Below are 72,089 nucleotides of genomic sequence, written 5' to 3' on the forward strand. Positions count from 1 at the left end.
ATACATGTGACCTGACGGTCGCTTATCTCCCGATTAGGGAGTCTTACTGGTGTGGTTAAAGCTACTATCCATGCCTTCCTCTCCCTTGTAGTTATTGTAGGAGAACTACAATAACTACATCCACCAAACTACAATAAAGATGGTGGCACATCTAGTGTCCAAACCGGTGCGCCATATGCTTCAAATAACTTTATTGACCTTGTGTACCAGTAGGAGTCCTACCTGACACCTAAAAGCCTGGGTACCGAGGCTAATCTTTCAGTGTAAGAGTAGGGAGAACACCTGCAACCTCTGCCAGATGTACAGTATATTCTATTAAAATAATTTAAGTCGTAAATTGTAACTTTTAGTTGAATGTGTGTATGAAGAAGTGAGTGAGTGGTGAGTGAACTATTTTGATTAATCAGATTTCTTCATAAACATAATTTATTTGGGTGTTGGTATCTTGAGCTGAGTGCACACTAAAATCCCCTATAATCACTTAATCAGTGGGTTTGGACCTCTTGAACGTGGGTCATGGAATGTTCTGACCATAATATGGTATATTATACCGTATATCATCGCAGTTAGGTGGAAACCTCCAAGCCTCCAAAACTGTCACTTTTCAGGAAATTCCAATGTTCCAATGGATCCCATGTAGTTATTATTTAGTCACTCTTGTTAATACTTTTCCTTGGTTAAATATGTATAAAACCCACACACAGCCTTAACCACATTGAACCTGGCATCCCCGTAATTATAACTGAATTACTTTTATTATTTAATGTTTAAACTCTTTCAGAATTCTTCAGTAATGGCTAAAGCTATATTTGCTACTTTTGCTCGACACTTTCACATCACATAAACATGATACAGAATGTGTCAAGGTCACATCAAGGTCAGGCTTAGAATTACATAATCAACCATACCTCATACCTCATGAACAGAAGTAGAACAAGAGATGCTGGTGTGGGGGTGGGTCCTATTTGATCTTCTCAGTGTTGACATTCTATTCAGTGGTTCGTGAGGAGAGTGGATACAGTAGGTAAGATTACTTAGCTGAGTGAGCTCTGAATTCTGGTACTCCTTCGTAACAGTTCATAGAAATAGTTTGTATCAACGCTCCCACACTTTTACTCCACCGTAAGGCACCAGGTGGTACTGTAAGATAATAGGCATGAAATAACTCCCTCGAACCCTCGGGTGGGGAAGAAAAGAAATGTGATGGTTATGAAATAGTCTTGTCGGTTGAAGGAAACACAGATGATTTTATTCTAGGATTTCATTTTTGGTTGCTACCACTGAGCCAATTAAATAGTTATCTTGGTGCCTCATTTCATTTTAATTCCATCATATCCATTTGATTTGTAACATATGGCGAAGGTATTTTCCCCATTTCCACAACTATAAGGAAGAAAAAAGAATGACTTTTAAAGGCATGTGTCTCAAAGAACTCCTCATAGGATCCAGTATTTACGTCTTCTAATTGAAGTAAAGTGTTTTCTTTGTGAAAGCATATCTGTTTAGGTGTCTCTAAATTCGACAGGCTATAAACACAATCGACATTTATGAGAGAAAGAAAAATAAGATATTATATAACATGATATTATCTGACTGAGGAAGTAGTTGAGGTAATAATATCGCATTGCCCTACTATCAAAAAGTTCCAGACGAGCGTCTCTCAAATGCTGTGGCATACAAAAGAATTGTGAAATATGTGATATGACGAATTGCCGTTTTATTGGCCAACATTTTGGTGTATCAGGTATTTTGCAGTGTAACTTTCCTGTGGTATGCTCCCTCGGTGGGAGTGTAGTTCAAACATAAACCCATCCTTATCCGTCTGTCTCACTTTATAAATCCATCGGTTTTGCCGTATAAGTTTGAGCATACAATAACATCTTGAAAGGGAACCGTGCCAAGTGGTTTATGGTCCTCTGCCATCGGTAATTTCACAGAGCCACAAACGATGACACGTACAGTAAAACTTCCGAACAACGAATGTTTTAATTTGATTTTCTTGGGAATCCCAAAATCTTATTTGGATATCTGAGGTTAAAAACAATAGGTACTCAAAATCTAATAGTCATGTAACCAAGACTAGAGCTTGGCAAAGGTTTATGAGTTTCTAACAAGTGATTGATAGAGAATGAAGGATGAATTGGAAGGATGGAATCAGATTGCTGATAGAGGACAAAGAGATTGACTTGTGTCTGGAAAGATAGTTTTCCATCCTAACTTGGGGGGGAGACTCAATAATACCTCCTAATTAACTGGAAATTGAATATGCAAGAAGTTCATCAATCAAAGCTGTCAAAAACCTGAGAAAAGTTGAGTTCATCCAAACCAAATACCACCACAGAATCCTCTCGAAACAATTCAAACGGAGAGGTTACTTGAATCCAAGGTGTATGGCTGTGTGCATATGTAACTCATAATATGCTCCTGCAGTGCTACTGTGCCTTAACCATCCGCAGCTAAGAGAGATGGAAATTCCTGAATATGTAAAAGCTATGGTGAAGTGAAGAGTTGTGAAATGCCGTCTGACAAAATTGACTCGTTGCTTATATTCATGTTTACGGTGGAGGGACTATTTGTGCTTATTATGGTAAGATGAGACATTTTTCCTTTGCCAATCCAAGGCAGCTCTCATGCAACAGCTTAGAAATTACGGTTATACGACTTGATTTGTTTTATATTCTCTGGCTTACTTAGAGGGAGGTGGGAGGAGGGGGGGGGGGGGGGGGGGGGGGGGTTGAACTAGTGGGAACTCCCTGTCATACAAGTGTGCCAAATTCAAATCGAAATCAAACTATTCGTTACTTTTTTATAACCATGCAGGCATTAAAAATGACAGTGAAGCATTGCTCCTATTAAACAGTATCGCGCAACTCTGCATCATAGGTAAAATGGTTCATTTGCTCTACTGTAAGCTAGGTGGTCGTAAAACTCTATTATACTTAAACTACTTGTATATCCTTGGTTTTGTTCCATTAAAAGCTGCTTCTGTCGTTCTCACCGGTGTTGTGGATGATATGAACTCACTCACTTTACTTGCTTTGCATGGGAATTTTCTCTTGACTTGCTCTATCGCAATATTCTTCTGTTAAGGTTGTTCTTTGTTTTAAACCTTGCGAGAACATTTCACAACACACTTTTGGACCCCAACCACCAAGTTGGCAAAAAAAAATAAAAAATAAAAAATAAACTCTACAGTATGCAAAAGTTAATAAAAAGTATGTTGGAATTAACTACTTAAAGTATACCCTTGTCTACTTGACTGGGGTCCCTCAGGAGTTTTAAAGTATAGATCTGTACTTGGTTCCCTCCTTTCTCCCCTCTAAACCAAATCCCTACAAGCATGTCAGAATAGGGAAACAAGGGTTCCTGTGGTTAAATAACCATCAGTGACTGTCAATGCCTGTGACTATTAAATATATGTGTGCAAACGGGAATAATAATGAAATGTAAAAACTTAAAGATGTGAGTGCACATGTGGGACTTGTGGGTGCAAGACCAAGTTGAAATGGACTCTTGTTGAAGGGAGTTTTTTGCTTGTCAAAATTACGAAATTATCATTTCATATCAAACTGAATAACATAAATACCACATAAACATAATGCACATATACTGTATACGGTGCGGAGACTTGGACCTCGGAGCCCATTTGAAAGATTTTAAGGTTTTATTGATATAACATTAATTTAAAAATATACTGTATATGTTAAAACAAATCTTGATAATGAGTTTTCATATAATACAGTACCAATACAGTATAGGAAATTAAAGTACACTACGTTAGTTCCATTGATCCAAACCAGAACATAATCTATTGATTGATAATTAAAATAATCAACATGCTCAGAAAATGCACGTGGCACACCCTGACAACTATACTCGGCAGCTGGCAGGCTGCCGTGTTAAGTGTACGCAGCCATCTAACCACAAACGTGGATATGAATAAACATGTTCCTTGAGACTTGACTTTGGTGTGCCTTCTTGGGTACAAAAGGATTGAAAACCACTGACATAGAACGCATCATGCTGCTACCCATTTTACTCACTTCTTGGCAAAGTGTTATTATAATTAGTCATTGAGAGTGGTCATTTGCTGGCAAGGTAACATTTTTACATCATATACTTGGAAATTAATCTCAGTAACCATGTCCTCTGTACACAATTAAACTTCTGAACACTGAGCGAACCAGCAGTAAATATGAATGGAACATTGGACCAAATCCTGAATTCCCTTTTGTATGATGTCATGTCTGCCTTTGAATAATAGAGAAGCTTACCAACCTGTTGTTATTTACCTTCATTTGGAAATGGTTTTATTCTTTATATTGGCACCGGCAGGCAAAAACATCTGTTACTTTTCAGGAAATTGGAAAAATAACATTTGTTCCAATGAATCAAGTGTAGCTATGATTTAGTCTCAAGATCTTGTTAATACTTTTCATTGGTTTAATATTTAGAAACCCCACTGACAAACCATTGTAAACCTGGCGTCCCTATTGTCGGCAAAATGTGGGACATTTTCCTAAAATAGCGGAACTACAAGCTCAATCTATAAGCTTCTAGATTGCCGCCCTATTTTTGCTACTGTTGCATGACCTGCCGCAGAAGTGCAAAATGGGGCATTCATTTATATATATAAAAAAAGATGAACTACGGAGATACAAGATATCTGCCCGACAGCGACCATTAAATGGTCAATTCCTATACATTTTATAAGAATCAAGCCTGGATCACAACGCCACACATGTATATCCTTGGTGTTCCCCAGTTTGTGACAATTAGGTGTGAAATTAAAGTGGAGCATGCTTGGCTGACATTTTCACAAGAAAAACCCACAGAAAAGTTTCTATATATATATTTTTTTCTTTTCTTCATTTGTCTTTGTGTTTGTTGCATTGAAAGCTCATGATAAAGTACCCCATGAAACAACACGGCTTTACAAAGAAATATTCTAAAGTGTTCAGCGCAGCACTTAACTTAACGGCACAGTGTTGGCTTGTAAAATCAGCTGCGTCCAGCTGGCCTGGTGTTTTACAGGAGTGTCTCAGTGTTTCAGCCATTTAAACGCTTTCTTATGCTTTTACAGCATAGACCTGAAAAGAAAGTGCCACTGACACTACCTCAGGTCAAAGTAATTAGCGCAGATGGGTCTTAAAGCCCATTTAGGCCTGAACACATTATGACGCAATATTTTATGCTTTAAATATAAAAAAAATAGCAGATATACTGCGAGCTTGTAGATCTGCTATTTTTGAAAAATCGTGAAAATTAGAATTTTGACCCGATTCTATAAGTGTCTTTTGAATCCTTCTAAGATTTTTGGAGAAAACCTATGTTTCTATGTCAGCAATCTGGCCAGCCATCGTCAACGAAAAGGTCCTTTTCACTTCAACTGGAGCTCGGTTAGTCTGTTCTTGAGAGACTACTATGTCAGTGGTGCTCAAACCTTTTCATGTGAAGGACCCCCAAAATGATATTTATTTGGCCACGGACCCCACGTTGGCTTTGAAAATACATATATTCAAAGATTTGCAAACATTTTTTTCAAAAATAGCAGATCTACAAGCTCGCAGCGCGGCACTCGGTGCCGCGCTGTGAGCTTGTATATCTGCTATTTTTCACTGGTTAAAGCATTCAATAATTCTAGGCCTAAATGGGTTAATACAAACACATTCTACAGTGTTCCCGTATACTGTATATCCCCACCCCACGCAGTCTCATTATGCTATATTTCTGGCAGCACCAGTAGCATTCCCAGGGATGACTATTTTGACCTGTGGTTTTTAACTATGGTCCAGGGGGGGGGGGACCACTGCTAGTTTTCTATTTTACCCAGGTAGATAATTACTCTCACCTGGTGTGCAAGTACTAATCGTCCCTGAATCAGTGGGTAAAGGTTTTATTTTTTTGTCGAGTGACACATACGGTGATGTATTAGTCCTGGTTTAGATACTTGCACATTTTGCTGTAGGCCTACTCTGTGATTCAGTTGGTCAAAATCCTTCCTTCAAAATCGAAACACAAAAAATATTACTATTTTTTCCTTCTTTTTTTTTTACCTGCCTTTATCAGGAAACTTGGGTAACTTATAGAGTAACCCATTAAAACTTGGAAAGCTTCTGTGTCATTTTATACTTTGGATATTAAAAAATAGCATATATACTGTACTTACTGTACATCTCTTCGTGCCATGCCATGAGCTTGTAGATCTGGTGTTGTAGCTCTGATCTTTATAAACCAACTATTTAAAAAGTCTTCAAATATACTGTATATCTTTAAAGCGAAAATTTCTAACTCAAATCTTTGCTTCTGGGGTTCCCTGGAACAAAATAATGTATGATGGGGGTCTGCGGCCAAATACATACATGTTGGGGGTCCTTGACATGAAAAAGTTTGAGCCCCGCTGATATACTGTAGCAACACACATTTTCAGAAAAAGGATTAGGATTTAGAAGACATTTAATGGGTTAATGAAAGTTAATTAGCCTGATATGTGACATTGGTCTTGTTTTTATCTCTCTTGATTCATTGTAGAATTTAAGCATCAATGGGATCTCACATTTTAGCATATGCTTTCATCCATACTACACCAGTTACTGTTAATATCCCCGGGCCAAGAAACGAATCCCTACAGTATTCTTTGTTGTGTTACAGTAGTGCCATGGAATAAAGAACAAGGATATCAGTCCAGTGTGTTCAATATGTCCCCTAACACTATGCTCATGTGGCTGCCAGGAAAAGTTCAGATATGAATAATACGACTTTACACCTCAGAAAAAACGTATCCCAAGCAAAACACAAGTTCAAATTTGAGAGGTTTCACAGCCAGTAAATGGCTTTAGGACCAGACTAATCTTTCATTGACGGCAATCCACTTACGCTGTTTTTCTAGCAAACGAGCCATAGAACTTGTTTTAGTCATTAACATTAATGATATTTTTTCCAACATCCTCCTCAATAGCCTGTAAGGGAGATGTTGCCTAATTGAGGATACATTGTGATCTATGTGATATACTGTATACAGTATGCTTTATATGACTAAAATATTCCAATTTCATATCACATTGCCAAATCAACATACTGTATGCCAAGGAAACACAGCAGAAATCATAGCACACAGGAATGGCTAGTAGTTCACCTTATACTGTTCTCTTAACATCCCTTGCAGACTTGTCTAAGTATTAGTTCATTTGCTATGCCACCTATCTGGTCAACTAGCACAATGATGATACGGTACTGTACATTTCTGTGCATAGAGCTATTAGTTTCTGATTAAATGGAATGTTACTTCAATCTCAGGTGATAAATCTATAAAGACAACAATGAAGTCAATTTAATTGCTATTTCAATGAAACCTTCTCTACGCTATGACAGTGTCAGGATTAAGCTTCTTGTGAACAAAACATTTAACAGGGCTCTATGAAAAAAATACAAAAGCACCAAAACAGACAATAAAACAAATCCCGTCATGGCTCCCCGCTGAAGTAACCACCGATGTCTGCCAAGCCCCCCTCTCTTCGCACACGTCATCCCATCCTGTTGAGAAAATATCTTTTAATTAGCTGCATTCTCATCAGTTCTGTTTCAGTTTATTGATAAAGAGAGCTTAGCACACATCTGGAATAACAGCCGGGCTGGTACTTATTACGGACAGTAGTGGCACTAACATGGACCGTACCTGATAAGCCGAGTCAAAATGAAGGGGAAGGAGAAAAGAGACGGTAATATGACTGTAATGATTAGCATGAAACACATCTGCAACCTTTTTAATAAACGGGTGTGTTATAATTGCCCTGTGCATTGTTTAGTTCCACCACAGACTGCCAAACGTACTACTTGTCCAATTTCTTAACGAGGCACACTTATGCTACACACTTGATTGGGAAAAAAACACAGTTAAAAAGCCTGGTTGCTGGGTTTAAAACAGTGTGTTGGTGGCCCCTGATTTGGAGCCCGTGTTAATTGGGCTGTAACTTTTCGCAACTCAGTTCATGGGCTAATTATTAGCTTTGCTGTTTTTGATTGAATGCCATGGCAACGAACAACCGAAATGTGTGAGTCTAAGCCGGCATCCAAGCCTTGAGTACAACGTAATAATTCACAGGGCAGATTAATGATGCAAGGGTGAATAAACAAGACAGAAACATGACTAGACTGAGGCAATCCACTTTTCTTTCTTTCATGATGTAATTTCTAAAATGGACATTGGGGTTCATTTTAATATGTGCCCAATAACTTAAGTTGTTCATTGTACAAGTCATGCTTTTGCATTGCAGACAACTATTTATTTCACTTAATCACTTCTGCAATGGCTACAAGTGTAAATATTTGTTTTTTTAATGCTCTGGCTACCAGATCATTTTGGAGTGATTAGTGTAGAAGGAACATTTGTATGTCCCTGTGATTCCCCGGGTCATAACCATAACACACTCATTACTTTCCCGGCTGTATTTATGGACATTTTGTCATCACACACTTCGTTCACGTGGGAGCCCAGGACAAGTGGTCAGGAATTTGAAATCTGAGTCGCCGTAGTTATTTCTTCTCAGTCAACACACAGCCATATGCAGTGAGTTTATCTAAGCTCCCTAATGAAACCAGCCTAAATTTAGGGGTGAGCGCAGGCGGGAGACATCCTTTTTGCCCCATGTTCAGCCGTACGTATTTCTGCAGACTGGCGTGTTATTGTATGCGTAGTGCCTCCGAGCAAATGCCGTTTAATCTAAACTATTCATTCAAATGCCAAAAGTTAACTCTGAGACTGAGCCAAATAATGAATTCAATTATCATAATACTCATAATACTAAAGTTTCAAAGTAAAAACCCAGAACTCACTGGGACTTTTAGAACGCTGCAGGCTATTATACTAATCCACTGGGTTTCAACTACTTAAAAGAAGAAAAATATATAGTCCAAACACCCCCTCAAACCATTCACCTGAGTAGTCACCTGTTACCTATGTGATAAAAGAGACCACTATATTAGACTTAGATGAAAGACTCTGGATTGGTGGAAAAAGCACTCACATATTTTAGTTAAAGATGGGAGGACACGCAATGAACTTTAACATTATGCTACAGTAGGTCACGTGGTCTTTCTCCAAACAGTCTCAAAAGGGGGCGGGACCGTATCCGTTAGTAGTTGCGACCGTTAGGTTGAAGTTACTATCAAAACCTCCACCGGCTGGCTGGCTGGCTGTCTGTCTGTCTGCCAGTCTGTCCATCAAGTCACACTTTTCTCCTACTCGTATCTCTGCCACCGTTGCCCCTATCCAAACCACAACTTCCACCCCTCATTTCTCACATGCCCCTCTTCTAGCGCCACCATGAGGCCGATTCTTGCAAAACACATATTTGGACTCTGCTCCTACACATTTTGCCCTAAAATCACGCAAAGCGGTACACCGTATGTCTAAAGTCATGTCATCAACATGGATCTGTCCCCTTTAGTGCCATCAGCAGGCCGATTTTGCTAAACACATTTTTGGACCCTGCTCCTACAGATTTTGCCCTAAAATCACGCAAAGCAGTACACAGTATCATGTATAAGTCATGTCATCAACATGGATTGAACACAACCCCGTTACAGCTAAACCCCACATTCTCTGGCCATACCTAAGCAATATCACTCCGGTGCATATCACTCCGGTGCTTCTAATCTAGGGGAAGAGACAGCAGGACATGGCGCTAAAAGCGTCTCAGAGCTGGGGAGGAGAAGCATTGGACCCTCGTTACTAATCTCTGACACCTTTTTTGTAGAAGGCTTGTACGTTTTTTCTGCAGTAAATATGCTATGAAGTTGCCGATTCTATATCAATGTTACACCTACAACTGCAAAGTTTAAACATTTGCTTTAGAAAGTCGCATTTTCTCCTCGCACAGCTTCTGTGAGGGTAGTTTCAGAACTCCCCCTCCCTCCATATTAGCCAATCAAATTAATGTATTGCAGATACTGTACAGAGAGTACTACTTTCATGGGGCGCCCGATGGCCTGGTGGTCAAGGCGCATACCACATACTGTACTAGTCTATGATGCCTGCTGGCGTCGCCGGTTCGATTCCCGATCCGGACGACCTTTGCCGCATGTCATTCCCCATCTCTCTCCCCATTTCCTGTCAGTCTACTATCCTATCAAATAAAGGCATAAAAAGAAAAAAAGAAAAAAAAAGAAAAAAGAAAAGAAAGTACTACTTTCAGTACAGCAACTACAATACATTAATTTGATTGGGCAATTTAACATGGGGGTACTTGACATCATACAACAATTATGCTAATTTGATAGCATAGATAGATTTAGCTGTTTTGGGCGTGTCCCTTCCACTTCAAGTAAATGTATCAAGACTGCAATCGCGTCGCGATGCGACGTGTTGTGAGATTGCTATTTTCAAATAGCCTAGATACAAAATAGGGCTAAAGTCAATTAATGTATGTTTTTTATAATTTATATCTGCAATGTAACTTAGTTTAAGGCGAGGTCGCTTTTCACGATCTGTCTTGGCCATTTGTCTTGGCCATATATGGATCCCTTTTATGCCCATATACAGTATGGAGATCCCTGCTCTGAGTATCTGACATCACCTGTGATGTCACAGTGATGTGTCAGGGGAACCACAATGTCAGGCAGACAGAGACGAGATATGGTCAAGCTGTGACGATTCAACATACTACACTGCGACCTACAGTCGCAATCAGAAAATTGGAAATACTCAATTAAAGTACAAATTGTACTTAAGTACAGCACTTGAGTAAATGTACTGAGTTACTTTACACCACTGACTCTCTGTCAATTGTGAAAAACATTTTTTGTGGTCTTTCATATATTGCATGAACTGAATGCACATTGATTGATTGAAGACTTTATTAGAAGTTTGCATAGGAAAAGGTACAGTTTCATGACGGTACAGTTCACTGGTACAAGGTCTACTAAAAGGAGATCCATGAAAAGACTAAGCTTATTTCCACTGGAAACCATTGAAGTATCTCATATAACATTGAATGACAGACAAATAGAACACAGTACTATGCAGTAGATATGTAAAGAAAAACAAAAAAGAAAACAGTAAGTCTAAACAAACAGTATACACAAAGAAGGGGCAGGGGAGGGTAGGGTTGGGCTAGGTTAGTTTTTTTTACCAGTTGCGAACGGCTGCTGCCTGTAAGTGGTTTTTCAGAGCAATTTTAAAGGATGCTAGTGATCCACACTCCTTTATGACCTTCGGTAAGGCTTTCCACATTTTGGTGGTATAGCAGAAAAAAGAGTTTGACCCTTTGTTGGTTTTGACTCTGGGTTGAAAGTGATCTGTGGCGCTGCCTCTGGTGTTGTAATTATGGACATCCTTAATGTTTATAAAGTATTTTGACATGAACAGGACGATGACAAAAAAGTTAAGGAGTAGGCTACAATGCAAAAGAAAAGTGAGTGTAAACAAAGAGCCGTCCACACCAAGACCGATTCTGCATAAATATAGACGTTCGCATTCAAGTGGAGGGCACAACGTCCGTGTGCCCTCTGAGTGGTTTGTGGAATAACAAAGCCAATCTTATAGCCGATCAAAATCCACCAGAGTTTATAGGGTGTCATGTTCAACACATCACTCACGTTCAACATGTTTATAGAAGTGTATCGTTCATCGGTGTGGATGCTCACATCGTTATCATTATCATCCTTATGGAGGAATTCGATGCAATATTGCTCAAGGGTGCATTAGTGGTGATTTCTTTATTGAATGGCGAGCTCAGATTCTATTCTTTCTTTGGTAGAATTTGTACAAATCTGATCACGAGCTCAGTGCTTGAACTGCCAGGCCTCTGGTGCCAAAGAACCATGAAAAAAAAATCTAATGTAAATACTATTTTAGTTAGATTTTTCTCAAGCCAGACCTAGAACAGGAACTCATGCTGTGCTCACTTTGCCATTAGGCCCTGGCAAATGAAACAACATAATTTAGGTTATAATGTCGGTCTGGAGGAGGAGGATTTTCAAAACACTGCAAATATTGCCCTACTCCAAAATAGCCACCTAATTGAATCTGTCAGCAGGGCTTCATTGGACGGTTACGCACGTTCAACTTTTAACACCGCAGGGGCGTCACAAGGGGTGGAAAAGTGGGACTGAGTTACTAGGGCCCAAGGTGGAGGGGCCTTAATTACTTTATTCTTTAACTATTGAAAAATAGCAGATATACAAGCTCACAGCGCGGCACCGAGTGCCGTGCTGCGAGCTTGTAGATCTGCTATTTTTGAAAAGTCGTGAAAATGTGTGCTAATCTTTGAATATATTCATGTATTTTTTAAGCAAACATTTGTAACTCAAATTTTGCTTCTGGGGGGTCCCTGGAGGCTGGAACTAAATATTTTGAGGAGATGGGGGTCCGTGGCCAAATACATATGATTTGGTGGGTCCTTCACATGAAAAGGTTTGAGCACAACTGACATAGAAACATAGGTTTAAAAAAAAAAAACCTTAGAAGGATTTAAAATATTCAAAGAATTTTCATGATTTTTAAGAAATAGCAGATCTACAAGCGTGCCGCGCTGTGAGCTTGTATATCTGCTATTTTTCAATTGTTAAAGCACAAAATAGTTAAAGCTCATGGGGGGCCCGCAGTGAACCTTTGTACCCAGGGCCCAGAATTTGGTGCGACACCCCTGCTTTTACACAGGGGGAAATATGGACTCACAGCATGAATGTTAGCTTGTAACCATTTCAAGAAAATGTTTGCTTTTTCACACATCGAAAAACAAAGCCCCACTGTTCGTCCAAATTATGGAATTCAAGGGTGCTTGGGATACTTAAATAGATTTGATAAATCTTTCGCCTTCATGTGAAACATCCCCTGAATACTAAATAATGCAAGGCTATTTGAGCAGCACAGGTGTGGTCGATGTCTGTCATAATGTAGCATTCGGTAGTCAGGACTTGGAAGCTTACCAAGCATGTTAAACTGTAGCCAATTTTACAGTCCTAAATTATATGGCCGGCTTAGGAAAATAAGGAAAAGTCAAGGGGTAAGGGGGAGATTTGCCAGGCGAATCCCCTTACAACGTCTAGCAAGGACTGTCCCTGGCCACTTGCACAAGCCATAACACATTACTGTTAAAGAAAAACAGGAGAAGAGGAATTCTGTACTGTCCACACAAAAAGACAGTCGGCAGGCCAGCAGTAGGGCCAGTGAGACGCTATGGTGAACTCAGTTATTGCTGATGAAAAGTTGGCAATGTTATATTTCAATGAATGAGTATCAGAGATCTATGAGTTTCATTTTATGCTGCAGTGGAGTGGTTTCTACAAGTTCATTTCAAAGCCAAAAGGTGGGTTAATGTTGAATATAAATCGTGTTTGCTAAACGGATATATTGGAAGCGAATGACAAACTGTCGCAAATTTGTATTCCTCACATTTCTGGTAAGGAAGAAACTTGTGGTTTTACTTAGCCATGATACTGGAGAACCTCTTTTTTCTTGAATCCCCTGCCATATAGTCTAATATAACGACTTCACTTTTACTTATAGATAAATAATAATAATACTGACCTCCAATAACTGACATCATAGGCTGGCCTCCAAGTATTCTGACAATGGGTACGGCACTAGCAATCCCACATGCAGTGTCCCACCGAATTCCATGTGTCAATAGATACCATCAATATGACATCATACTGTAGATTCACAGGGAAGCCACACTGTTATTAGACCCGTCATTTAGGGTTATAGACCTCCCCGACATTAATAGGGTGGTTCTTAAAGATTACCTAAGTGGTATGCGCCCCAAGGCCGTTTGAGACAGACATACTGTATAGGGCCCTATGTGGCCCAGTGGTGATTTTTCCCTGAGCACATTTGGTATTTTGGTTTGTTGACATGCGCTGATACCATTCTATTGTCCAAATTATGATTGTCAAGTTCACTTTCATATGAATCCCTCAAGTTTGAGAGAATATTTAAGTACATGATGCATTCTAACCCACATGTGTCAGTGGTTAACTGCTCTTATAACGAACCTGACGCATCGATAATAGCTCTGCTCTTTATTAACCCACTATTTAAAATGCTCATAAATGTAGCCTGTTGGGTAAACTAGTCTTTACCTAGACTACTGGATCACACAGCGCCGGCGGGCCGTATACGCAGACTACGCAGACTGCGTAAGGCCCCCACCGAACAAAAAGCCCCCCAACGCCCCCTCCTCAGAAGAAAAGAACTAGTGCTGCATGGTTAATTGTTTTCAAACCGCGATGTGAAATCTCGCGATTAGCGAATCGCGAAGTAGACTTCCCAAGCAATATGGAGATGTTTTAATTTTTGAAATCCCTTCATAATGGGGCTTTTAAGCCGTGACATCATTTTGTAGGCAGAGGAGAATCTGCCCCCAGAGCATTTTCTGTCCCTCACTATTTTCAACAGATCCGAGACAAAAATAACGACTAAAGTATAATTCTAACACTTTCCTTTCAACAACAAAGAGAAGAAAAATGTGTAAATAGTAAAAATAGTCAAAAGATTCACAGAAACTGGGGTCAGAAATTCTCCTCTGCCTACAAAATGATGTCATACTTAACAGCCCCATTGACTAAGCAATGGTCAAATCAAACTGTGGTGACTTTCTTTGCTTCCGCGCATCCCACACGCTGAAAGTGAAAGTGAATTTGGCACAGTGGCCACTGTGCAGGACTCTGCCACAGCGTGGGAACTAGGGGTGCTGCAGGTGTTCCAGCACCCCATGGGGAAGTTTTCATTTTTTTATTTAAATAAGAAAAGAACAAATCAAACATAGCAAAAATACGTTGCCTGTTGTTGTCGTTTTTTATTTATTAATTTATATATATTTTATATATATATATATATATATATATATATATATTCATTATAAAATGGATTAAAAAATGATAAAATATATTAGGCCTATTATTTTTTCGCGGGCGCGAGCGTAAAGGCCCCATAGCAGAATCATGCTTAGGGCCCCCATGGGCCCAGAAACGGCTCTGGGATCACATATGCATAGCATTTATTGAAACACAAACTAAAACAATCTACGCTTATTCTTTCTTACTTTTTTATGGAATGAACAGATCGGATAAGGTCAGCTATAGACATCTATTAAAGGAATTTCCAGCAGTAAATCCTAGTTTAGCTTCACCTATCTGCTCAGGGGCCACCCAGACATGAACTGCAACATCTGTTACAGTATATCCGTTTACAAATGGGACACATTTTAAAACATAGTTGGTGACCATAAATGCTGAAAATGTAGTTGGTGTAATTAATTAAGGGTGGGGTATATTTGTGGGGTATATATATATATATATATATATATATAGCTAAGTGAATTAATTAATTAAGAAATGCATAGTTGTCTTTGGTGGATTTGAAAAATATTTGATCTGATCATTGCAGCTGAAACAGTAAGTCATTTTGATGGTTGTAAAATGTGATTTGCTAAGTTGTTTGTGAAAGAAACAGAATTATTATACAGTTGAAATGCCAGCCGGAATGAAACAAACATCTCCGCCTGATGGCTGAGCAACATCCTACAATGATTACCGACTCATGTTTAGAGCTTTGGAGTGTTGAAACGTTAAATAACAGCACTTGTGAATGAATCATGATCAACAAAATATTAAAACAAACAACTTGATTTTGTGTTTCTAAGTAAAAGCAGCCTTTGTGTACCCCCCCAGATCAATGACTGAATAGATATCTAAAGCCTGCCACCGCACCTCATGCACCACGACAGTGTGTTTTGCACTGGTGTGGTTGTCCCCAAATTAGGGCCCATAGTCAGGGGTGTCACAAGGGGTAGGAAAGTGGGACTGAGTTACCAGGGCCCAAGGTGGAGGGGCCCTAGTAACTTTAGCTATTGAAAAATAGCAGATATACAAGCTCACAGCTTGGTCAAGCTGTCATGAACATGTGTGCAAATCTTTGAATATGTATTTTTTAGGCGAACATTTGTAACTCAAATTTTGCTTCCGGGGGGGTCCCTGGAACTAAATATTTTGAGATGGGGGTCCGTGGCCAAATACATATCATCTTGGGGGTCCTTGACATGAAAACGTTTGAGCACCACTGACATGGAAACATAGGTTTCTTGCACACATTTTCACAATTTTTCAAAAATAGCAGATCTACAAGCTCGCTGTGAGCTTGTATATCTGCTATTTTTCAATAGTCAACATTCATGGGGGGCCCGCAGTGAATCCTTGTACCCAGGGCCCAGAATTTGGTGTGACGCCCCTGCCCATAGTGTTCCTTCCTCAGTAAGGTTGCTCACGGTGAAGCAGGACTTCATGGAAAGCTGCCCCATAGGTTGTGAGCTGTATTGTGTGAAAGAGGAAATGATGTCCTAAGGCAGGGGTCTTCAAGGTTTTCAGGCCAAGGACCCCTTAGTTGAGAGAGAGAGATGAAGCAGGGACCCCCACAACCTTTTCATAGTTTGACAGCACAATCATCAGTGTATTTTGGATTCACGTCAATTTGTGTTTTCAGATATTTAACCACTTGAACCGTCAATACTTAAAGGAGGACTTCACCACTTTTCAACCTATATTCATATAATAGGTCCTCACTAATGTTCATGATAAAATATCAAAAAAAGGTTTCTACTCAGTTTGGGTCTCATAGGAGAGCTGTGGGTGGGTCAAATCCTTCTACCGGTGACATCATCATTGGGAAATGCAAGCTAATAAAACTGCAGGCTTTTTATTCCTGAAAAGTTGCAATGTTGAAGTGGAAGCCATTTTTTCTTTTCAAAAATATTGTTTAAAAAAAGATTGTCAAACGATGATGTCACCGGTGGAAGGATTTGACAGCTCTCCTATGAGACCCAGACTGAGTAGAAAAAAATTGTGCTATTTTATTATGAACATTAGTGAGGACCTATTATATGAAGACAGGTTGAAAAGTGGTGAAGTCCTCCTTTAATAAACTTGACCTTTCACTCTGTACTTAGTCTGCTCTTATCCTCCCTTTACACCAAACTTCTTTGCTGCGAGGCGTTGTGAGCTTGTAGATCGGCTATTTTCGGCTAAAGTTCTCAGAGTGGTTGATATAAAAAAAGGAGAATTAAAGTTTCTATCACACAACGATTTGGAGGACCCACTCTAGCAACTCTGAGGACCCCCTATAGGGGTCCCGGACCCCCTGTTGAAGACCCTTGTCCTAAGGTAGAGGAAAGGCCATGGAGTCACCAGGGGTCATCTTCCGGAGAGTATGGCCCCTAATGAAGATGCACCCCAAATTGCTTGACAATCCAGCCTGACGTTTTCAGGGTGCTGTTTTGGACCAAACTAGTGACTGACCATCCACCATTCCCATGTTTTTCAGCCACCATCCGCACTGAAAATATAATTAAAGCAAGAGTTCAGTCAGTGTAACTCATAGACAGCCTATCAAGGATCACCAAACAAGATCCTTTCGGCAGTTTTCATCACGCATGTGACTTAACAAAAGCAGATGTGATATTTGCTTTATAAAATGGTTCTGAGACCGAGCTTTGGACAGATTTATGGACCAACACCCTAAATCTCTGGGACATGAACTTTAGATACAGCATGTAATTCTGACATATTTTTATTCAAATGAAGGCATGCAGCTTGACATCAAACAGTGCAACATCAAACAATCAAGCCATAGCTAACACGTGGTAGCCATTTACAGGAAATTGTCATAGTAAATGACACATCTTTATCCTCTTCCATCCCACAAATTACACAGTCATCGCCACCCGCATTTCACCTTCAACCCCAATTCAAAGTTGTTTAGACTGAATGAAAAACACAAAAACATAAAAATGCCACTTAAAAATCCACCCTCCTATTTCCTTTTTTCATCGAAAGCAGGGTCGAAATACTGTAAGAATGTCAGATTACGCTGCAGCGCAAAAGAAAGAGAATAAGTGACGGCAAATTGCAACCAGCATCTCTCGAGCTTTAAACAGCTGCAGGAGTGTCAGGTTGCTGTCTAGGCCTGCGGTTTACCTTGCGAGGCGAGTCTCCAAATACCCCGCCTCCCGGCTCTGTCCTCTGTTTAACTATCAACCTCAGAACTGAAGCCAAGAGCCCCGATGTCCACTCTCACCCCTGCGCAGAACCCCTCACTGTCCCCAGATGCACTTTCCTTCCCGTTGTTATGATTTGGTAGCTAAGCGAGGGAAATGATGGCATGGCGAGTATGACTTCTCTGCTGTTTAAATTTGTGCTTTCAATTGGACTGGATCAGATACCTATAAACTGGAATAACTTGTCCCACGGGAAAATGACGACAGTTTATTACATATGCAGCGATAACCTCTCGAGTCCCTTGTGTGAAATACATCGACAATGAAAGCTACATGGTGATAGCGTGCATTAAAGGAGATAGATTGTGTCAAACGTCGAAAATATTTCCAAGCAGCAGCTTGTTTTAACCTGTTTGCAAGGGAGTATCTCATCGAAAAAACATATGTCATGACATATCTTGATGTGTTTGCAAAGATTTTCTTTCTTTTTTTACACCGGGGGGAGAGAGGTAAACGCATCCAAGTTCAGGTTGTCACATTAATGACACGATCGTCTCTGACATTCAAATTGCACTTGACAGTGAACTTCCGAGGCACAGATGTATCGGCCCGGGCCCAAGCAGACGCTGGCTCCGGTGCCAGACGACTGAGCAATCGTTTGGAAACACTGGCAGCGGCCTGTGTTTTCACTCTCAACCCCGTTTTTTAACCTCTTCGCAATCTTTCGTCGATACTCAGCTTTTGTGCGATGTCGTCGTCGGATGACTGCACACGCATTTGGAACATGACGGATCGCCCGAAAAATACAAATCCCCATATACTCTGTAGCTGTTGACGTGTTTAGCCTCCACTGAAATGTTACTGTCCCTGGGATTTGGAAATTACAGTGAGAGAGCTCAGTTGAGAGCCAGCTCAAGGGTTAGGGCAAGGTTATCCTTTGCAGCCGTCCAGGATTGCTCCCTGGAGACCTAACCTCCCTGTGTCCTAGCCCCTATGGCGCTAAAGCCATAATCTATGTTTGCATCTTCAATTTTCTCTCTCTGTCGCTACTGTCTCGTCGCTTCCTCCTCATCTCTCTTTCTGTTTATTACTCTTCTCTTACCCTTTCTTCTATCCTGCTCTCTCGTTTTCCTCTCACTCTCTCAGTAGTTTGTCTCTGTGTCTCTCGGAGCTATGCGGCCATACTGCCAGGGCTGACTCTTTTGATTTGAGTGCAGTACATGTGGTTGAAATCTGAGGCCTGCTGCACTGCCAAGCCACAGGCCCCGTAATGGAGCACTGGCGCAGGAGAATAAGCCATTGTTCTGGGCGCAGTCGGTAGATGGAGGGAGAGAGAGAAGGAGAGAGACAGAGGGAGGGAGCTCTGGTTGTCGATAAAAAAAGCAAAAAAAGGCAACAAAAAAGCAAAAGCCTGTTGACTCTTCAGGGAGCAGAGCTCCTTAGGGTCAAAGGAGAACCCTGTAATCTTCTTGTAAATCCTGCTCTGGTTAATGGCGAAGTACAACTGCCTGGGAGTAATTTACAGATGTGCAACCCTTTTCAGCAAACTGTCCAAGCTCACTTTCCTGAAAAACTGTATACTGTATGACCATGTTCATAGGTGACAGGAAAGTAGTATTTCTAAGTAGATTTTCAGTTGTCATGATCATTTTTACTTTGACCACACAGTAAAATCTTCCAGTTGAATAAGGTACTGTATACATGTGGGTCCATTATTTCCACAAATAAATTGTTAATTTCATAATAAGGTTTTATGTTTGATTAAAAAAAAAAATCTTAAGGCCAAGTATGTGTCACTCAGGGCTGTTTGTTTTCTACAATCTGTTATTACAAATATTTAACTTGTTTTGACTAAAATCATTATTGTTTACAGGAATATGTAACAGGAGGACAATCTATTCAGTCTTGCTGATGGGCCTCTATAAATCCCAGTGATCTTTAATGGAACATCTGGACTTGATCCCCCTTCCCCCCCACTGTACAAACTTGAATCAGGATGCAACCCTCTCTGACCTGACAATTAAACGTAATTATAACATGTTTATGACTGAAGAGAATGCTAAGGAACAGCTAAATGTGTCCGGTTACTCACACAAGCCGCAGTCCACAACAATCCCCCCCCCCAATTCCAACAGATGACATATGTAATAAAAGTTGTCTATCTGCAGATTTTTAAAGGGTTAAATCTATCTTACCTCCCTGGATGCGGCCAAATCGTTAAAATAACTACAATGACTCTAGTAGCCCCTCACACACCACATCTAATAGCAGAGTTAGGGGGGGAGTGCTGGAAAGTTGCAGCAGTGTCATCTTGAATCATGAAAGCTGCCAGGGCTCTGGTATGCATGGTGCCATTAGGTCCATGATCGAGGTCTCCTTCTCGTTCTCTTGAGATGTCCCATCAAATCCTTTCACAATTCAGCATACACTCGATTAAAACATTATTCATAACTTTTTGTATAGTTGTATATATTTCAATATATTATGTCAGTACTTTGTGTGCACTCATTTTCATAATACAGATGCAACATTATATAGCTGTGTGTGTGCATGTGTGTGTGTATTTTAAAAAAAAAGCTCACAACACGTTGCATCCTGCCGCGTTATGAGCTCCATCAGCTAGAGCTAGTTCTGCAAAAATAGCAGATCTGCAAGCTCACAGTGTGATCTTGTAGGTCAGCTATTGAATACAGGTGTGGGTTGAAATTTTGACTCGCCCGTTGGGCAAAACCATTGCTCCATCACCACCAGTATTTTCATTGAAGTGCAAACAGCACAAAGAAAAATGTACTTTTTATGCCTAATCTCTGAGCACAGTTTAATGGAGAAAATCTCTGAGCACAGTTTAATGGAGAAATTCACACTCTAAATGATGTGACTTTTATGGCATGTTTATAAGTAGATTTTCTTTCTCGCAAAACGGGACGTCTAATCTACGGGTGATGACAAACCACAGCGAAGCTTGGTTTCGGTGCTCAGTCACTTTGCCATGGAAGTGTATTTAATGTTCTCCATTTGTGAGTGTAAATTCATTTCAGGAGTAGTCGCCACGTCTCACGCTGGTGCCACGGACCTTCACAGTGTTTGTTTGGTAGAACTTCTCCCTGGAAACAAAGCGTCACCGCGTAATAGAAAAGTAGGAATTCAACAGCAAACCCGCTTTGACCATCACTGGATGCTGAATGCTGTAATAACAAATATCTCTCTCGTTTAGTATCCCTCAGTGGTCAACGACAACCCGTGCTGTTATTGCATGGCTCTGAATCCTGACCCATATGGTTCTAGCTAGCTCGGGCCAACGCATTTACATATTACGTCTACCTGAGAGTTAGAGGGGGATCTCTCGCTGAGAATCCTCAGTAAAGCGTGGACGATAAACGCTCTACTAACTCTCACGGTCTCACCTCGACTCGGGTTTTCGCTTTGGGGGAGAATTAAGGCAGCGACTGACTGCAAGAAGGCAGCTGTTTTCTACCTCTTTGGCATTTCTTTGGACGGTGATTTACGAGCTGGCCGAGAGACGAGAACCAAGGGGTCCACCAAGAGTTGAGAGCACTTAGGTCACAGTAGCTGCTGCTGCTGCTACCACCGGTGCTCTTGGCCTTGGTCCTCCCTGCTATCCGCTGCTGCCACTGTACAACAAGCCAACATGTGTGAGGGATTACCGCAATAGCAGATAATCAATAAAATTCACGACACATTTGATGTGATGGATGTCCCCTCGCTGGCCCCTGCGCTCGCATCGTCATCAGTAAGTCAAAGTGACGGTGGCGATCCATCCTGATCAGCAGTGAAGGTGTCAGCGCCGGCCGTTAAAGTGGTTGTAACCTGAAGTGCTACAACTGAGTTTAGCCCCTCGTGCCGTTTCCCTTAGCGCTGAACCCTGGCTCGTCTCCCTCGGTAAACGTATAGGATGTCTGCTAGGTCACAACAAGACACTTGACTGATGAGGGCAAAAGAGGAATGGTTTCGGTTTACCACAAGCTATAGGGAATCCTGGTTGAGTTGAAAAACACCATATGGGCACAGTAGGATGCTAAGTGTGTGTCCTGGAGAGACATGACCAGAGTCCGGGAATCTTTTGACGGGCAGCGCAGTTGCTCGCAAGCCGCAGGGGTGCTCAGATGATTGATCCTGGTTTAGAAGTAAAATGCAAAGTACTGCGTTGACTGCAGCTGCCTGTTGGAATTTGTAGTATTACACATTTTGGTTAGAGCACCAGGGTGGCCGGTTTGGCAACTAAAAGGTTTTTCTCAGACCTCAAGGTGTCTTTTGTTTTGTTTTTGTTTTTACATGCAAGTATATTTCATTGTTTATCTTTTTTGGATGATCTTTCTTTTGTGCTGAGTCTTGTATTGTACACATCTTTCTATTGACCTTTATAATCAGTGTTAGTTTAGTTATTCAGTTGTTATTCCTTTACAAAATAGGGACATTTCAAATGATCTGCTTTTGTAAATGCAAGTATACAGCATGGGGCATACAGTATCTCAGCATATGCTCAGAACCTTTATCTGGTGTGAGCTAAGCTCTGATCCATATTTCTTTCTAATGTACGTATTTCCACTGCACATGTATTTTCATCATTGATCTGGTTTACGGTGGCTACACTGTAGTAAAAAAAGAAGACACTTTTGTTCCATTGTTTGAAAAGGAGCAGATCCACCATCTCACAATGCACTGCTTCTGTGATGTGTTGTGAGCTCGTATATCGTCTATCATCGGCGAAGTGTAAATCAGGTTTAACTATCTCCAGAGATATTCAAAGACCATGGGCGAGCCAATGGCTCAGGGAAATGAGCAGTTGTTGTGCTATGGAAAAGATAACTTATATTCTGAAGAAGAAAGGCGAAATGTAGGAAGAGGTTTGGGGGCCTTTTACCCGTCGGGATGTTGATGCGTCGGAAATGCTTCGAATGGATAATGATGGAAATACCTCATAAACTGTTGTGACTATGTACTCTATGGACGCTGTCGTGTTTGCCCTGATCTAATTTTAGATAGTATTTTCATTTTATTTTTGTGTGTGCTGTCTGTGTGTGTTGTTGCTGTTTTTTGTTTGTTAAATGTGTGGTCTATTTGTTTTGTCTATGCTTTTATGTAAAACTTCTTGCCATGTCCTATAAGTTTGTTAATGAAAAAACGATAAACATATTGTTTAAAAAACTATCTCCAGAGATTGACCTTTTGTTTGTCCTTGGATCTTTGGCTGCTCCTCCTGTTTTGGTTGCTGATATGAAGACTAGTTTGAACTGCACTGCCTCCGCCTCACTGGTGTGTGCGTTTGGGTCCTATTCTCCCCATTCACACCGTGACGGGTTCACCACGGGAAACCCCATTGGTTTGATTTACTCAGACACTAATAAGGGGAGTAAACTACTTTGCTTCACATAATATCCAAGGATTACATTTCACAGTGGATGGGAACATTCAGTCCACGTAACTTCTACAGTAGGTCCTGAGTGTGAGACCAGGCAGATGAGGTATGGGTCCAGGGGGACATGGCCAGTGAGGGAAAAAGTTCACACATTTTGTTACTTAGCATCAATACTACAATTTAATACTAGTCTGGCATTCAAAATGTACTTGTGTAATAGCATAAAAGTATGGCCATCAGAATTGTTCTTATTTCCACACAACAGCTCTAAGGTATATGGTTCAATGTCGAAAAAATTAGTGGTATTCCCCTGTGCAGTACTTGATTACATGCACTTAGTTACTTTTCAGCACTGTACATGTCTATACTGTACATTTTCACGTCAAACACCCATATATTTGCAACGTTTTCAATATTTTTCTGTAGACAAAATACCACATTTACAAGCACGTCTATTGTGCCATGCTGTGAGCTTGCCACAGGACCCCGTGGAACCCCCTCAAGGAGAGTGGTTCTCAACCTGTGGGTCGGGCCCCCAGGGGGGGGGGTCCCCAGATGATTAACTTGATGTGCAACAGTGTTTTCTCACTCAACAGTAAACAAACCAACAGAGTGTATAGAGGATATCTGCACATTTCTAAAATGACAATTTAATGACTTTTTAATACCTCTGAAATGACAAATTAAACATTGGACAAATTGTCAAATGTTAGAGGCAATCATTTTGAAAATTTGTGAAAATAGCCGATCTACATGCTCACAACCCCTCGCAGCGCAAGGCGTTGTGAGCATGTAGATCTGCTATTTTCACAATAGAACCGTGTTATACAAATTGTAATGCCTCACTGCTCGTCAGGGTGGGGGGTCCCCAGTTCAAATATGATTATTTTGGGGGTCGCGGCCTGAAAAGGTTGAGAACCACTGCTGTACATGACTCCCCCCAGGGACGGGCTATTACGTGTCAACTTGTAAAACTGAACTGTAATTGTATTTTGATTAGGTTTTTCCACTGTATTATCTCTTTTAAATCTGCTTTAGTGAATATTAGGTTCGTTGAAGATTTCATAATTTGCAATGCCTAAGAGGTTCACTTGAAATGTTCCTTTTCACTGTAATGAGCTATTGTAAGTTATACAGTGGGAGTCCTGTGGAAATATGAAACGAATATTATAATCAGTGTATACTGTACATGAGTAGTAGTGAGATACTTGTTGCACTAACTAGCATTGACTATTACGGTCTCTTTTTGTAAGACACTTTATATATATATACTTATATATTATTCGCCCCCTCTATTGATGCACCTTCTCTTTATTGGTACTGTACTGCTCTTTTTTTCCCTCTTATCTATCTTTTTTCTCACTTCTCTGTAACTTTGTAAATAACTGTATACTGCTATGCTACAACTGGACAACTGAATTTCCCCCTTGGGATAATAAAGGTATCTATCTATCTATCTATCTATCTATCTATCTATCTATCTATCTATCTATCTATCTATCTATCTATCTATCTATCTATCTATCTATCTATCTATCTATCTATGTAGTAGTAGTAGTAGTAGTAGTAGTAGTGTAGTAGTACTGTAGTAGTACTACTGCTACTGCTATTAATAACTAGTAGGACGTCTAAGGGCGACAAGCGACCTTGCCCTAAAGGACGCCATGTTTTGGCCATCTGGCCAGTGATGTACTGTATATCGGACCAGTTACCCATAAATTGAGACCCCTGGTACCCATATATGGAGATCCATGTACTGTATATGGAGATATGCTGTGATACCCCAAACATGCTTACTCAGTTATTCATTATGTGAAAGTCCTATGATCATACATACAATCCCTTTCATGCCCATATATGGAGATCCCTGTCTGTAGAACCAACCACACAGATATGGGCCGTCTTCCTCCATACTGTATATGGGCATTCCCATATGAAGTCCTTTTAGATATGGGCTTAATATTAATGACATCAGGGATCTCCATATACATGGGAATAAAAGGGATTATGTTAGTGGGGTTCCCCTGACATCACGGTGATGTCAGAGCGTGATGTCAGAGCGGCAAACCCATAGACCATAAAAAAGCATGCATGGACAGACGGCCGGCCGGATGGACGGACGGACGGAGACATGATGTGCCGTTTCAGATTTATATAGGACTTTTCTTTGTACCCAAAGTCACTTTACAACTAAACAAAGCAAAACAATACTTTATTAGGAGAGAAATAGTTAAAAAGGTTAAAAACTGAAGAAGAAAAAAAACAAAAAGAAAAAAACAACAACATTAAGCTAAGACTAAAAGGCTAACGTACAGTATATAATATACACATACTTGAATGTATTATGTTATGGGGAGGTTGAGAGTACATAATATGTAGAATATATACAGGACTAGTTGACTAGACAGTTGCATTGATGAATTGAAACTAATGCTGATTCACTTCATCATGACCAAACCCAAGCACGATATCCACACCCCAGGAACTTTAAAAACAAAAATTCATCACCAATGTTTATTTTCTTTAACAAAAATGATTATGCTCGCTTCCCCCAGCATCTCTTAAATTGTCACTCTGCACACTTAATTTGTCTCACATTAACTCAGTTCTGGAGACAAGTTCAACCTCGCCATTAGAGCAACAATCCTGTGAGACAAAATAAATCAGGGGGGCACAGATTAATATACAGTTGTGCACAGAGAAAGTGCTTGGGCGTATGGGAAGAGTCACGGCTACTATAGTCGGGCACCAGAACTCGGCACCTTATTTATTTGGACATGTCAGAAGGCTATGCCATCTCACTAATTCATCTCTACACAGTAAAAGTTAATTTGACTCCCAGAGCGTAAAAATGGACCCGTAAATGTCAATTTTTACACTCTCAGAGTTAACACTCTGCATTTTGCTGTGTAAACATTATCGCTCAGTCTTAAAACTTACAGGGGTGGAGACGTTAGGTTATGGAATTTCTTACTCTCAACCTGCAAACTTCCTTAAACCAAGCCAAAGGCCATAGGCAAAATTAAACAAAACAATAAGAGTGATGGCCACACTTGGTTCTAATCATTAGCAACTACTGCATAGCAGTTTTTTTTTTTACCTTATTACAGTGACAGATGGCAAGGCAAGTTTCTTTGTATCTAGACAATTTACAATTTAGGCATAACTAGACCTTACCCGTTCGAAGATATGTGCTCCAAAATATGTGCAGAGTGTGGGTTGTGGGGAAAGTTACTGTAACTGGTGCGTGCGTGAGAATATGTGGGAGCATATGTGGGAGCATCATAATGTAAGGCATAATGTATGCGCTTGCTCCACATAGTTTTTTCATACCCGTTGGAAGATGAGAGAGAGAGAGAGAGAGAGTTTCATACCCGTTGGAAGATGAGAGAGAGAGAGAGAGAGAGAGAGAGAGAGAGAGAGAGAGAGAGAGAGAGAGAGAGAGAGAGAGAGAGAGAGAGAGAACACATTCCTAACTGTGAGAGAGAGGGGTGTGTGTGGGGCTACAGATCCCATGGCCTGGAGGAACGGACCGTAACCCTGACAACAGACTAAGAAAACGCTAATTAACAGCTTTAATTTGGGAGATATGAAATTCGGGCTTCGTCAGCGTTGGTATAATGCTAATGGCCAATACCATGTGAACTTTGGGATCAGTTGCTGAAGCGAGTGAATAGATAAACGTAGATAAGCGTGAGCGTTAGAGCGTGAGTGTGTGAGTGAGTGAGTGAGTTGTTTGGTGCTTTATTAGATAGATAGCTCAAGATTAGAGAAAATGGCACGAAGCCTAGTCATTTACTAAAGTGATGGGTCGCACTCTAATGGCAAGAGTGAGGGACACGGTGGAAGTGCTATCGCCTCACAGCTAGAAGGTCCTGAGTTCGATTCCCGCCGGGTTCTCTCCTTCGCGTCATCAGTGCCCATACCCTAGGTATGGGCCTTTCTGTGTGGAGTTTACATGTTCTTGTGTCTCCTAGGGTAGGTACACTCACAAAAAACATGCAGTAATCCTGGTCTCTATACTACCTCCCCCTGGCCAGCCGGGTGCCTGATGGAGGGCAACAGAACTGGTTGGAATAATGTGATCTTTCCACGGGCTACGTCCAAGCCGGGGAAACTCCCCCCTCTCAGGTGAAAAGAAGCGACGTGGACTCAGGGACCCCCACAACCTGATCATAGATTCCATATAGTTTCATCTGTGTATTTTGGATTCATGTCAATTTGTGTTTTCAGATATTTAACCCTCTGAACAATTGATACTTAATAAACTTGACCTTTCACTTTGTACTTAGTCTGCTCTTTTTCCCCTCTACACCAAACCTCTTTGCCAAAAATAGCAGATCTACAAGCTCACAACGCCTCGCAGCAAACAAGATTTGAAGGACCCCCTGTAGTAACTCTGAGGACCCCCTAGGGGTCCCCCTGTTGAAGACCCCTGCATTAGATAATTGACACCGGGTGAAAAATGGGTTACAAAATCATGGGATGAACACAATATAATTGCTACAAAGTAACTTGGATTCAAGGTAGACATCAAACCTGTGTGTGTGTGTGTGTGTGTGTGTGTGTGTGTGTGTGTGTGTGTGTGTGTGTGTGTGTGTGTGTGTGTGTGTGTGTGTGTGTGTGTGTGTGTGTGTGTGTGTGTGTGTGTGTGCGTGTGCGCGCGCGTGCGTGCTAGTACATTGTGTATGTATACAGAATAGACACACACACACCACCACACACACATACAGTACACCTCAGCGCCACATTATCAGCTTGTCTGGCATTGAATGGGTTATTTACAACGCTTGGCTTTGTGATGGATTAATCAGCGTGTTGTTGGCCGGGTTAAGGTGTGGGTGGAGTAGGCTCCCTCACTCCTCACGCTCTCTCTCTCTCTCCATCTTGCGCTCACTCTCTTTTTCAGATAGTGTAAGAAAAGTTGTAATTCGTCATTATAAAAAAAACGGGTTGAACAACCCCCTTAAATGTGAGTAATTGTTTATCGTAAAGTAGACTACTACTACTACTTTCCTGTGATTGTCTTATGTTTCTGGCTCTCATTGTATTGCCCTGTGTAGCAAACCCTGCCCATCTGACACATAAACAACTGGCTAAAAATAAACCGTAAACAGAGTTGTATCCCACATTCATCAAATGACCCACGAAAAAAAAAAAATAATAAAATAAAATAATAATATATATATATATATATATATATATATATATATATATATATATATATATATATATATATATATATATATATATATATATATATACATACATACAGTACATACAGTACATACGGTACGTACATACATATACAATATTTACACAAAGTCCACACAAATGTATTTGTTGCATTGATATAACTTTTGTTTAGTACCCGTCTTTTCAAATACCACTTCGAGGAATAATGAGATTAATCTGCCTTTTACATGACAGCAGAAAAACTCTTATGCAACCTGGTGAAAATGGCCAGTTTCTAGCCATGCCGGAGTGTGCAGCCATTGCTTGGATCCCAGTGGGAGCATGCCAAACAGTGGAGCTCAGCCGTGTCATTGAGAGGACAGTGGTCAGAACCGATCCAAGAGCTGGAAGTGGCGGTGATGGGACAGTTGTTTCTTTCATGTAACTCTACACAGTGGAACCCTCAGTGTTTATTTAGCCCTGAGAGGGTTCACATGATATGGTTCCATTTGTACTGTACACAATGAACACTCAGTGTAGTGTACTTTCTTTTTTCCCCATTTGAGGTCTGTTGAGGTGGACCAGGCACAATGCAGGATGCCTCTGCAGTCTGCATGCATATGTAGTGATGCGCGGAAGCGGGGATTGAACCCGGGGCTCCCACTTGCCAGACCAACACACAAACCGTCGTGTCAATAGTTCTGAGCCCGATTGGCAGGGCTGCTGTGGGCTGGTTCATGGCTGTACTAACTGTGGGGGCTACGCATAGACCTCACTCATAGTAGCAGCGACACATGTCTGCCTGACACAGGGGGTCTTATATTCCTGCCTGTCTGGACAGTGGTAACATGAATATTCATGCTTACTTTATTCTTGACTTATTCCAGACTATTGCTGTTGTCAGTTAAAAAATAAAACAACCAAAACATGCCTTCAAAAAAACAAGGTTGAAGAATGCTTTCATCAGGAAAATGTCATTTATTTATTTTTCTAAATAAGACTGAAGGGTTTTAGTAATACTTTATGGACACATGCAAGGATCTTGAAAGTCTTTTAAAACTAAATTACACTTCAAACTCAGATATAAATATAGATATATCAGATATTGTCACTGTCTGGCCAAAACCTCTTAACTCCATTTTTGAGGTTTTTGATTTTTTTTTGGCACAAATCAGGGCTATTGAACACCCTTTACATCTGAGTGTTGGTTAAAATAATATTGAACCAATGAAAAGTAGTAAAAAGCCCCTCGGTCAAAACCTCCTAACTCCACTTGAACTAATTTTCCAGAAAATGAACATTTCAGAGTTAGGAGGTTTCGGATAAACAGCAGAGATATACTGTATGGAAATAGAAAACACCAAAATTGCCTTCCTCTTTTCCCCAGACATCTGCAATGATGGCCTGAGGTCAGTGTCCAGAAGGCCAGCTTGTGCTTGTTCCCAAAACTGGACAATGATTGTCTTGAAATTGAAATTCAGAGAAAGTGGTCTGTGGCTATAATAATAAAAAAGCCAACTTAACCCTGTTAGTTTGAACAAGTAATGACTCTTCCAAACTAAGAATACTGTCTGGAATCCCCATCTTCTCAGACAAAGTGGTTTCACAGTGACGTATGTTCTCTAAACTAGTGGAACCTCACCCAGTGCAAGGCCCATGGCATAGCTCTAGGCCTACCTTATGACATCACACAAGTCTCAATCTTGTGTTTCTTACTTTCGTAATAACTTGTTTTTGTTCGTGGTATTGATTGGACTGTCCAAGATCATAATATTTACAATTTTGTAAATAGAGTGGTGGTTCGATATAACATGTTCTCATCCATGACTTACTATGTACAGTGTATGCCTACAAAGAGGACTTTAGTGTCCACGATATAGTTCTCAGCGGTAATCAGTAATGAAGGCTTTATGATGTGCAATCCTGGCACACTGACAGTTAAGTAAACAGTCACAAAGCCAAGGAAATTAACTTTTTAAGGCTCTCCTTCTCCATCATCACGCTAGAATTTGCGTTCGGAGCTTAGATAATTTAAAACCTATATATGAAAGAATTAAGACAGACACTTTTCACTACCCCAAATTGCAGGCAGTGACAAGTTGTGGTTTTATCTTCGCTGAGATGAAACATATGTACATACTTTCAGCACGGCCTGTGCAAACAGATTTAAAGCCCCTCTCTGTTGGCCAATCCTGAAGAAATCACAGAAATAGCAAAGAGTCTGGAAAGAAAAACCAAATAGTTTCGCCGGCGCATTCTGCTCTATGTCGAACCTATGGAATCCAAGCCCACCGTTACACCCACTGTGAGAGGAAAGTGGTTTTGGACAATAAAGGACTGTGGGATGCATGTGGATTCCATCTCATTGTGTCTAGGGAGCCCTTGTTGCAGGCCATAGCACTTCCACGCCATAGCACTTCCTCGGTAACGGCTTATCATGACCCCGTGACCCTAGTGGTTGGATACTGTATCTACATTTAGGCCTAGAATTATTGAATGAAATTTTTGAAAAAGTCGTGAAAATGTGTGCAAATCTTTGAATACATGTATTTTCAAAGCGAACGTTTGTAACTCAAATTTTGCTTCTGGGTGGTCCCTGGAACTAAATATTTTGAGATGGGGGTCCGTGGCCAAATAAATATAATTTGTGGGGTCCTTCACATGAAAAGGTTTGAGAACCTCTGACATAGTAGTCTCTCAAGAACAGACTAACTGAGCTCCAGTTAAGTGAAAAGGACCTTTTCTTTGACGATGGCTGGCCAGATTGCTGACATAATAGAAACATAGGGTTTTTCAAAAAATCTTAGAAGGATTCAAAAGACACTTATAGAATAGGGTCAAAATTCTAATTTTCACGATTTTTCAAAAATAGAAGATCTACAAGCTCGCAGCGCGGCACTCGGTGCCGCGCTGTGAGCTTGTATATCTGCTATTTTTCAATAGTTAAAGCATAAAATCATGATACACAATAATGTGTACCCGTTCTGAATGGATTAAGATGCAGCGGTGACCTGCCGAGTGCCGACCCCCTATGAGGATATCAGTCACTAGTAGGAACCCATCCACAGCACCAGGGAAATAATGGATCTAGTGAAATAACAATAAATCTAATGCTAACAAAATATACACACGCGATACAGTACTGTACTGTACTGTACTGTACTGTACTACCGTCGAGTGGAAACCTCATATTTTCTAAAACTTTTCAGGATTCAAATTCAAAAAGAGCAAAAATAGAAGATTTCTAAGCTCAAAATGTGTAAGACGCATTTGAGCTTGTAGTTCTGCTATTTTTACAACTTTTCTGTTACACTGTCTTATGACAAAGTAGGGCATTAATTGACAAAAAAACGAAAAAAAGAACTAAAAAACATACAAAGTTTACATATTTAGAAGTCATGTCGTGTTGGCTAGAGGTTGCATTTATGAGTTGATAAACAATACAATAAAACACATGAAAATATGTTTTAAAAAAATGATTATTAGTAGAACAAAGTGTATGTATTTTAATTACTTTTGATCCATCTAAAAACGTTATGTAATATGGCCCATATCAGCCAATATCAGCCAATCAGCTAGGGATATTCATCAATGGTTTTGTATTGTATCAGCACTTTGAGGTTTTGGATCGTCAAACCTATCAACTGAAGGAGTAGCTTATACCTTTTGCTTGATCATACACTGTAGGTTTATGTACGAATAGACCTAGTTAGATATTGTGCTTCAGGCAGTACTACTTGTCAACCAGTAGGGGTCCTACCTGACACCAGGTCGAGACCACCTCCAACCACTGCAGGTGCAGGCACGTGCACACATAGACATCAAAGGAGGCTTGAGCCCCTGCCCTTTTATCTGTCTGTAAAAACTGCCCTTTCCAGACCATAAATGCAATTTTTACTATGGTGAAAGAAATGCAAATGCCCTCTTTCCATGCCATACCTGAAGGCAGCATTCAATAGAATTGCTTTGTCAAAACTCTCCTGAACTTGAATGCAGCATCTTATGTTGAAAGAATTGCCCCCCTCTGTGTAGAAATCCATGCCATTACGTCACATCTCCAGTATTGACTTGGTTATGCTTAGTTCAGTGTGGTTTCACTGTCACACACCAAAAATAGCCGACCTCCAAGCTCACAACGTGTCGCAGCGCGAGGCATTGTGAGCTTGGAGGTCTGCTATTTTGGTGCTTCCACCAAAAGGCCCTTTTGGAAATTCCAGCCCCTGCCTCTCTAACATTCTCTGCACGTCCCTGTGCACGACTGCTCGTGTACTATTACTACATTACAGATTCGTTAACATAATGTTTTATTCATCAAGTTCAGCTTTAGGAGCATGTTTTGTAGCTGTTGAGTGTTGAGGGAGAAGAAAGAGAGCCTCTTAACTCTTTCTCTTTCCCTGCCCTGATTTTCCAAGCCAGTCTGGGAATTCAAACCTGCAACCTTGCATTGAAAAGCTCATTACTCCAACCTTGAGTAATCGCTGGATGTAAAACGAACCGTAACATTGAAGCACTGTACTGCACTGTAGGTCCGTAGTTCAGATTTGCCATTCCGCATCTTGATAGAGCTGTTAAAAGTCAGGTGCGGCACTTTCCTTGTTTTATTTATACAAACCAGCTGTTTTGCTCTAACCTGTCACTTCTCTTTTATTGCCAATTAATTCACTTTAATGGGCGTCAAGTTTTATGCAAACTCAGGAATCTTGCAAAATGCCACTCGATATTTCCTGTCCATGTCTAATTTTAAATTTCAATCTTTCTGTGGTATTTTGGTTGAGCTCAAATATCTGCAAGAAAATATTTTCATAAAGCCAATACTGAATTACAGAAGTAGGCACACTTTTTTTGGATATTTGTCATGCCCAGAGATGCCTTTCATCAAAAAGTTGGACTGAGTCCATGTCTCACACAGTCCTCCTTCCCTACTCTGGGCCTACACCCAGGGACGTGCTGGGCCCCTGATTCAGCCCGGGAAAAAGAGTTGGAGAGGCCCTCATTGCGTGCTATAGAGAGAGATCTCTCTATAGCACTGCTGCTACTCAAAGATTTGCCATTTCAGATCATGACAAGTGACAAGCCAGTGGGCCAATAACATGAGTTATATATCGTTGTTGTCGGGTGGAAACCTTGTATGTTCAAAACCGTTTGTTTTGTATTTATCATTTTAAAAATGATTTAAACTAGTGAAAACAGCCGATCTACAAGCACACAACGCCTCGCACACAACGCCTCGCACCGCGAGGCGTTGTGTGCTTGTAGATCTGCTGTTTTCACTACTTTTGTGCGACGGCCTTGTATGATGAAGCAGGGCTTTACTTTGCGAAAAAAATACAAATTTGAAACTTGGAGATACGAGGTTTCTGCCCGACAGTGACGATTTACTTTGTTGGCCGCCCAACCCCCAAAATGGAACAAAGGCCGACATTTTATTTATTTATTTTTTCCTAATGGCCGGCCTGGACCGGCCGGGAATGAACCGGCCGTTCGGGAGTTGTCCCGCTTTTCCCAATGGCCCGCACGCCCCTGCCTACACCAATGAAGGTAATGGAGAGTTAGAAGTTTCAACTATATAAAATAGACTCCAACTGCGCCCCAACTATGTGCTTAGCAGCCACAAAAACATATACATTTCATTCTTTCTGATGATGTCAAATAAATTCAACTTCAATTCCAAAATACACAATAGACGTATTACTTTGTGAATTGTCAATGAAAATATTAGTGAGACACGCAGCTGGAGCCATCCTTAACGTCCTGTTTGCAATTTCATGACTGACATTTGTTGAAAAATAATCTTTTCCCCAATGCGACCACAATCAAAATCATGTTTTCTGTTTCCTTGTTGACAAGGAAATTATAGTAACAATACGCACAGATATACCAGACTGTTTCCAGGGACCTCAGTAACGTAGCTTTTTCCAACGTAAGGACATAAAGACTGAAACCGATGGTCATTGACCCCTGCCAGGCACCTTACACTCACATGTCCCTCCGCAGCAAGGGACAGGCCACATGGTCTCTACTGCATAGGTCTTCAACAGGGGGTCCGGGACCCCTAGAACACTGTTTCCCAAACAGTGGGTTGCGATCCATTTGTGGGTCGTGGACAATTTTTTTTGGGTCATGACTAAAAAAATCGAAATGTATTTTCCTACATAAAAAAAAAAAAATACAAAATATTAATATATCTTTTTTAAATAATTGTATACATTCTAAAACAAACAAAATAAATACAACCGGCTAGTAATAATATGCAACACAACTAGCCTGATTTCAGACTCTGCACTGGAGCTTGAGTCTGACATTGTCCCATTGTGTTGAGATTTCAAAGGGGAGGGGATTTTAAATTTGAAATTCCCAATCACAAGAGATCTGGTGGGAGGGGTTGTGTTTGACTTGTGTGTACACAAAAACATTCCCCCTCCCCTCTATGACAGGCATCAAACAGGTCGTTGTCTTTGATGTTTCATTGATTAGAGAGATCACTAACGAGGTGTACACAACCCCCTTTGAAGTTCAAAGGGAGCAATTAAGAGCCCTGGCTGAGCTCCCCCTCCCTCCACTGTTTCTGTTGATTTTCTGTTTCTGCTGATTTGCTGTCTCGTTAGACCCACCCCCTCCTCCGAGGCTACGACTCTCATTGGCCTGGTCTTGCCTCAGACCAGAGAAACTCTAGGTTCATTACGCAACACCAGATCAAGAGAACCAGTCCGCTCAGAGAGTGGGCGGGTCTATGGGCTGGAGCCAGGCAACAACACAACTGTATTCATTATAATGTTTATATAATGCTTTGTCTTACTCAGGTAAGGGGTCTTTCACCTGAAAAATTTAATTGCAGAGCCAGTCTATGCACAATAGCAGAACCATGACCTGTCTGATCCAGTCCATGACCTGAAAATGATCCAGTTCAACAGCTGTAGTGGAGGTTGAAGCCTAATTTATGCTTTGGCAAGAATATATAAGCATAAATTTGGCTTAAGGAATACGTGTAACACAAGGGAGTACACCTTGCACTATAAACCATGATTGCATGGAACATTTTCACACAGGTTCACTAACCCACAAAAGATCTACTTAAAGTTGTACCTACTTACAGTGAGAGTTGCAACAACTGTGCAATTGTAAATACGTTGCCGTACCAGAGCATATACAGTAGGCCCTATATGTGCATTGTGCATGAGTGCAGTGCACACAGACTAAAACACTTATCACCTATAATTTATAGTGCTATAACGATCAACTTCAAAATAGATTAATCTTTTCCAGTGGTGTAAAGTACATTTACTTAAGTACAATTTTGAGGTGTTTGTACTTTACTTGAGTATTTCCAATTTCCAATACTTTTACTTCTACTCCACTACATCTCAGAGGCAAATATTGTACTTTCACTCCACTACATTTATTTGAAAACTTTAGTTACTAGTTACTTTGCAGATATAAATTATAATATTATAAAACATACATAAATCACTTTAGCCCTACCCTGGATATTTAAAAATAGCCGATCTACAGGCTCAAAACATGTTGCTTTGCGATGCGTTGTGAGCTTGTAGATCTGCTATTTTCAAACATTTTGTACATTGCGGTATTGATACATTTACTTAAGTACTTAAGTGATCTTTTCTTATACGATGGTATGCTGTACCCAAGTTACAAGGTTACAACCTCCGGCTCAGAGATAATTGTGACTGGATTTGAATAAGGATAATTCAATTAGTATTTGTTTTTGAGTAAGGATAATTCAGTTAGTATTTGTTTTGTGTTTTCTCATTTCATATGAAAGCAGAAAATCATAGCAAAGGAATGAGATAGTGGTTAATTTAATTGAGTGAATAGTTCTGTAACTGCAACTTATAGAACTGAAGTCAAGTTAAAAACCTTGATTAGAGAAATCACCTAAAAATGGCTCTCATCCAGAGATACTGGTAGTACTATACTCTCTCTCTCTCTCTCACACACACACACACACACACACACACACACACACACACACACACACACACACACACACACACACACACACACACACACACACGGTCACACACCCCTCTAAACAACTGTCTGTCAGTGGCAACTGCACACTTTCAGGGTCAAGGCCTTATCCCCTGTGAGAAAGACACGATCAGGGAGGGAGTCATCTGAATAAACAACCTCCTGGCTCCCTGCACAGGGGGAGAAAGCTAAGCAATGGATTCTGGATAAAGTATGAAGAGCACGCAGAACGGGGGGAAGAAAACAGAGCAATGGGTTCTGGATGAAGTGAGTGAACAGGCAGCAAAGGTTGAGACAGCAAAGCAATGGATTCTAACAGGGACGTGCAGAGAATGTTAGAGAGGCAGGGGCTGAAATTTATAAAAGGGCCTTTTGTTGAAAATATCGGAAATAGCAGACCTCCAAGCTACGACGCGTTGTGAGCATGGAAGTCGGCTATTTTCAGTGCTTGATAACACACTGAACTATAATCAAGTCAATACTGGAACTAGGAACTAGGAACTTTTCGGGTGGAAACCTTGTATGTACAAAACCATTTGTTTTGTATTTATCATTTTTAAAATGATTTAAACTAGTGAAAACAGCCGATCTACAAGCACACAACGCCCTCGCATCGCGAGGTGTTGTGTGCTTGTAGATCAGCTGTTTTCACTACTTTTGTGCGACGGCCTTGTATGATGAAGCAGGGCTTTGCTTTGTGAAAACATTTACAAATTTGAAACTGGGAGATACAAGGTTTCTGCCCGACAGTGACGATATAATAGAGAGCGGACGACGGCCCCGCTATTCATTGCTCAGTGGAGTTTGAATCACCTGGAAGACTTCCGGAAGTAGTAGAATTGGCCTATACATTTTGCCAAGTGTTATGTTATGGTGCGCAGTAGCATTAGCATTAGCATATGCACGCGCAGTAGCGTTTAACTGCCGTTCCATGTTTGACCACCAGGTGAGCGCTGCTTCAACGTTCTACCGTGGTTCTGGGGGCTTGGAACAGGGGGAGAAAGCAAAGCAATGGGTTCTGGGTAAAGCATAAACAGGCAGCACAGAGCTCGGTGCAGGAGATGCATGCTGACAGTTCAGCTGTCAAGACGGATACCCCTGATTGTCACCAGATGTGTTCCCCTGCATCTCACATCTCTCATATTGTACAAGGGACTGAGCTGGCAAGCCCCAAAAATGCAGCAAAAAATAGACAAAAAGAAAAATGTTTTCTTAATGGCAACCAAAATTGCCGCACTTCCCGTCTGCGTGCGATGCCCTGGGCAGTTCCGCTTAACGTTTCCTTGTGTTCACCCCGGCTCGATGATTGGTCGTGGAGTGGAGTGAGTTGTGTTTTCACAGAAGAACCGAAGAGCACTTTTGGTTGGCTTTTTTTTCTCCACTTTTTTTTTTTACATGACATAATGTGACGTGAAAATATCTCCCCAAGCCTCAGCAATCTTCCCTTCCTGAAGAAAACATATCGTCGTTGTCTAACTAGTGAAAACAGCAGATCTACAATTGTGTGCTTGTAGATCGGCTGTTTTCACTACTTTTGTGCGACAGTCTTGTACTGTATGATGAAGCAGGGCCTTATACTTGGTGAAAAAAACCTACAAACAAGTGACGATATTTACAGTACCAACCCTTTAACCCCAGCCCTAACTGTCCACTTTTTTTTAACCATCACAATGACTATTCTCCTGACACGTCTTGTAGCATGTAAGGACGGAAAAGTCTACAAACAGCTGTTGTATTTCACAACTCATTAGCTTACAGCTGCTGTGTGTGCTTTTCTGTTGAATGTTTTTACAGGCTCTTTAGAAATTAACCATCTACAATTATTATGTTGACCAATCTGTACAGACCTTGCCCGGATAGTACTTCATAGATACTGTACGTCATAGATGACCGACGTCATAGACTGGCCACATGAAGACAGAGATTCACAATGGAACCACGCGAATATTAGATCCTGTCTAATTGACTAATGAACTATCCAAAATGCCTTAAGCCCCTATCAGAGTCGGTACCGCGGTGAAGAGCTATACACTGCGGTGAAGTCTTTTTGAGTCATAAAACTACAACGTTACGTATGAGGGGCCCTTTAGGCCAAATATAGTGAAACACTTTTACACACACTAATGAGACAGTCTTATACGTACTACTGAAATGCTTTTACATTCAATATTGAGACACTTTGACACACGCTGTTGAGACACTCTTACATATACTAATGAAATGTTATACGCTCGATAATGAAACACTCTTACGCTCACTACTGAAACACTTGTACATACATACATACTTAGTAAATCTATGCGCGTTCGTATATGAAACCATATACATACTCAACTGAACACTTACGCATGCATATGACAAACACATACACATACCTATATACTTCTGTGCCATATACACATACGTACAAAATTATTTACACATATATATCTGAAACACTCACACATCCACCCATGAAAAGGCTGCATATATATTACTGAACACTCGTACGTGTACAACTGAATTTATTGTATCTCACATATATTCATGCAAGTAGTTTCACTAGTATGTATAAATGAATTCAATGATGTATAAACGTATCATTTCAGTGCTATGCATACGTGATTTCAGTATAATGTATGAAAGAGTTCCACATGTAATCGTACGAGTCATTTCAGTACTATATATATACGTTATTTCGATATTATATATATACATTATTTTGATAGCATGTATATATATATAATTTCATTACTATATGCAAATAAATCACATGTATTCATACAAGTAATTTCAGTTATATATATATATAAGTCATTTCAATAGTATATATACATGATTTTAATAGCATGTATATATATAATTTCATTACTATATGCAAATAAATCACATGTAATCAAAAAAGTCATTTCAGTACTATATATATGTTATTTCGATAATATATATACATTATTTTAATAGCATGTATATATCATTTCACTAGTATGTATGAAAGAATCTCACATGTAGTCATGAAAGTTTTCAGTAACCTCGCCTCACCAGGCTTTCCCTGAGGTTTTCAGTAGCACATACAAATCATTTTCACTGTCACCGGAAGGTGACCAAAGTCATGTGACCGAAGTCACGTGACTTTGTTTTCTTCCTGGCTTCAGACTGCAGACCACAGCTCCATCAGATGTAAACAACATTTGCTACAGACATGGAGGTAGGTGAGGGCAAATCTTCTATTGTTATTATTATAGAATGATAGAATCTATTTAATAAACTAACGTTTGTAAAGTGTTTTTTGTCAGCTGTGTCTTAAGGGTTTTGGTTTTGATTTGATGTAAAGAGAGTTTACTGTTAGCTAGCGAAATTAGCATTTTAGCTAAGTCTTGTTGCTGAGTTGGCTTAGCCTGCAGTTTTTACAAGCCATGGCTCTATCTGCTTACCCTAATCTGTTCAGAGAGATGACAGTGCAACGTTTTTGCTCATCTATATCAGGCAATCAGGGCAATGAGAACAATGCTAATGACAGCGATTTTTTTCATTGTATTTATCATGGAAGGCGTGAATCTGTGAACAATATCAACAGATCTGACACAATCTAAATGCAAATACTCAAAGCATAAGTTGACGGTCGTTCACACTTAATGCTTGGCGTGAAGAACGGGCCGTTATTCTTTGAAGATATAATGAAAAATACATGAATTATCCCATACTAATTAAATATAATCATGTAGCCATAAAAAGAAGGGGTTGTCAAAGTGGGACTCGGTCTGTGGGTTCCTTTAGGGGGGTCTAAATTGACCCATACAGGTCAAACTTTGGAACCAAATGAACCGGTAAGGGTCCATTTGGTTCCACTTGTACACTGTCAGAGTTACAAACTTGTGTCCATTTGTTTTTAATATCAATCATTATGATGGGAACCAGTGGGACCCCTGGGGGTCCCTGAAATCCACTTTGAGAACCACTGTCAGTGTTATTTCTGTAAGGGGGTCATTTGTTTTACATCCAATTTATTTTTTTATCTTTCAGACTCAGAGACATGATCAGCGCCTTGGTTCCAGAGAAGATGACCATAGCCGGGTTTTGAATCCACCCATCGATGCTTACTTTCTACTGCAGGAGTCTTCAACGTGTTCAGGCCATGTCTCAGGCCTTAGCTGAGATCAACTCTGGTCAACTCTGGCCTTGTGGGCCTTTGGAGGTTAAAAATGGTCAGTGAAAAAGTAAAATAAACTGAACATTTTAGATTTTCATTTTTTGAGAATGTTGGAAGTGGTGATGTTTTTGAAATAAATGTTCAAATCTACATTCAAATGATAACATCGTTAAGCATGGGTCACACCAGCTCTTCAGTAAACACAATAAAAATTAAAGCTGCAAGCAGCGATGACCGGGCCCTCGGAGCTCTACCCACGTCACAAGGCCAGCAGCCAATCAGAAACCAAACAGGAAGTCAGCCATTTCGACTAATTAGTGGCTTTTTGGCGCATTTTTGGCCGTTATCACGGGTCGCACTTTAACGATAGTTTTTTGAGAAAAAATAGTTTTGTGAGAAAAAAAAAGTTGTTTGAGAAAAAAAAGTTTTTGAGGAAAAAAAGAATTTGAGAAAAAAAATGTTTTGAGAAAAAAAAATTGAATAATCTTTACGATTACAATAGGGTCCTCACACACTGTGTGTGCTCGGGCCCTAATTATTTTCAGGTCAGGATACAAGACCTGAAAGCAGCCTGGCATCAACCAACACCATGGCAGCCAGCCTAGGAATGCGCCCCCCAGCCATTGACCCTGGAACACCATGGCCAGAAGCCGATACAGCTGGACAAGCACTTCTGTCGGCAGCCAAAGAAAGTTTCGTCTGGGACCTCAAAGATCTTTATAATATATAATATATTTGAATTTGACCATTTAGTGGTAAATGTTTAACATAGACACCACGGTGATGACCTGCGGTTGCAGAGGTTTGGGCGTTATTTAAAGCTGTCTTAAGTGAGCGGTAGTTCTTAAATCAAAGATGAAACTGCAACTTCTCTATATTTTTATCAGTCTGCAAGCCTTGCTAGTAATGGTGATTGCGATGATGTTATTGCTTTTTTTTAAATAGGGTGCTGAACTGCATTCAACGCCTACAGCAAAACCCAGGAGAACAGAGATATACTAGTAAGACACCTCAGGGTGCCTTTAGGGCGAGGTCGCGCCAATTCTTGGCCATCTGGCCAGTGATGTATATGGGACCAGTTACTCCTATATGGAGACCCCTGGATGATGGTCAACAATGTTATGTAAAAACATGCCCATATATGGTCATTACCAAATATGGGCATTCCCAGATATGTCCTTAATATTTACACAAATATTAACAGCATAACACAATATCCTTAATGTCCTTAATATTGATAATATAGGAATCTTCATATATGGGAATAAAATGTATGTTAATTAGTAAAGCCAAGCAGGGCCTTGGTGAGTTAAGCCCTGGGTTTGGCGCTTGGGGATCTCCATATATGGTCATAAGGGGTCCTTTATTAACCCATTTAGAACGGGTACACATTATTGTGTATCATTATTTTATGCTTTAACTATTGAAAAACAAGCAGATAGCTCACAGCGCGGCACCGAGTGAGCTTGTAGATCTGCCATTTTTGAAAAAAACGTGAAAATTAGAATTTTGACCCGATTCTATAAGTGTCTTTGGAATCCTAAGGTTTTTTGAAAAACGTATGTTTCTATGTCAGCGATCTGGCTAGCCATCGTCAAAGAAAAGGTCCTTTTCACTTAACTGGAGCTCAGTTAGTCTGTTCTTGAGAGACTACTATGTCAGTGGTGCTCAAACCTTTTCATGTGAAGGACCCAAAAATAGAGCCGCGCTGTGAGCTTGTATTTAGCTGTGAGTGTGTTTACTTAGAGTCGAATTGACTCGGCTAGAGCACCCTGGTTAAATAAAACATGCTTCACTTCTGACTCCCAATATCATACTTGAACATGAATGAAAAACCACGCCTGAACATGTATTTTAAAAAATATTTTCGGCGAGTTGGGTCTCGCGGTGTTGCACCACGATTGGTTGCCTATAGAATTCCAGCCCTGCCACTGCACTCAGTTCGGCTCTGAGGTGGGTCACAGAATCGGATGGGTCACCAATTGCTGTGTAACAGCAATTGCTGAAATGTCTGGATTTGCTAGGAACAAGTACATACATGGAGATGTACACGTCTCGGTTTTAATGCGTGTTCATGTAGGACGGTGGTTCTCAACCTGTGGGGGGGTCCCCAAATTATTTTGTGGGGTCCCCAGATGATTAACTTAATGTGCAACATTGTTTTTTCACTCAGCTGTAAACAAACCAACATGAGGTTCAAGTGTATAGAGTGTATTATGCACATTTCTAAAGTGACAATTTAAGGACTATTTAGAACCTATAAAATGACAAACATTGTCCAATTTGTCAAATATTAGTGGCAGAAATTGTGAAAACAGCCGATCTACATTGTAGATCGGCTATTTTCACAATAGAACCGTGTTATAGAAAATGTAATGCCTCAACTCTTAGTGCTCATCAGGGTGGGGGGTCCCCAGTTAAAATATGACAATTTAGGGGGTCGTGGCCTGAAAAGGTTTGAGAACCAGTGATGTAGGACAGGCAGCGACCCCCAAAATAATCATTTTGTTTTTGCTTCCTTAAAGAATATTATACCTTAATGCAGACTCCAATGCTATTTCCACTATAGTACCTTATTTTATTGGTCATTGTCAGTAATTTTTCAATGGTTAAAGCATTCAATAATTCTAGGCCTAAATGGGTTAATTAATATATATCCATATACATACAGTATATGGACTTCAAGGGATATTCCACTTTCAACAGGTACTGCAGTGGTAACAGTGGAAGGGCCTCTCTTCCCATACACACCCATTGTAACTTCAAACTCCATTTTAACCATGATAGATTCATTAAAAACACACATTATTTTTTCTGGTGACTCATTTTACCTTCCTAATACGTAAGCAGGCTGTGTTTTTTCAATAACCTTTTTCATTTATTTGTAATAATTATTTGGGAAAATGGAAAAAATTAAATGCAAACAAATAATTATTAAAAAATAAATGAAAAAAGTTATTGAAAAAACCCGGCCTGCTCACATATTAGGAGGGTAGTATGAGTCACCAGAAAATTATGGGTGTTTTTAATGAATCCATCATAGTTAAAATGAAGTTTGAAGTTACAATGGGTGTGTGTGGGGAGAGGCCCTGGAGGGCCTGGTAACATTTACATCAAATATCTAAATATTCAATCAAGCTAATTAAAAACTGTTCCGGGTGTTCATAAAAGCCTGATTAGATGATAAGATTACCAAAAAAAATTTTTGAAAGTGAAATACCCCTTTAATATTGACGGAAGGTAGGGTGTAAATCAGAGTAAAGCAGGCTTTTGGTCGTTGGACTGTCTAGATATGATCTAATTTGTACACTGTCAGAGTTAATGGGAGACCTTGAAATTTGAAAGTTTGAGAAACACTGATCTAGGATGTGAAATGAACACTTGGCCATTATATGAATGTATTTTAGCTGTACATGCATGGATTATCTACAAGCTCACAACCAGTCACAGTGCATTGTGATCTTTGTAGATCTTTACGTTTTCTAATTAAAATATTAATAACCTCCTGTTTCTGTGCATCCTGTTCCTTAAACCAGACAGCCTGGATACCATCTTCATACAACAGTAGCCGATACAGGAAGGACAGTGGTGGCTGGATCAATTAGCTTACTACCTGGTCATCTAATCAAAGTTGGAACCACACATTGGTTTCTTTTGAAACAAACTACAAAGCCAATGAACTCAACTGGCCCAAAATGTACTTCACCCAAAATGTTACTAAAAAGCAAAAGGGGACACATTTTAGGGCCAAAGCTTAATGCAACTGAGTAAATCAAAATGCAGGCTTGCACAACACAAGTGACCTCATCTGTAATCAAAAAGTGTCTGTTTTGCTGGATTGTCTATTGTCAAGAGTTTATGTACTTTATTTTTTACAGCACTAGATATGTGACATTTCTAATAGTATCCAAGTAAAATAAACTGATCATTATGTACTGTCACTATCATCTGAAATTAATTTGCAAACCCAGCAAATATTACTCTTTTAGAGCATTAAAACAGTTGTCAAGTGTAATTGTTTACTGTCTGGACACTGTTGTCAAGTGTAATTGTTGTCTCAGTAGTCTGTACTTGAACCATTGGTAATAGACTGGCAACAGATACAATGGAATGATGTTAGTCAGACCTATACAAGTGTGGCATGTAAACAATACCAGTACAGTACTGGAACAGAATGGTATAAGTGTTACATTCAATGCAATTCTAAAATGTAGACGTACTGTAGTTTTGCTTTCAATGTTTTATTTTAGTTAAAGTATTGGCATCCAAATATACTTTTTTTGTAAAGATGTATTTATTGACAGTGCACAAAGTACATCTATCCATTTCTTAGATGTCCAAAAATCTACCAAGTGTGGACAACTCCAAAGCAAATGAATCAAATCACCTTCATTTACCTTACACCTCTGACACAGGGTAGAAAATGTGGAGTGACACCACTCCACAGGGTGGAGTGGTGTCCTGTGATAGATTAAATTGCATTTGTCTATTTTTTGTGGAGACCAGGACTATTTCTAAGACGTTTCCTCAGCTTCCTATTTGCTTTTAAGGGCCAGCTTATAAACCAAAGGATTCCTATTTATTTGGGAGAGATTATTCCCCTGGTGGAGGAGATCCAGTAGTTTCCTCTGATCCAGTGCCTGATTTGGAGAACAGGTTATGATTTGCCAATCCAAATATACTTTTAAAGTACAAAAAGTAAAACTGCTCTAATGAATCCCCTGTGTTTTCTTAACCTGTTCTGCTGGCATCGGGACGTTTTGAGAGGAAGGGTCGTACAGTAGTTTACCAGGGATAGTCTTCTATCAAAAATGTATTGTCTGCCATCACAGCAATATCCTCTGTCAGCAGGCTTAAACAGTTCTTTATCACTGGCAGATACGAAGGTGACTGCTCCATGCCGTGCCACCCCGATCAGACCCTTCAGGGTGGTATGAGATTTGCAGAGGCAGACTTTCTGGCTGTTGGCATCTTACCTCTGCACAGTCAACAATTACCTACCAATCAAGAAATCAAGAAAAACTTTTTTCACACATCAAAGTCCTACAGCAACATTGAGTGATAAACATCTCATCCAGCAGAGGAAGGGCACTGTACAAACATATTAGATAATCATTATGTCAAGCATTCATTTTACACACAATCTGTGACTACAGGGATGATCAGAAACGGTTTGACAAAAAAAAAATGAAGAAAAAATAATGACTCTGAGTCTGAGCCTTAAAATACAGGCAGCTAGATGTGTCATTTAATGCAGAGGTTCTCACACCTTTACATGTCAAGGACCCCCAAATTGACACTTATTAACCTGTGGACCCCATTTGAAAAGATATGCCAGGGACCCCCATATAAGAGAATATGTTTTACTGCTCCAGCAGTGGTTCCTAACTATTTTAATTTCAAGGACCCCCAGTTTGACATGCCCATTGCCCAGTGTGCACGGGCCTTTTAGGTTACAGACCCCATTTAATGGTATTTCTATCTCTGGGACTGCAATTTATATTGTAAAATGTTAATTTAATTGAGTGTACAAATGAGCCTTTTAGGGTCCATTTGGTTCCATTTGTACACTCTGAGTTACAGACCCATAATAAGGGTCCATTTGGTTCCTAACTATCATTTAGCTGGGGACCCCCTGGAACTCCCTCAAGGACCCCTGGGGATCCCCGGACCCCACTTTGAGAACCAATGATTTAATGCACCATATAGCTATGATTAATGCTATGTTTGTTGTAAGCTTGTAGATCGGCTATTTTCTGCAAAGAGGTTTCGTGGAGAGGGGAAAAGGAGCCAAGTATTGTCTATTGGGCTTTTTAGGTGGTTAAATGTATGAAACAAACAACTATTTACACAACACGGATGATAGTAAATGGAGCAATCTATGAAAAGGTTTAATCTGCAACAATTTTATGCAATATGTGCTTGATCTCAGCTAAGGCCTGAGACGTGGCCTGAACACGTTGAAGACTCCTGCAGTAGAAAGTAAGCATCGATGGGTGGATTCAAAACCCGGCTATGGTCATCTTCTCTGGAACCAAGGCGCTGATCATGTCTCTGAGTCTGAAAGATAAAAAAATAAATTGGATGTAAAACAAATGACCCCCTTACAGAAATAACACTGACAGTGGTTCTCAAAGTGGATTTCAGGGACCCCCAGGGGTCCCACTGGTTCCCATCATAATGATTGATATTAAAAACAAATGGACACAAGTTTGTAACTCTGACAGTGTACAAGTGGAACCAAATGGACCCTTACCGGTTCATTTGGTTCCAAAGTTTGACCTGTATGGGTCAATTTAGACCCCCCTAAAGGAACCCACAGACCGAGTCCCACTTTGACAACCCCTTCTTTTTATGGCTACATGATTATATTTAATTAGTATGGGATAATTCATGTATTTTTCATTATATCTTCAAAGAATAACGGCCCGTTCTTCACGCCAAGCATTAAGTGTGAACGACCGTCAACTTATGCTTTGAGTATTTGCATTTAGATTGTGTCAGATCTGTTGATATTGTTCACAGATTCACACCTTCCATGATAAATACAATGAAAAAAATCGCTGTCATTAGCATTGTTCTCATTGCCCTGATTGCCTGATATAGATGAGCAAAAACGTTGCACTGTCATCTCTCTGAACAGATTAGGGTAAGCAGATAGAGCCATGGCTTGTAAAAACTGCAGGCTAAGCCAACTCAGCAACAAGACTTAGCTAAAATGCTAATTTCGCTAGCTAACAGTAAACTCTCTTTACATCAAATCAAAACCAAAACCCTTAAGACACAGCTGACAAAAAACACTTTACAAACGTTAGTTTATTAAATAGATTCTATCATTCTATAATAATAACAATAGAAGATTTGCCCTCACCTACCTCCATGTCTGTAGCAAATGTTGTTTACATCTGATGGAGCTGTGGTCTGCAGTCTGAAGCCAGGAAGAAAACAAAGTCACGTGACTTCGGTCACATGACTTTGGTCACCTTCCGGTGACAGTGAAAATGATTTGTATGTGCTACTGAAAACCTCAGGGAAAGCCTGGTGAGGCGAGGTTACTGAAAACTTTCATGACTACATGTGAGATTCTTTCATACATACTAGTGAAATGATATATACATGCTATTAAAATAATGTATATATATTATCGAAATAACATATATATAGTACTGAAATGACTTTTTTGATTACATGTGATTTATTTGCATATAGTAATGAAATTATATATATACATGCTATTAAAATCATGTATATATACTATTGAAATGACTTATATATATATATAACTGAAATTACTTGTATGAATACACGTGATTTATTTGCATATAGTAATGAAATTATATATATATACATGCTATCAAAATAATGTATATATATAATATCGAAATAACGTATATATATAGTACTGAAATGACTTGTACGATTACATGTGGAACTCTTTCATACATTATACTGAAATCATGTATGCATAGCACTGAAATGATACGTTTATACATCATTGAATTCATAATACATACTAGTGAAACTACTTGCATGAATATATGTGAAATACAATAAATTCAGTTGTACACGTACGAGTGTTCAGTAATATATAGGCCTATGCAGCCTTTTCATGGGTGGATGTGTGAGTGTTTCAGATATATATGTGTAAATAATTTTGTACGTATGTGTATATGGCACAGAAGTATATAGGTATGTGTATGTGTTTGTCATATGCATGCGTAAGTGTTCAGTTGAGTATGTATACGGTTTCATATACGAACGTGCATAGATTTACTAAGTATGTATGTATGTACGAGTGTTTCAGTAGTGAGCGTAAGAGTGTTTCATTATCGAGCGTATAACATTTCATTAGTATATGTAAGAGTGTCTCAACAGCGTGTGTCAAAGTGTCTCAATATTGAATGTAAAAGCATTTCAGTAGTACGTATAAGACTGTCTCATTAGTGTGTGTAAAAGTGTTTCACTATATTTGGCCTAAAGGGCCCCTCATACGTTACGTCATTCCTTGCGGTGAAGAGCTTTCCACCGCGAGTCCCGACACATCTCTCTGTTTTTGAGCGGTGGTCACACCGTCTCCATAGCGTGGCCGTGTGTGTAGGTATGTATGTTTGTTTGTATGTATGTATGTATGTATGTATGTATGTATGTGGGTGGGTGGGTCTGTATGTAGCCTCAAGCCTGTGGTGTAGTACCTTTTCTGACCACACATGTTAAGGGAGGGGCGCTGTTGTTCAGGCCAGGCCAGAACAGGCAAGGCACACTCACACTCACACACACACACGCACGCACGCACGCACGCACACACACACACACACACGCGCGCACAGACTCCACCGCTCAGTTCACACGGGTGTGATTTTTACTTTCAGACAGATAGGCTCTTCGCCCCGTTCACTGATTGGTCGATCTAGACCAGTCAGTCACGGTGAATAGGACTTCACCGTGACTGACTTTGATGTCCTCCACTTATTTTCTCACTTTAGGTGGATAGCTTTACACCTAAAATGTGCGGTGAATAGCTCTTCACCATGGACTCTGATAGAGGCTTTAGGATCTCATGTCTTGTAATGTAATTAAAATGTCTGTGTATCACGGTTAGCATTTTAGTTAGGAATCCCTTTCACAATGATTATACTAGATGGCACTTCATAGTCATGGAGATGAAGTTGTTATAATGTACAGCACCCGCTCTAAACTAGGGTCAGGCCTATGAAAGCGTTAATCTGATGGACTAGTCAATATATTATATTAAGTAGATATTGTTAAGACTTTTGTGGAATGTTTAGATGAAAATGCACTGTAGTATAGAGTGAGAGTCAAGACGAGACAATTATCTTTCACCTCTGGAACAAGGCACTGCTCATCAACTCTCTGGCTATTACAGAAGTGACAGGTTAAAAAAAAAAAAAGATTCCCAGAGAGACCCCGAGGAGACAGCTGGAAGCCATTGTAGAGCCTGGGAGGCCACAAAGAAATGACAACCTCTGTGTGTGCTGTGTGTATAATTGTTTTATTCTGAAATAACCTTGGAGTGAGTGTGAGTGCACTGTCGAGGTATACCTGGGGGGAGAAGGTCAGAAAAAGTAATTATAAGGCAGTTGTTTTTACTGGCAAGTCCGACAGACCTTGGAGGCAGCACTTATGACACCACCGTAACACCCTTCCCCATCCTGGGAAGGGAACCATACACTTTATCCCTGCAAGACCCGAATAAATTTCTACTGGCCCAAAAAATAATAAAAAAATCAGATGGTGTTGTAGCAGTCCTAATCACAGGAAAATGTAATGTTAAAAAATTAATAATGTTTTTGTAAGATTTTATAGACATAAATCATAAATCATGATCTAATTTGCATTTTGGGTGCAATGTACATGTTCTAATGATCATGAAAAAAAATATTACAGGCATTTTACTTCTGTTTTAGTGAGGAATAGCTTCAGTTAAAAAGTGAGATGTTGTTCGTCCAGACGCTGGAATTTCAACTTCTCTGGGAGGTGTGAATATCATCCTCGGTGGGGGGTATTTATATGCAAATATCGTGGCCAATGGCATTGTAATACTAAACAATAGGATTTAATGGTGATGTTAATGTGAAAAAAGAACAGGAAAACTAATTATAATATTAAAAAAAAAAATGATTTAAAAAATGTTGCCAAAAAGCAACACTGGGCCTTGCAGGGTTATTGGTACCTTTACAAATAGCGTGTGCTCTTGTGGATGCCTGGGTCCATTGAAAAGCACCCCACGCCCGCACCATTTCATTTCACACTACATTAGTAATCTAATTACGTGGTGAAATGTTACACTAACCGGCGTCCGCTTGTGTTGATACAAACAGCGCCACGGGGCGCTCGGGGGTGGAGGCCCGGCGGCGCTCGGTGGTGGAGGCGCAGCATGGCCGAGTCCTCGCTCCGCTACTGTTGCCCCACCTCAGCCTCTTTTCCTGCCAGCCTCCCTTAACACTGCAGCCAGGGACGTGCAGAGAATGTTAGGAGAGGCAGGGGCTGACATTTCTAAAAGGGCCTTTTGGTGAAAATATCGAAAATAGCAGACCTCCAAGCCCACGACGCGTCGCAGCACGACACGTTGTGAGCTTGGAGGTCGGCTATTTTCAGTACTTAAAGGAGCTATAGTCAACTTTTTCTTGAAAAACGGGTGCCAAAATAAAAATAATGTTTCGAAAATATTTTATAAAAAAATAAGCTTCATATATGCATTTCAAAACAAAAATTACCACAAAAAGCGTAAAATAATGATAAAATAATCATTTTGGCCATTGTCGGGCCGACAACTTTGTTTACATCCTAGTCAAACTATCAACTAACACTATCAAAGAATAGACTAGAATGTAAATAACCAAAATGTTATTTTATCATTATTTTACGCTTTTTGTGGTCATTTTTGAATAGAAACACATATATGAAGCTTATTCTTTTATAAAATATTTTCGAAACATTATTTTTATTTTAGCATCCGTTTTTCAAGAAAATGTTGACTATAGCTCCTTTAATACCACACTAACCTAAGCATAATCAAGCCAGTCCTGGAGATGTGGCGTACCAGCATGGATTTCTACACAGAGAGGGCGATTCTTTCAACCTGCTGCATTCAAGTTCAGGAGAGATTGGACAAGGCAATTCTCTTGAATGCTGATTTCAGGTATGGCATGGAAAGAGGGTCATTTACATTTCTTTCACCATAGTAGAAACTGCATTCATGGTCTGGAGAGGGCACTTTTTAACAGACGGATAAAGGGGCATGGGGCTCAAGCCCCCTTTGCTGTCTATGTGTGCACGTGCCTAAATGCAGCTCCCTGGAAAGCGAGACCTCCTGCGTAAGCACCAGCCCCTGAGCTGCAGCCATGAGCTGTCAGGGTACATTAGGAGCGAGCACTCTATACCTGACTCACACATGCCCCCACCCCACCCACACCACCACCTTGCACACACACACACACACACACACACACACACACACACACACACACACACACACACACACACACACACACACACACACACACCTCCGCATACCCTCCAAAGTAACATCCCCTAGTGGGCCAAAGTATCAGGCCCACACACTCGTCCACGCTTGTGCCTTGAAAACAGGCCCCTCCATTCAGTCTCACCCACCCACCCTGAGGGAGAGAAATTTAGGAAGGACCCTTTCTTCAGACCTGATTGGAACCATGGGAAAGTTGTCTGGTTTCAACCCCTGGCTACCCTTTCCCCTTGAAATTAATTAAATGTAATTTCACCTATAATAATGGGACAAGATGACCGCAATAGCAGACTGTTTTTTTCTTTCTTTTTTTCTTTCTTTACCATTTACGGCAAACCGTCAAATTGTGTTTTTGGAAAAACGCAAAGGAAGCCACAGGGTCGTAACCTTATGAAAACATACCCCCAGCTCCCATATTACATTATTTACTACCAGATTATAGGTGCTGTTTTCTCACATACTTCATAAAACATTGTGCTCGGGGAGTTTGTGTTTGCAAACTGTGCGGAATTCAGAAAAGGCAGGACGTTACCTACCAAGGCGAGCTATTGTCTGAAGCCGAAGTTTATGTTGGATCCACTCCACATCACCTCATGTTTGAGATTAAGGAGAAAACCACCCAGAAAGCAGTATCCAAAAGGAATTTTTTAATAAATTTGTCAACCATTATGAAAAAAGAAACTCCTTTGTCTTCTCCTGCCTTCTTGCTGAGAAGGAGATAAAAAAATATTTGTACCCTCATGGATTTCAACACATTATTTATTGGTCTATAAACAAATAATGGAAAACTTATATAATCTAAAAAATAAAATAAATAAAGAAAAGCTGACATCACCACAGAGATTATGTGATTACAAAAATCTCTAAGAAGTATGATAGTATGTATAATGTGAGAAGCTCCCTTTTAAACACCAAAGTTGTTTTTTTCAGCCCCAGATTTATTTCTGATTGCAATATGTTGTTACAGTGTTCTACATTGTCAGTCAAAGTCATGGCAGGGCCAGGGGACGTGAAACACGTCACACTCTCAAAGATTTGTAGAAAGGTTAGAACAGACATGTGTTTTAAGACTTCCATAGTTGCCCTGAGATTGTTTCTAGCCGTCAAAGCACGCCAGAATATAAGATTATGATGATATTACATACAGTATGTGGTCTGAACTGTCTCGGACACATTCTTGTAACCCCCCACCCCTTTTTTTCCCCCCTTCTCTGTGAGCTTTGAGTAAGACCAACCCTCTGCTGCAGTTAGGTTTCAAGGCATCTACAAATTGTTTTTGCATGTGCTTATCCCACGTTCAATCAGGGCTGACCTACACGTAAGCACCAGGGCTTGCTAATCTCCCTCCTATGAATAAGGCAATCTGTTTCTACACCGGGAAACGGGGTGTAATTGGCGTTTGTAGTTAGCCCTTCGCTCAAGGTTCTCTCTTTTGCTATCATTGGTCCTTGGAACTGTTTGATCACTTAGAACTGTTGCTCTCTCTCTCTCACTCTCTCTCTCTCTCTCTCTCTCTCTCCCTCTCTCTTTGTCTCTTCTCTCTCTCTCTCTCTCTCTCCTATTCTCTTTGGGTGGATAAAACGTGAGTGCGGCACTGTGTGTGTGCATAATGTGTGTGGCCATCAGAGCTCAGCGGCTGCATACCTGCAGCCTGCAAGCAGGTACTCCCTTAAATCTTCCCCTTAACGTCTCCCTTCTGTCAAAACAACCTTGGATACGTGCGTGATGTGAGCTGTATTGGCTCAGGCGTGTGTGCGCACGCGCGTGTGTGTGTGCATGCGTGCACAAGGAATATGTGTTTAATTTATATGAGGTAGGTCATTTAAGAACATACTGTATTCTATTTATACAAGATTCACCACACACACGAACACACATGTACACACATACAGAGACGTATAGTAGGCATGCATAAAGGACATGTGCACAGGGGCTTTTCCGTGCGATGGGGAGGAAACCAAAGAAGTATGTTTTTGTTGTTGACTCTTTCAAAAAATACTCTCTCCGCTCTCTGCAAATGTGTTGCATTACTGTTTGCCGCAACAGAGCGCTTCATAAGATCCACATGTAGACCGGCGTTAGTCAGCAGACGGAAATGAACACAAGCGTCACACCACAAAAAAAACATTCCTAGCGAGGCTATCCCGGCGTCATGACAGCTTCTCTGTGTAACACGTGTACTCGTGTAGGCCTACCCACCAGACAATATGTCCAGGACCCCATTCAGACAACCAAATGCAATATTGCCTCAATCCCTATATTCTGATTCTGACGTGTTTTGACAACTCAAAACGACCTCCGCGCCACCATCAAAAGCCGTCCAAACATGAACCTTTTTGGCATTTTGTGCAGCCAACATACTTGCAGTGGGAGTCTTTCTTGACTGTTTCGCAACACCTGAATCTCTGCCGTCTTTGACAACGAGCATGCACAGAAACTCCCCGTCAGAATGGCTGAACATGAACAAAGTTTTTCGGGTTGGGGTGGGAGGGGGGGGAATCTAATCTCACGCCCGTGATTTGCTCCCCATAATTCTGCGATACCACTGCCCAAGAGGCCTGAGGGAGGTAAATCAAAGGACCTGGGCCATAAAAAGGGAATCCAATATTGCCAATGACAGGCTCAAATGGTAATACTCCCCGTAAGCTGTCAACAAGATATGAAACTGTACACCCCATGAACTTACCATTCCACCAAAGGGGTCTGTTTGGTGCCTCGGCGCCCCGATCCTATGGCCACCTCAGGGATTTCACCTCAGTATAATTCAGGAGGGGGCCCCTTTACCTTAACGCGGTCAGAACGCTATAGGTAGAGTAGACACTGAGACTTGGGTTTCCATCAGCTGCAAGCCACCTGTCTAGACTGTGTGGACACAAGGGGAGAGCTAGGGAGCTGACATCAGAAATTCCTCGTTGGAGTAAACTGGTTCTTCAGATTTTAGTGGCTTTAGTGGTCTGACATATTGCTGCTGCCGTGGACAGTGATGACATTAGGAAATTCCTCTTTAGAGTAAACTGATTCTTCGCGAAATTTTATCGCGGGGGCTCTGCATGGGTTTCATGGGCCCTGGGGTCATGAAACTCGCTCTACCTCTGAAGGACCACGTAAACCTTCAGCTGATGTTAGGAAATTCCTCCTTGGAACAAACTAGTTCTTCATTGGCTTTAGTATAGGCTGTTGATGTATCACTGCTGTGGCTGAATATCATTGTAACTCATATTGTATGTTTTATGTTTTCACATGAGCTCAAAGTTTACAGCCAGTTAGCTCTTATCTAGACCAGAGTGACTTAAAGGAATAGCCTACTGCTGAGCATTTACCAAACCACATTTGTCTGATTTTCCAGGAAGCCACTGAATTGAAAATCATTTCAGTAGAGCAGGGGTTCCCAAACTTTTTTGGCCCAGGGCACCCCTACAAATACTTTTCATCCAAGGCACCCCTACATTATCTTAATGAATGTATGGGTGCCTTTTCACTCCTGGCACCTTATATTTATGGCAAATTTTAGCGAGGAAAACATTAAGATAATGGCTATTTTGGTTAAAACTGACTGAAGATTTAGAATTCAAGTTATCCTAAATAGTTGTTTTTAATTGCCCAAATAAATTCCAAATATTATCAAATTATCTCACGGCACCCCAGGGTCACCCACTTTGAAAACCCCTGTAGTACTGTGTGTGTGTGTGTGTGTGTGTGTGTGTGTGTGTGTGTGTGTGTGTGTGTGTGTGTGTGTGTGTGTGTGTGTGTGTGTGTGTGTGTGTGTGTGTGTGTGTGTACATACTACATTTGGTTTCTCTCTCTCTCCATTTATGATCTCAATTAACTCAATGGTGCCTTTTTAAGTTAAGTTATTCTGTAGGTTTTATGCAATTATGCACAAATAGTGTTGCATTATGCAACACTAAAATAATCAGTTTATGTATATGATATACATATGGCTGAAGCTGTGAATAGACAACTAAATGAATTGATGGCAGTATGATTCATTAAAATGAGCGAGCTTGGTGAGGTTCAGTGTCTTGCTTTCTGTAGTGAGATGGTTAATGTAACCCTTCTTCAAACTTCTTCAAAGTTAGAACATGACCCTAGGACCTCTGAAGCCCATTATTATGATAAATAAATCTCTGGGCATAAAAAAATCGATACCAGATTTTCCCTGTGTGCTGTACGACGACCGCTGGTTTAATGAAACCAATAAGAATGTGGTCCACTGTTTAGGTAGAAAAAAGGTGTCTGAAAGGCAATCAGTTATTTGAAAGGGCAAAGGATTAAGTCAGGGGCATGCAGAGTGTGTGTGTGTGTGTGTGTGTGTGTGTGTGTGTGTGTGCGTGTGCGTGTGTGTGTGTGCGCACGCGTGCACACTCCTACGTGTGTTTGAACCACAACCTTCAGTCATAATGCTGACTCAGTCATGTTGAAACCGCGGGTTCTAGAACGCTAGGAGGGAAAAGACCTTTGTTTTTGTTGTTCCTGCTAATCAGGCTCAGGGATAAACTCCATCTTTGAATTCCAAGTGCAACAGGAAGGAGTTGATTACGTTTCAAAGGAAGTAGCTGGAAATGTGCGGTCAGCATGCAGCAATCTGGGACAATCGTGGTGTTACCATAAAATGACCTATTGAAAATAATTCGATAAACCACATCCCGTATTGATACTCACAGTCATTCAAAACAAAACAAAACCAAAAAGAACCAACGGATATCAGCTTCTTTTTCTAGGTTCAAACATTAATCTGCCATAAACATTAGGTAATGTCCTGCTTTGACTTGAGAAAAGAAAAACAATGAAAATACATCACATTTTCAGGTGGCATGTGGTTTTTGCCCTTATTCCATGCAATTACGGTATGAACCAGCTTCAAATATACATGTGGGTCCACCCAATACAAACAATGTCACACCAACCAGCTCATTTACGCAGCCACATGCCCTAGGAAATGTGTCTGGGTGTATATAAAGCAATGGTTACTCGCCGTAACTGCTAATCAAATGCTGAGGGAATTCATCGTGTGGGCTAGAGAAGCCTTCATGTAAGCGTGCATGGCTGTGGGCAGCTCCGTCAGTCACGAATGCAGTATAGAAAATATGTAGTGCCTCGCCGTTCATGAGAAAAGTGCACTGTCTCTTAACCACTTCCAACCTGGGGTCCCTATTTCGACCATGTGATTATATAGGCAATCGTTTTTTATTTATTTTTAAATAACTGATCTACACACTCAGCTTTTTTTGTTGTACGGCAATGTTTGCCGTCAACGTGGTTAAGTGGTTAACTCGTTTTATATACTTTGTAAAAGATCCTGGTATCAATCAGGAACCTAAAACACTTTTCACAGAACAGGTTCATTCAAATGATTTTCAATACATTACAAATGATGCATGTTATATGCGTGTTTCCTAAACCCACCAGGATTGAGTTAAGACCCACCTCGTGGAGGCTTTGGGCGTATTATGCTGCGTGTATTATTGTAATGGATCGGTAGGGCGTAGGTACAGTATTGCTTTGCACTTGAGCGAGCAGCACTAACGTTCATACACACTTTCATACTTATTGAGAGGGGCGCTTCCGTGAGGCGGGTCTTAACTCAATCCTGGTGGGTTTAGGAAACACTCATGTTATATACCTTCAAATTATTATAATTATGATTTCCTTACTGCATCATTCATGACCATTCATGATCTTGCACTACCACCTCTACAGCAGTGTGTGCTCATCATCACCCCTAGGCAGCAGAAGGGGTACTACAGCCTGAGTGAGAGTTGTGTGGTTATACCTTACCAGGAGAACAGCCCAGTTGGCCAATACGGTCTTTCTATTACAAAAAGAACAGAATGAAAGTCAATACCCGTTAATATTAGTGCAACTATTATCTATTATATTGTATTCTTCTCATATAACATTGTAGTTGTCTCCACCAGCCGAAGGCATGGGGGAGAGTATGTTTTCCCCTCCGTCCATCCGTCCGTCCGTGCGTCCTCGCAGTTTGTGAGCACCTAATCTCAGTCGCCGTTGGCCCGATCGCTGCCAAAGTGAGCTGCCACACACATTCCCTGGATGCCAATCTAGAACCTCTGCCCTAATTTTTTTAAATGGGCCTTTTCTAGCGCCACCTAGTGGCCGATGTTCGCAAAACACATTTCTGTGCACTACTCTTACAGATTTTGTCCAAAAATCATACAAATCGGTAGGCAGTATCTCGACAGTCATGTGATCAACACGGATCTGTCCGATTTTGCATATTCCATCCTGCTAAGATTGGCTTCCAAAGTTTGTAGGATCGAGCCGTTTTGAACAAAATGACTCAAATCACAAACGCAAAGTGCGATTATCATGAAATCGCGCACACACGTTCCCACTATGCCGAGGAAGAAATGCCACGTATTTTTTTTTAAATCAGCCTCATGGGGCGGCATAGCTCAGGGGTAGAGAAACTGGTATTAGAGCACGAAGGGTATAAATCCCGAAGGGTTCCCAGTTCGAATCCGGGCTCCCCCTGAGTTAATGTCGAAGGGTCCTTGGGCAAGACTCTGAACCCCTAATTGCCTCCGGTGAGTAGGTTGGTGCCTTGCATGGCTTCCTCCGCCACCGGTGTATGAATGTGTGTGTGAATGGGTGAATGTAATGCACAATCTATGTAAAGCGCTTTGGATTAAAAGCGCTATATAAATGCACCATTTACCATTTACCATTTATGGTGGCGCTATAACAGGCCGATTTGTGGTTTTACCTATAACTCCACCGATCAGTTTCAAACTTTGCAAGCACACTCCCTAGAAGCTAAGGATAAACCTTTGCCCTGCATTTTTCACATAAGCCTTTTATAGCGCCACCTTTGGGCCAACTTATGTAAAACACATTTTTGGATATTACTCCTTGAGATTTTATCCAAAAATCACGCAAATCGGTATACACAGTATCTCTATAGTCATGTGATCAAGTCCGATCCGTCTGATATTTCATATGCCATCCTGATTGGCTAATATTAGCTTCCAAAGTTTGCCTGGTGGAGACCTGTGCTCGGAAGAGCACTGCTTCTAGTTTGTAGCTGTTGAGGTTGTACTCTTTGCCCATGGACTGCAGCTGAAAATGGGCTTGCTTGCATCTAGTCATCTGTTATGCATAAACGGGTGCATGCAAGGATATACATGCACAATCCTCTAAGGTCTCTACATAGCATGAGGGCGGAAGCATTCATGTTTGACACAGCAGTGGCGTGCTAAAGGAAGAAAGGCGCAGGCCTAATGGAAATGTACCGCAAGAACACTGGCTTGTATTGCATTTTATCTTGACATTTTACTTTCATTCTGTGTGTCCTATGCAGTCTTATATATTTGTTTGGCGGTTAGATATGGCAGTCAAACAAGCACCATGTCATATTGCTGAAACACGGCAGCAACAGTTTCAACTCAGAAAACCTGGTGGCGCTGACGAGAAGGTTAGTGCCTGCGTGGAACACAGCGCGGCTGATTGTGGCATTTCGCCAACCTCAAGCAAGAGGCCTTGTGCGTGTGTGCTTGATGGTCACTGTGAATATTTATACAGCATTCAAAATGCGCCTCTGGCTGTAAAACACAGAGGTCGGCCCCTTCAGCAAGCCACTTCACCCCTAACTGCTGGTGATCAGGTTGTGGTTATGGCTCTACTGTGTAGCTTGCCTGCCACGAATGTGCAGTATGTAACTGTATGAATGGACCATGTGGGGTGCTGAAAAAGGGCATGCGTGCTCAGCAAACCTTCCCCAAATTACTTATTAAAAAAGGTTAAGGGTGCCTGTCAATCGAGTGGTGGTTGGGGCGCTTGCCTCCAGAGCTACTCGTGCCCCCGCTGTGCCTGCTATTGAGTCCGACGAAGCCTTTGCTGTCGCTCTCTAAGAGAAAGGAATGATATAGAAGCAGACAAGCCACTCTCGTTTCATTAGTTGTGATTCTTCATATTTAAGGAAAATATAAAAAGAATGGTAGGATATATAGTTCATTTTGCTAACTTATTTAGCCATGACACAGCAGTGAAGTCAGCAGGCTGAAGAATGTATCATTTACTATTCTGTGTACAACTGATGGCTCGCCTACCTTAAAACATTGAGATGCAATATGTATCAGTGGTTTGCAAGAAATGCACAAAAGCAGAATTTCTTCTCTAGGGTTTGAGTTGAAAATGAATACCACTACTATAGACAGGAGTTACTGTTCATCAGATTCAGATTCATATTACTTTATTAACCATTGTGTAATACACATAGGAATTTGCTTTGGCATACTACATTTTTGCATTCAACAGAACGCAACACATAGTCACCACAGCAGCCATGGGCGGCGCTATCTTGGAGAACCTGCGCAACAATTCAGGGCGGTCAGCGACCGCCTTCGTTGAGGAGCAGACTCAGCCTTCTTGGAGTAGAGGATTATTATATCTATTATAGTATTATTAAATGGTTTGGGTTATTAAATGGTTTGGGAAAAGAAGTGTGCTCACTCTCAGTAAACTGCGACCTACGGTCTCAATAATATATTTGATATATATATATATATATATATATATACACACACACGCACGCACGCACACACACACACACACACACACACACACACACACACACACACACACACACACACACACACACACACACACACACACACACACACACACACACACACACACACACACACACACACACACACACACAGTATATATTAGCCTATGTTCTCATAGCTAACACTGAGGACAGTGTGCGGGGCAGATCGAGGTGCAATTTGGAAGCACACATGGGGGGACGGGGGAGACATCTCCATAGTAATGTGAGTTCCACCAATCAGAGACGCCAACGTCATGACATTATAGCTCCTGTGCGGAGGGAAGGGATGGAAGTTTTACCTCCAGAAACTCAACTGTAAAGCTGGCCAGGGGGGATTACCCTTTGGCTGAGCGGTAGATGTTTGGTTCCTCACGTGGGACACCCAGGTTCAAAACATTGAGGGCTTCTCCAGGTTCAAAACCATTAATTGGGGGCGGTAAATGCTTGGTTTACCATGCAGGAGATCCACGTTTAAATCCTAGTGGCTACAATACCATAATAACAGGAGATAGTTTGTTGTATTTTATTCCACTAAATCGGAGGTTCCCAGCTGAGACCCCCCACAAGTGCACACACATGCCCACACTCTTGTGTTTTTCAAACAAGACCTACATACTTTTCGTACGACGAAGAGCAAACATAGTAGATCTACAAGCTCACAATGCATTGTAAGCATTGAGTGATTAGTGATTACTGAAAGGTATAGACTGTTTTTTGACAGTATAACCCAAAAATGCAAATTATGATTCAAAACAGAGCGATAGAATGTGTGATTAGAAAAATTAGGTTTCAATGGACACGGTAGCTTTCTATTTTGGAGCGACAACAAATGAGGACATTGCAACATTATTGTTAAAGCTATAGAAATATACATTTCAGAGCTACAGTATGTAGTTACATTATACCATAAATGGAGGGAAAAGACTATGTGATTACAATCTTTCCTTTTCTTGTCAGGCCTCCAATATCAAGGAATTTGATTGTAACCACTGCTGTTTGCAAATGATCCATGCCAGGCCAAAATTATCCGGAATGTAAAATTATTTTTATTAATTTTTTTACACTTTAAATTAAATTCCATATTTTACTGTGCACGCACTTCTCTATGTTGAGCTTGAGTCCACTCGTGATCAATGTGGCATCGGTTGTCAGCATTGCGATCAGGATAGCACACCTCTGCTCCGGCCAAAACGAACACACATTGGGCACTCAGGGCAAGGCATACATGGGCAACTGGCGGCCCGGGGGCCACATGCGGCCCCCACCTTCACTTAATGCGGCCCACAAGTTAATACCGGAATACTGATATATTATTGATTTCAGCTGTTACGATTCCAAACATGACCTGCTTTAATTCCATCAGCTATATTAGTAGCTTAATGACTAGTAATAGTAGTATTAAAATGCCATTTTCTTTATGTCCAATGTATTTGTATTTAGGTTCATAAAGTTAACATGAGTATATAACTAAATACCTTTGAAATTAAATCAAAATGTTACATTTCAGGATTCCAATTAAAAAAATAAAAAATAATTCAGGATTCCAATTCAAAAGAAGCAAAAATAGCCGATCTACAAGCTCAAAACGCATCGCAGCGCGATGCGTTTTGAGCTTGTAGATCTGCTATTTTTGCTTCTTTTGAATGCGATACTAGAATGACAAAGTAGGCCGTAGCAATATGCAATGTGGCCCTCTGGAGTGAAGGTGGAGATATAGTGGCCCTCGCCATCATCAAAGTTGCCCACCCCTGCGGTAAGGGATGGCAGGTTACCTGCACTGCGGAGGAAATTAAACTGTTGAGTCCAGTTCGGTGCCCACGGTGGGCGTGGAGAAACCAGCGAGTAGGACGAGCCGATGACAGCTGTGACAACTGCACATTTTTAAAGGACAAACAAGCACGCTAGACTTACAAGAGTTACATTGTAGTTCATCTGTCATGCTCGCTTTAATGAAGCTAATTACAGAGTCTGGGGTTTAAGCTGTAGACAGCGGTATGGACGCATCCCAGTTTCTCAGCTTTTGTGTGCGTGCGGTGCGGTGCGTGCGTGCGTGTGTGCATGTGTTTTCTTTTCTGTGGCCGATGGAGAGATGTTTTACGGTGCATTTCAACTAATGTCCGAGTCTTTGTGCGCACGCATGTGAGTGGAAGTCTATAGCAGTGTTGATTTCGTCGACTAAAACTATGACGAAAAATGTTTGTCGACTGCGTTTTTTTCACTGGCGAAAACTAAATAAAAACTAAGCTGTGATGACTAAATATATTGACAATTTCGTCAACAAAATAAAAACTAGACGAAGATAGTCATTTTATGGTTGGTTGCTCTCAGGTGTTGCATGCTGAAAATAGCTGATCTACAAGCTCACAACGTCATTACAATGCCATCAAGGCCTGCCAAAATACATTTTAGTTGACTAAATAAACTGTAGATTTAGTCGCCATAAATTAAAATCTTATGATATTTAGTCGACTAAAATTAGACTAAAACTAAAACTTTTCAGGTGACTAAATTATGACTAAAACTAAATGAGATTTTATTCTAAACTACATCAAAATTTGCTGTCAAAAACAACACTGGTCTGTAGAATGTTGGGTTCACTTATGCATCTGCCTGGATGTGCGACTGTGTAATGTTTACTATGCATGTGCCGTATGTATATACAGCGTCAGTGCATAGCTACAATAAGTATTTATGTGTGCATGCATGGCCTTGGCCAAAACACTGTGATGAGCTCATGAAAGGTGTGTTTCAATCAGGGTTCATCCGTTTCCTTGGAACACAGCTCTTTGCTGATCTATGCTCGTCCCTGGCCAGGTACGATCTCTCCTCGTCTCAGAAACTAAACTAAACCATCTCGACCTGCCAAATGGAACAACACATTTTTTCTCTAGGAAGACGCAGGACTCTCGAGTGGTTTGCAAGAAGTAATTTAGGCTTAGTCTTTCAGTTCTGTCAGAGGGGGAAAAATGCTGAATTGAAACGGCAGTCAAAGTCCCCATTGTGGAAGCATAGCTAAAGGGGGGGGGGGGGGGGGACTCTATTTTCCAGCCAATGTGGGTTGTGTATAACTCAACATGTCCAAGGCTAATTGCTGAGATTGAAGTACAGTAGATCTTTTTATTCGTCCCATGTGAACGTGGTGTTTCCATGCCCGAATCCACACCCATGACACCAATGCTTAGAGCAAACATTTACTCCAGATCCTGACATTGTTTACAAACTATCGCTGATGGATGGTAATTGAGGAATCATTCGATCCTGCAGCCTTCTCATTATGCTGTTTTTCAGCTATGCGGAAATAATTGAATTCCATGGATGTTTTCGCACATGAAGAAGCACTTACATCAACATGCATGCGCACAAAATGTGCACTTTTGTGTGTGTGTGTGTGCGCGCGCACACACACACGCACGCACGCATACATGCATACACGCACACACACACACACACACACACACACACACACACACACACACACACACACACACACACACACACACACACACACACACACACACAAAACATACAAATGTGGACATTCCGGTCCACCAATAATTTATTTGGATTCGTCCAAATTACTAGTGTTATCTTGTAACCTATTATCAAACAATCATTAGAACAAGTAATTCATCTCAGTCATAGACCGTATTTCTTTTATTACCCTGAAGTTATGTGAGTAACCGAGACCACCCCCCTTCAAAAGCTCCAGCAAATTAACAGATCCTTTCTTGAATTACAAACAGATCCTTTCTTGAATTACAGTACCGCCTCACACTCACGCCAAGTCCAGCTTTATTCTGCATAGCAAATACAGTAAATCCAGATCTTGATATTAGCGCTCATGGCGCAGCGTATTTGAACAGCTTATAGAGACTAGTCATAGACAACATTGCCCCGAGGCTGCAGGTGTTCAGTTACTGCGCCGCTGTGTCCAATTTTGCCAGAACATATCAGATCCACATTCTTCCTGCCTTTTAAGATGCCTGGAGGAGGGGAGAGACATGCGAACACTCAGGCCAGTGCAGAATGTTCCGAAGTGTCACGTGGGAGCTAAAGAAACACAATATCTATACGCAGTAATGGCTTTTATGGTACAGCTACAGTAGCAATCGGTTCCATCGTGACAGATTTGTATGACACTAGTTAACACTACAACTTTTCTATCTGTTTTTTCTTGCACAGCGAGTCCATAGTTGCCAAGTCTGCTTATTGTACTAGAAGTGACTTTAAGCTTGCTCTTCTGTAAAGCAGTGGCGTCAGTTCAGAAAAAGCTAAGGTATGGCAACATGACTGGTGTCTTGCACGCACGCGACACCAGTCATGTTGCCATACCTTTATTTTTTCCCCCGTTTCTACGGTTTCTTGGGCTGGATATGGCAGCCTGGAACGGTTGTTCAAGTGCAGCTAAACTTGGCATGTTAGTAAACGTGCCACAATTAACAATAATGCATTGCACCTGTGCAGCTGACCTGCGGAACCTGGGAATATACCATTCTGTCAAGATGGGGTGAATACAAGTGTGGAGAATATAATTATAATACCTTGTTAAAGTGACCATTTTGTTAAATTTTGCATTTGTAGTTATTTTACTGTAATTTAACAACATAATAACCAGCACAGATGGACAAAGAAACATATTTAAAAGTAACTTTTATTTTCCCCCCTGGACCCAGGGTATGGCAGCTGCATACCCCTGCCTTACCCAATTGACGCCCCTGCTGTAAAGTTTCTTGTAAATGTTGGTAGTAGGACTCAGGAGGTAGAGCGGTCACTTGGGAAACGGAACGTTAACCAGTCGATCCCAGGCTCCCCAGAGTTGGTACCCGAAGGGTTCTTTAGCAAGACATGAGCAAGCCGTGCATGGTTTCCCCTGCCGTTGGTATGTGAATGGCTGAGTGTAATGCACATTTAATTGCAGGTTGCGTTTTCTTAGGTTTTTTATTTTTTATTTGTGGGGGTGGGGGTGGGGGGGGGGGGGTCCAAACTGTACCTGCTTAATTGTGCTTCTTTCAAAAGTTAACAAAGGTAGCAGCGTTAGACAGCAGCTCCTTAGTCCATCATATTGCAAAATCCACCCACAACAACCCCCCTCTCTCTCTCTCTCTCTCTCTCTCGATATCTCTCTCTCTCTCTCTCTCTCTCGATTCTGTGTAATGGGAACACAGTGGTCTATGAATTTACTGCAAGCAAGCGCAAGCACTGACAGACTGGGCGGGCTTAGGTAGTTGGCAAATGATCAGCTGACTGCCACGTCAGCGAATGACGTAGGTTCTGGCTTAATAGTAAGACGTAGTGTCCTTATACAACTGCAATGTCGGCTATAACTCGGGAAATTTGGTTAGTGGCAGTCAATGAGTTTTAATTAAATACATCTAATTAAACGCGCACACATACACCCGACCATGTGCTCAATGCATGTTCAAAGAACTCCAGAGGGATATGGAGTTGTCCAATATTCCCTCATGATTGACAAAGCACAGATATTGCCTCTGTCTTCTTCTTTCGTGTATCATCGTCCTTGATGATTGGTTGGCGACATTTTATTTCACGAGATTTCTTGTGGCTTAACGCAACTGTCAATTTTCTTTTTTCTTTCTTCTCTTTTTGAGAGAGTTGCTTCTTTTGAGCTTGTTTTCATAGACCTGGTTGCTTATTTCTCTTGTGAAATCTGGCAACATTGCAAGTCCCAGGCCAGTGGGACTCAAACCTCATGTTAGTAGTGTATGTTTATGATATCCATTTTTATCCAGTTTGTCTTTGTCCATACTGCATTTGTTAGTTGAATCACATGCTTCTCAGCTGTGTTTATTATCAACTGGTCAAGTAAGTAAGTAAGTAAGTAAGCCTTAATTGTCGAGCCCTGAGGCCCATAGGGCAGGAGCCTATCTCCTATTTCTGTAGGGTGAAGCAGCTTGATGTACAAGTACATCCTCTGGTTATGATGCTTATGTGTCGCAGGGACTTGCCCCAATCCAACCACTGATGCTGAGTGCCAAGCAGGGAGGAATAGGTCCCATTTTTATTGTCTTTGGTATGACCTGGCCGGTGATTGAACCCTGACCCCCCAATCTCACTGCGGAGACACTGACCACAAGGCTACTGAGCTGAGCTTCACTCATCCAAGAATGTAAAAGATACTAGGCCTGTCCTCTGAACTCAAATTAACTCGTTCTGGTGCTTGCCAACCATGATTATGCACACTGTGTGAAAATGCCATAATTTACAGTTACCAGGAGAACATTGTTGTCCTTGGCAATGTCAGAGTAAATACTCTCATATCGTCGTCGTCGGGTGAAAACCTTGTATGTCCAAAACCGTTTGTTTGCATTTATCATTTTAGAAATGATTTAAACTAGTGAAAACAGCCGATCTACAAGCACACAACGCCTTGCGGTGCGAGGCGTTGTGTGCTTGTAGATATGCTGTTTTCACTACTTTCGTGCGACTGCCTTGTATGATGAAGCAGGGCTTTACTTTGCGAAAGAACGTACAAATTTGAAACTTGGAAATACAAGGTTTCCAACCGACAACGACGATATTTTTCTGTTGTGATGATGAAGATATCCTTCAATGCTGGAGATAACCTACTGTATACTAACCAGACCAAATATTAGTTTGTATGGTATGTCTTTACAGTAATTCAGTCTGGCTTAAACTGTAGCTTATATATCATCGCAGTCTGGTGAAAACCTCATACTGTATGTCCAAAACCGTTTGTGAAAATAGCAGATCTAGCTTACAAGAAAACAACATAAAAAAAATTGAAATACGGAGATATGACGTTTATTCCCGACAGCAACAATATATCAGTGGTTTTGTGTGTGCGTGTTTTCTTTTTTTCTTCTTCTTCTTCTTCTTCTTAAAGGTGTGGGTGAAATACAGGCTGTTTACATCTCTGTCTTTGTTGGCTTCCATCGCCGATCTGCAGCCACTGTGTAATTGCTTGGCTATAAACAGCAGCCCTCTCTTAAACTCTGTTGCGTGTGTCCAGATGCTTATGCCAGTTCACAGTGAGGTCTAGTCCGTATAGAGAACTCAACATTGATCTACAAGTAGATGATCAAACGGGATGGGAACCACTTGATCTCCCTTAATTTTCTTTACTATTTATCTGCTTTCATACAGGCTCTTTGGTTGAGTTGTGGTGGGGACTCTACTGTTGAAGTTCAAAGTATATGCTCCCTTTCCTCCTCAACCATTAACCCATTTAGGCCTAGAATTAATGAATGCTTTAACCATAAAGCAGATATACAAGCTCACAGCGCGGCACTCTGCTATTTTTGAAAAAGTCGTGAAAATGTGTGCAAATCTTTGAATATATGTATTTTTAAAGCGAACGTTTGTAACTCAAATTGTGCTTCTGGGTGGTCCCTGGAACTAGATATTTTGAGATGCGGGTCCGTGGCCAAATAAATATCAGTTTGGGGGTCCTTCACATGAAAAGGTTTTGAGAACCACTGACATAGTAGTCTCTCAAGAACAGACTAACTGAGCTCCAGTTAAGTGAAAAGGACCTTTTCTTCGACGATGGCTGGCCAGATTGCTGACATAGAAACATAGGTTTTTTCAAAAAATCTTAGAAGGATTCAAAAGACACTTATAGAATCGGGTCAAAATTCTAATTTTCACGATAAAAAAAAAAAATAGCAGATCTACAAGCTCGCAGCGCGGCACTCGGTGCCGCGCTGTGAGCTTGTATATCTGCTATTTTTCAATAGTTAAAGCATAAACTAATGAGACACAAAATGTGTACCCGTTCTAAATTGGTTAAAGACTGCACTTAAAGTTACTTGAGTGTGGTTTTTTATCTGTTGGTGGTAGTCAGTGGTACGCATCTGATAACATGCCCATCCCTTTAATGTGCAGTTGGAGAACATGGACACCAAATGGACCATGGTCCCCGTTGGGTGGTCTGTCTAGCGAGACCTGCTGAGGTAGAAGAAAGAGGTCTTGGGCACAGAGGCAAGAATCTTGAAGGGATCAGTTGACATGTTAGAAAGAAACGGTCTGTTTTTCTTCTTCACAGAGTGCCTGTCATTTTGTGGGAAAAGACTCTCTGTCTCAGTACTTCAGCTAACCGAAAAATGGCTTAGCGTTCCCAACTCAAACCGATGGCTACCACTAGCCGCAAAAATGCTAACAAGACCTTTTTTTTCCCGGCGGGGGTAAGTGAATTACCGTTGTAGACGCTTTAGAAAGGCTGCTGAAGACTACAGACAGTACAGTTCAACATATAAGGGTATCCGACTATCCGTGCGAGGCTCGTAAACCGGCCTCAAGGTCAGCGCAATGCGATCCCACTTCTCACGACGTCTCACACACTGCTCAGCCGTCCTCTCGATCTGGTTTCTGTCAGTTTCAGGGGGATTTGCTTGGACGTTGGATAGCCTTCACAACAAGGGTGGAGTTACCGTGGATCACGAGCGGGAATGTCATTTCAGACAGCAGCATGTGGCTTGCAAGAGGATAGTAAATGCTTGTTTTAAGAGAGATCGCATCCTTGCTCGCGTCTCTAAAGTGGACACAGAGGATGACCGACGCGCCGTAATCGTAAACACACTCAGACGGTTATGGAGGCGCGGGAGGCCTCTGCGTTCAATCAGAGACGTTCGGCCAAAGACAACGTCAGACCCGTGGCTTCCTCAAGGCTTCAGAGGAGGACTGGGCTTTTAGGGCTTTCAATGTGTCTTGTGAGACTCCTTTTCTTTCCTTGCCAGGCGAGTTGGTGTGAGATCCTGTCCACAGCTGCATGTCCTCATATTTTAGTTCAGCGAGTGTACCACATATAAAGGAGTGAGGGCTCCCTCCTTGGGTTTTGACTTTGGGAGCTTGTCAGGCCGCGAACCGCCGGAATACGTACTTACTCCCAGGGACGTGCTGGGCCCCTGATGCAGCCCGGGAAAAAGAGTTGGAGAGGCCCTCATTGCACGCTAGCGCTGCTGCTGCTACTCAAAGATTTGCCATTTCATATCATGACAAGTGACAAGCCAATTACTGTACATGAGTTATATTTCGTCGTTGTCCGGTGGAAACCTTGTATGTCCAAAACCGTTTGTTTTTAATTTATCATTTTAAAAATGATTTAAACTAGTGAAAACAGCCGATCTACAAGCACACAACGCCTCGCAGTGTGAGGCGTTGCGAGGCGTTGTGTGCTTGTAGATCTGCTGTTTTCTCTACTTTTGTGCAACGCCTTGTATGATAAAGCAGGGCTTTGCTTTACGAAACAAATTATAACTTTGAAACTTGGAGATACAAGGTTTCTGCCCGACAGTGACAATTTATTTTGTTGGCCGCCCAGCCCCCAAAATGGAACGAAGAAGCCGACATTTAATTTTTTTCCTAATGGCCGGCCTGGACCGGCCGGGAATGAACCGGCCGTTCGGGAGTTGTCCCGCTTTTCCCAATGGCCAGCACGTTCCTGCTTACTCCACTTTTTAATGATGGCAGCCGCTCTCTCTGGAGGAGCATTCAATCGAGCCTTTCGAGTAACTATGGCAAACCTACAGCATCTTCGGTTTTATGAATCTGTGGCGCCACAGTGTTTTGACATCATCCATGCCCACTCCAAAGTTCAGCGTGGAAAGCAATCACACAACGGGCAGAAAAACCCCTCCTAAAATAAGGATTTCGCAACAAAAAAGTGGAAACGTCTCATCCGTAATTCACGTTTAACATGACGTCTGAGACAGGAGTTATGATTTCAACTCCCCAAGGGGAACAGAAAGGCCATTCTTTCCTGAGATAAAACTAAAGGGTTGTTTTTCTGACACAACAAGGCAGATCGCCCTGTTGCCCAGCTAGCGGCCCGTTTCTCTTCTCTGTGATTTTGGCAGAGGAACGCCCGTCTGTGCGTCCAAGAGAGAGCTCCCTGGGCCACGGCTCCGTCAGAGCCTGAGCACCAGATCTGCTCTGGAGGTTGTGGTCCCTGTTGGAATGCATCCACAAACGTTCATGCAAGCACACGCATGCATGCACGCACGCACGCACGCACGCACGCACGCACGCACGCACGCACGCACGCACGCACGCACGCACACACACACACACACACACACACACACACACACACACACACACACACACGCACACACACACACACGTGTGATCTCCCCCTCTCTCTCTGCCTCTTACTCTTTCTTTAACTCACACTCATGTTCTCTGTCTCATACACGCACACCCGCTAATCTCTCCGTGTCCTGTCACCACGTCACACCCTCCCTCTCTCTGTCAATCACACACACACACACACACACACACACACACACACACACACACACACACACACACACACACACACACACACACACACACACACACGCACACACACACACACACACACACAATTGGCATTTTGTTTTTCTCTCTTAGCTGCCTGTCACTTTCACTCAAACACTCACTCAATCACTCTTTCTTTTGGTCTCTTACTCTGTTGTCGTACACAGACGCCCCAGCTCATATATTCTGCTGCTTGTGCCCCATTCTCAGATCCTGTTGTCTCACACAGCCTTATTGGCTCGGATGTGGAAAAGCACACCATTAAAGCCAGTGTACCAGAGAACCCCACTGTTCCCAGTCCACCACTCTTTCCCTCTCAAACCTCAAACCCTGCGCCACACACACACACACACACACACACACACACACACACACACACACACACACACACACACACACACACACACACACACACACACACACACACACACACATACACACACACACAAACATGCGTACTAGGACTAGGGCATTCACGAATAGTGATTTTTAGAATTCGAATTATTTGACCTCAAAGTATTCGAATGGTCGAATATTCGACAGGACTGGCCAAATTGTCAAATATTAAGTAGGCAAGAGGCGAACATTGTGAAGCGAGGCGTTGTGAGCATGTAGATCTGCTATTTTCACAATATTTATCTGCGGAACCGAGTCACATTAAATGTAATACCTACAATTCCAAGTGCTTGTCAGGGTGGGGGGTCCCCAGTTCAAATATGTTTATTTTGGGGGTCACGGCCTAAAAAAAATCTTCCACCAGGGGCATTGACGACTCATTCTTATGACTTCCTATCTAGCCAAGCTTTATTTTATTAAATAAAATAAATAAAATAAATAAAAATAAGCGAATATTCCACTTGGTGAACAACGTCGAATAGTGACTTTGATATTCGAATATTCGGTGAATGCCCTAGTGAGTACACACACACACACACACGCACGCTCACACCCACACACACACACACACACACACACACACACACACACACACACACACACACACACACACACACACACACACACACACACACACACAACCCGTGCACCCTGACCTCTTGGTCAGCCTAATTTATCTGCAGCCTAAATGAGTTTCAGTGCAGCATGGACGTGGCTTGGTGCATGTTGACTTATGTACAACCACGTAGGGGATACATTGATGGTTGACATCCATCCCTCCCCAAACACCATCACCATCACCACCCACCCCCCCAGGTCAGCTCTCTCCCCCTCGGTGCCGATCTGAGGGCTGTGAGAGGTCGCGCGTTAATATATCAGCCAGAAGGCGTGTCCGGTCTGCATTTGGTGGAAACCTGCGGGTTACCAGCCACCATAAGTACAACAAAGTCAGTGTTGATTTTGACAGGACATTTTCATTTGGTTTTAGTCATAGTCTTTTGAATAAAGTTTAATTTCGTCAAAGTCAAATTTTTTGTCACCTGAAAAGTTTTAGTTTTTGTCGGCTAAATCTACAGTTGTTGGCAGGGTCTTGATGGCACCGTAACGGCTGATTTTACACTTGGTTTAGTCTCGCGTGGCCAGACTGTTCCACTGATTTGGAAATGCTCCCGTCATACCTCCTG

The sequence above is a fragment of the Nannobrachium achirus genome (genome assembly GCF_963921795.1).
Source record: "Nannobrachium achirus genome assembly, chromosome: 17".
NCBI lineage: Eukaryota > Metazoa > Chordata > Actinopteri > Myctophiformes > Myctophidae > Nannobrachium > Nannobrachium achirus.